Raw genomic sequence first — 62,393 nt, 5'->3', positions numbered from 1 at the left:
CTGCAGTCCAATTATCCAAAGTAAATTTTTGAGCAAGTACATAACCAGCCCATGTTCAAAACTATCTCCTTACCTTAGCCCGATTCACAACGGTAAGATTGTAATAATGTTTTGTAATTTAGGTGGTACTGGTGGGTTTCCGTGGGGAATTCGAGCATGCAGCTGTTCGTCTTTGCGTCATTACGTCATGTCTGTTTACACAAAGAACAAGTCCCAGTTAGTAGGCTAAATCACATGTGAGGATGGCGGATCATTTATAGCCTTTGCTCACAGCAGCTGCAATAATTAAACTTAAAGGTCCCGTTTTTCGTGTTTTTTTTGAAGCTTTGATTGTGTTTATAGTGTGCAATATAACATGTGTTCATGTTTCGCGTGTAAAAAAAACAGTATTTTTCACATAATTTACTTATCTGTATACCGCTGTTTCCACTGTCATAAAAACGGGCTGATGACTTCCTTGTTCTATGAAGTCCCTCCTTCAGAAATACGTAACGAGTTCTGATTGTGCCAGCGGTTCCTGTGTTGTGATTCGACAGCAGCTCTTAGCGCATCTTGCCCGGAAAGGTCACGCCTCTTACCATAATGTGGAGATGCACGCGCTCAGTGTTATTGTAAACATGTCTTTAATTTTACCCTATCAATCTGAGCCGGAATCAGACCCGGTGATTGGACTGCGGGATGAAAATAACAGCGTTTCGACGACATGGCGACAAACACACTCTACAAACGCAACTCTTGTGTATTCCTGTGGGCGGAGGTTAGTCAAAAAACTGTTTTAGTGACGTCATTAAAGAAGGAAGTAGAGGGATGTAGTCCAAACTGGCCGTTCGATGTAGGCGACTTCTGTTAAATAAAATATCTCGCTTGGCATTGAACTTTGAGCTTTAACATTTTACAGATTTTATTTATATTCTAACAACAACATTACACACTAACTAAAGTTTGAAACATGGGATCACGAAGAACGGGACCTTTAACATTTTGATGGCGGATTGTAATCTAGAAAGGTCAAAATGACAATCATCAGTGACAACTGGAGATTCACCCGTAATCAAAAGCAAAAGACTTCGGACTGCAGAGTTGCTACAGAAATTGAAATCTACAAGTAACGCTAATACACACTAAATACACATAGTCACGCAATGCTGATGTTGTTACCATTAACAATTTGAGAACACACTATAACAATAACAATAATAATAATAATTTGCATGGTTTGACGTGATCCGAGCTAAGCGATCGTTAGATTTAATCACCATTGGCAGCACTATGTATTGTAAGGCTTTTTTTCTCAGTTGGTCAAAACAAAAGTGGCAGATTTGTTACTTGATCAGATGACATTTTCCGGTGAAAATTCCTATTTTGGTCATACTTTCCAAGACACAGAATCTGTGATTCCTAAGTACAGTTTCCACACCAATGTGGTGACTGACAGCAAACATTAGATCCATCCGATTCAATGAATGAGTCAGCAGTTTAGGACACATTTTATACATGAATGTGTAAAATGTTGTACAGTACCCTCAGATGTTGAATGAAAAACTCTCTTGGCGTCTCTGTACGCTTACATCAAAAGATTAAGATACATCAGATAGTGATACTGAGACTTTATTAGATTTTATCACTTACAAACTTACAGTCAGTCATTCTAAAGATATGATTTGAAACCCAATTGTATTTGTGAGCACAATTAGTTCTGCTGATTGCTTAGAATATTTATGTGTCATTTTCAGCTCTGTATTGTACTGTTCTAAATTCTATTATGCATGTATCTGAATGTGTTTTACAGTGCTGAAATCAGTAATTGGCCATACTGTACAGTCACATCACTCTAAAGTCAAGAATGACCACAGTGTAAGCGCTAACAGAAGGGTTTCATTATATCTTCCTTCAAACACTTCACCATATGAGACAATTACCGTAAATTAGCGAAGTAGATCCCCTAGTTTCTTTAGACTGGATTGTTATCTAGTGAGGCTTCAGAGCCGTCTCTGCTTTTTATGGAAGGACTTAACAGCTTGAGTCTAATCAAAGAAATTTTTTTCCCTCTGTGTTTCAGGCTAAAGAAATTCAATTAGTTTAATTGGTCTGCTTATTATAGGCTGTAATGTGATGTGAGTGCCGCTGTTGTCAAACTTCACAGGCTACTTTAAACAGCCTCCTTAATTAGAAGGAAAACTTTAATCTCAGCGTTTCAATTGTACAGTGAAGAGGATCTTCAAGCAATATTCTGGCTTTGCTTGCTAAGCAAACTACAAAAGCTTTTAAATGGCTCAAGTGTAGGCCTTACTTATACAATTTATATATATATACACCATTCAGGCATAACATTATGACCACTGAGAGGTAAAGTGAATAACACTGATTATCTCTTCATATGTTAGGCAGCAAGTGAACATTTTGTCCTCAAAGTTGATGTGTTAGAAGCAGGAAAAACGGGCAAGCGTAAGGATTTGAGCGAGTTTGACAAGGGCCAAATTGTGATGGCTAGACGACAGACGGTCAGAGCATCTCCAAAACTGCAGCACTTGTGGGATGTTCCCGGTCTGCAGTGCTCAGTATCTTTCAAAAGTGGTCCAAGAAAGGAACAGCGGTGAACCGGCGACAGGGTTATGGGCGGCCAAGGCTCAGTGATGCACATGGGGAGCAAAGGCTGGCCCGTGTGGTCTGATCCAACAGACAAACTACTGTAGCTCAAATTGCTCAAGAATACACAGTGCATCGCAGTTTGTTGCGTATAGGGGCAGCATAGCTGCAGACCAGTCAGGGTGCCCATGCTGACCCCTGTCCACCGCTGAAAGCGGCAACAGTGGGGCATGTGAGCTTTAGAACTGGACCACGGAGCGATGGAAGAAGGGTCTGATGAATCACGTTTTCTTGTAGATCACGTGGATGGTCGGGTGCAGTTTTCGCCATCTCCTAAAAGCCAAGGCAATGTTGATTCTTGTTTTATTACATGCTCTGTCGCATTCTGTTTTTGGCAGCAGACTCTCCTCTGTTCTGAGTTTTTTTTTTTTTTTAAATGGGTATGACGAGACACGTGACAAGTGACGCAAGTATACAATTTCATGCAGAAAGCATCCTGCTCGGTCTAAAATATAAACACTTATAATGGGCTTACCATAGTGAATCAAGGTAAGACAAAAACACGTTTTGTAAGAAGGATTGATGGTGTATCGATCAATCTCCAAGGTTAATTATGACCAGGTCACTACCTTTAAACCTCACTTGAGTTTGTCTTAGCTAAAGTTGAGCAACTCACTGTTAAACACTCAGCTGTTTTAGCTGGACCGGTGGATCCATTTTTTTCTCACTCACCCTTTTTTCCTTCCCACAGACTAAAGGGGAGGAAATTTTTGAGGGGCGATGACAACAAAATGGATGACAAAATGACAAATTGCACTTATGATCAATCACAGAACCGGAAGTGCAGCATGGTCTGGTGGATAGGCTAATGGAGTGGAGACCTGAAGGTTCACCACTGGCTGCTCGGCATCTACAGTTGTGCCCTTGAGAGAGGCACTTAACCCAAATTGCTTCAGTAAACACTCCGTCTTAGAAATGACAGTGTATGCAAACCGGCCATTGAGAAAGAGAGAGAGACAGAGAGAGAGAGATGGCATCCTCTGAATGGCTTTTTTTTTGTTGTAGGTTTTGGTGTACCATTACTTTTTTTAATGGCTTTTTTTTTTGTTAGAGAACTATTAGATATGTTTAGTAAACCATGCATGATATATATACTTCCCATAAAATGGGGAGATTTTGACCAGTTTCACCTCAGGTGTCTTGATCTTATTGACTGTATCCAAAAGTTAATGTAACGTCATTTGGACATTTTCAGTTCAACCACTGAACTCTATCAAATTCAATAATATAATTAAGTGTTTTAATTTTTGTTCTCTCATTCTAGCAAATCTCAGAAAATGAATAGAATCATTTCAACAATCATTTGCTGAAAAACAAAAACAAAAAAATCTTTATTTAAGCGCTTCATGTTCTATTTTGTACCGTTTGTGGAAAGTGCCAAATGCTTTTTGTGAAAAAACAAAGAGGACACAAAGAAAGCCAACACACAGTGCTAACACAATAAAACTGTATTACATTTGTGCTTAAAATGATTACAGTACAGTATGTACACATCCTAAAAATAAACATCTCATGCTGAATAACACATAAAAAGAAAATCCATATACAATAGCAAGCAAAAAGGATTTTTTTTTTTTTAAATATGTACAACCACCATATACAAATTAAGTTTGTCCTCATATTTTCTCTAGGCTATGCCCTCTGTTTCCAAAGGTAATCATAGCCCATAAAAGAATTATCAATGAAGTAGGCTTCAGTAGTGATTTGCGCTTGAGTGTCGCCTTGAATCGATAGTAAACAAACCCGGTAAAATCCTCCGACCGGGTATTCACGTGCTCCAGTAATGCCTAGTTTATGCGACCTGATTGTGTTTAAAGAGAATTATGTCAGCTGATGGGCTGCACAAAAAAATATGATGTGATGTTCGTCATGTCTGGAGGAGATGCTTGGCGACTAAGCAGTGTTTTAGTTCAAGTATAAACATGTCAGGGACAGAGCCTTGAATTACGCGCAATGATGAAAAGCCTATTAAATAAATACAGTGAAGAAAGTAACAAATCCATCTTTTTCCAACCCACTAAACCACATTACACACGTGCCAAACGCAGATGTTCATAGAGTTTGCATTTGACCACTAGGGTCCTTTAGGTATAAAACAGGGTTTTTATTTTTTATGTAACTAATGAAATCACATCACTTGATGTTGAAGATGTCGAAGTCCAAAGAGTAGTAAAAAAGCTAACGCTGTGTTTTAACCAGGTGCGATTTTGCAAGCTTTCGGCAAGTTGTCCTAAACAGCCAGGACATTTTGTTTGTATCTGTGGCATTGCGCTGGGTAACTCAGCCCACTGTGAAATCTCACTGGTTCTCAGACCTGTACATTAAACATCAAATATCTTCTGATTGGATGATTGTGTTTATCCCAAATAGCTTTTCGCTGGTTAAGACGCAATGTAAACGAAAAAGAAATTGTAATAGTAAGAACAGTGAGGAAACTCATTCAACCTGAGAACTTATGTTGACATGGCTCCTTCTCTTCTCGCAAACTTGTAAATAAATAATGATTTTTTTTTTTATGTTTTTTAAACTATGTGGTCTTCACCCTGTAAAGCAATTTAAATGGCATCATTGTGATATGGACAGGGGTCTTGCAGTGGATTGTACGTTTGTGTGTGTTTATGTTCACAAAAGTCGGGCCATTGAGACGTAAGGCCGTCAGGCAGCGTCATTATAACAGAACCACAGTCTTGGTCCGTCTTCAAATGTTCTCCCACTTACAAAAAACGTCTCTATGGCTAATCTGTACAGTACACCATCCCTCAATTGGGCTCTTCGTATATACAATGTGATGGGGACAGGGGCTGGAGAGGACACTAGTGCTTTTGTGTCTGATTGCATGTCCCTTTCAGGTCCTCTCGCAGCTCTTTCCCCTACTGAAAGCGGCGGGTTAGAGGGGTGATCAGCGGACCTGCGGCGCATAGCCCTCCTTCATCAGTCCTTCCTCGTAGTCTGTCTGGCACAGGATCATGTTGTTCTTCAGGAAGAACTTGTCTCCGACGCAGAACCTGCATGGAGGCAAGAAACAGAAACATGGTGTTTACGTAACTCGAGAGGGACGCAGAAGGACTCATTACCAGCGAAAGTTGCAGGCTTCCCCACAGACTCGCATTCCGCCCACTCAAATATTAGCGTACATTATCCCGCGGACAAGTCGGCTGGTCTGGAAAGAGTATCTCCAGAGTGCACCTAGCATCTTCTCTACCTGCAGCTGTTTCATAAATATACCCCACAGACGGAGCGCAGGCTTTAGCGCTGCCTGACGGGCCGCTGTCTCACTTGACCTTTTGGAAAGAAGATTATGTTGGTCAGGCAGAAGAGAGAGACAAAGAAGGCGGCAGAGGGAACGAGAGCGAGAGCGAGTGCTCTGTGTGTTTAGCCATCCTGAGGGCCGCTTATCTTGCTCACAGCGAGAGTTCGACAAGGTCGGAGTGCCAACGAATGCTCGTGTCTACTGGCCAGCGTTGCCTACAGAACCCTCCCGCCTGTGGACGAGGAGGAATACAATGCATTTGAGTGTCTTCTGGTACCGTTTTAACGATTAAAAGTTTGTATTGGGAATGCAACGTTAGGCGAACATTAGTTAAACATTAGGCACTGTCTTAAATGGTTAGTTCACTTCAGAATTAAAATTTCCTGATAATTTACTCACCCCCATGTCATCCAAGATGTTTATGTCTTTCTTTCTTCAGTCGAGAAGAAATTAAGGACCCACTTTATATTAAGTGGCCTTAACTACTATGTACTTACATTTAAATTAATCATTTGATACAATGCACTTATTGTGTACATACATGTTTTTACATTGTACTTATATTTTAAAAACACCTGCATGTAATTACATCTGTAATTAATTTCTGTAATTACATTTATAATTACACTGTTGACCCATCCCTTAACCCTAACCCCTACCCTTAAACCTACCCATACCACCTAAGCTTTCCCTAACCTTACCCGTTTCCACCTCAATAGCTGCAAATGTGTTTTGCAATTCAATATGAACCCAATAAGTACATTGTACTTATTTTTTGATGTAAGTACATAGTAGTTAAGGCCACTTAATATAAAGTGGGACCGAAATTAAAGTTTTTGAGGAAAACATTCCAGGATTTTTCCAAAGGTCCAAATTGCAGTTTCAATGCAGCTTCAAAGGGCTCTACACGATCCCAGCTGAGGAATAAGGGAATTATTGTGAATTTTAATGTTTACGGATTGGGACTATTCACTTCCATTGTAAGTGCCTCAGTATAACACCTGTTATTGGTGTGAGTAAGGCCGTTTGAGCTTAACTTGCATTGAACCCGCAATATTCCTTTAAACATCCTAAGGAGGGGTTGCAACGTGATCTGAGAGCCATTACCCTTTCCGTCATTGTTGAATATAATGAGCGAGCACAAGGATACTTTGTAAACTGCTCCCTTGCATGCACTCCGGAAAACTTTTTTTATTTGTTATACATGGCAGTGTCAAGCAGGAAGGTGCAGCCATTAGTTTGGACCAAGTATAACCAAGTAATATCCATTAATCGTGCTTGTTCGCCCTACTGAGGTACTTCCGCTTATGTCATGCATGAGCTTTCCAAAGTGATTACGTAATGCGTGGTGTATCGCAGAGCTAGTGCAAGACGAGAAATTGTGGTTAAAAAGTATACAATTTTTATTAGTTTTTTATAAAATGACTTATCGTTTCGCTAGACGAGACCCTTATTCCTTGGCTGGGATCGTGTAGAGTCCTTTGAAGCTGCATTGAAACTGCACCTTCAACCTGTTGGTAACTGTTGAAGTCCACTTTATGGAGAAAAATCCTGGAGTGTTTTCCTCAAATACCTTCATTTCTTTTCGACTGAAGAAAGAAAGACATAAACATCTTGGATGACATGGGGGTGAGTAAATTATCAGGAAATTTTAATTCTGAACTGAACTAATTCTTTAAAGGAATTGTAAGAGAGGTTCATTACAGGTTAAAATCGGCATGAACTAGAAAAATCGATTTTCTAAATGAATGTTATTGATCTTATTGTGAACAATTCATATGCACGCTTCATTTTTTAAAATGAGTTTTGACCTCGTAATTTTTAAAGTGTTATGACTCGATCGACTTCTCCAATCATTTTGACCGCCCATTTCTTACAAACATCTGCAAGCCTGGATTCAGATCTACCTCCATCCAATCAACAATGGGTGGACTGAACCAAGTTCCCACCCTACATTTTCTTTTTCAAGAATCAGTTTCACTCAGATCAACGTCACAAAATGGAAGAAAGAATCTGTTGCTACTTCCATTTGCGGCTTTAAGCTTGACAGTTTTGTGGCATAACTGTTGATTACCAGATAAAATATTTTTGGCTCGTCCCTAGTTTTCTTAAAAAAAAAAAAGCAAAAATCAAGGTTACAGAAAGGCATTAACAATGGAAGTGAATGGGGACAATTTTTGGAGGATTTAAAAGCAGAAATGTGAAGCTCATTTTATAAAAGCACATATTAATTCAAAAATTACAAATTAAAATGTTAAAATGTGTGTATTATTTGAGCTGTAATGCTTTTGAATCATCATTTTTACAGTCGTTTTAGGCTCTACGTTGTCATTGAATTGAAGTTATGAATGTACACAACAGGTTAGTATGATTTTTTTCCCACACTAAAATCTTCATATTGTTTATATGTTTTGGCTATACTATTAAAACTGAGTATTTTGACGTTCACGGATTGGCCCTATTCCTTCCGTTGTAAGTGCCTCAGTGTAACCCAGGTTTTTGTTTTTGAGGTAATCAGAATTTGAGCGTTTGAGCTTAACTTGTATTGAACCCGCGATATTCCTTTAAACATCCTAAGGAGGGGTCGCAATGAGATCTGAGAGCCATTACCCTTTCCGTCATTGTTGAATATAATGAGCGAGCGCAAGGATACTTTGTAAACGGCTCCCTCCCTCCCTCGCATGCACTCCGGGAAAACTTTTTTTATTCGTTATACATGGCAGTGTCAAGCAGGAAGGTGCAGCCATTAGTTTGGACCAAGTATCAACAAGTAATATCCATTAATCGTGCTTGTTGACACGGTGATTAACACAAAGCAGAGGTGTGCTTAATGTAATGGTGTCATTCACTCCAATAAAAACGTCCTGTTTAAATGACACATTCTTGCCAGGAATCCATTAGTGTCTGTCTTCTCTGACATCCTGGCCCTCTCCACCTCCTCTTCTGAGCACCTCCATCTCATGCTCGTTCGTTCTCTCGCTTTCTCAGCTAATAGGATCTCTCTGTGTTTATTTACAGCCTGTGTTTTCTGTTCCCTCTTAGCCTCGTCGCCGCCCTGTTTCGCAGCGCCAAATTGTTTCTGCTTGGTGAAATGTCAACAGCGTTTGTGACATCTGTGTGCCAATTATGACGAGGATATTGCAGTCAGCCCATCAGAGGTAGCGATAATAAATGCCCTTGCGCTGCCCTCCGTTTTCCTACTCGTGCAGTCATTACCGATCGCCACATGTTTCCGAGCACCTACATTACCCTTAGCTTGATGCGCCCCCCTCGCCCTCCCCTTTCAATCTCTCTTCCCAGATGAGTTCAACTTCAGATTGCTTTAATTGCTTTTTAGTATTTCCCATCAAGTGGAGGAGAAAAAAGTAAATGCATTTGATATAGTGTTTGCTCAGGTATGACCGTAAATTTAGGGCTTTTTATGTGTTTTCTAAGGCTGTCATTTTAACACATTAATTAAGTGTGATTTAATTTTAAAGAAAATAACGTGATAAAAACATGAATGCAGTTAATCATGATCCCCCCGGCCCATATGTAAATTACTATCAGAGCATTTTAAGCAATTATTTTAAATCATTTTTGGTAAAATTCGGCTACCCTTTATGACAAGGTTCGATTTGTCAGCTTTAGTTAGGCTAACAAATCAGTATCATTAACTAACAATGAAAAATACTTTTACATGTATTGGACAATTGGACATGTACATTTTTAACATTTCAAGTGAATGAACATGAATTTGACATTAACCTACCTTAATAAATGCTGTAAAAATATTATTTGTTGTTAGTTTATAATACCTAATGCATTAAATAATGTTAACAAATTGAACCTTATAGAAAAGTGTGCTATTTTTTCCTACCATCAGAACAATTTAAGTACCATCTTAATTTTTGTGTAAATTTTGCAACACTTTTGTCCATTTTTTTTGTAGCTGACGAATATATATATATATATATATATATATATATATATATATATATATATATATATATATATATATACAAAAATTGTATTATTTTGTATTTACTGTTGATTAAATAAAAAAAAGTTATAAAGATAAAATAATCCAATTTTAAATTGGATGAATTAAATCAATTAATTTAATAACATTTGAATTGATTGACAGCCCTAGTTATTTTTTTTTTTAATGAACAATATCTTTACATTCTTTCCATCTTTCCCTTATATTATCTTTCCTTCATTTCTACATCATTCCCTCTCTCTGGCTCTCTCCATTTCCTCAGGTGTGACAGTAATGATGAATATGTCTATTGAGACCCATCTTGTTAAAGAAAAGATGGCTTCCAAGGCAGTGGACTTAATGATGTATGGCTTCGTCAGCTATTTGCCTCTGAGGTCTGTGTTAACTAGAGTAGTAACATTCCTCTTCTGTGAAATAACATGCTGGAGCTGAGTGGAGGAGAGAGGACTTGAAAGAGTGAGGGAAAAGAGAGAGGAAATGAATCACGGAGGGAGGTCTATAGACAGAGAGAAAGAAAGTCAACGTCATTGGATGTGAACAAGACATTATCCGACAGAATAGAGTGGATTTGCCGCAGTGTCTGCAATGCAACCGCATGGTTTCTTCTAACGACTGAAGGCAAGAACTGAGGTTTGCAGATGTCTCTGAGGGGACGAGACCGTTGTCTGTGGCGTCGTTTAGTTACCGCAGTCCCAGAGCACGTGCAGCCCAATTTGGCTCAGGCTTTCCAGACTTCCCAACAAGGACGGTGACCCGTGCAGGTGACCTCCCTGCCCTGCTGCCCAGGCCTCAGCCTTCTCCGAATCTCCCGTGGGGCCTCGGAGCGCCACGGCCCGGGCTCATCACCGGGAACTGGGACTCCTGAGGTTGGCTGATGAGGCCTGAGCGGACGACAGGCTCATCGATTAGCTGTCCCTTCAGGGCTGATCTGTGGCTAACGGCCGGCTAGAGTCTCGAAACCACACAAACACACTGCGTTCATGCTCACTGCTGTGGCTGTCGCCCAAATCCCTGTTAACCAAGCTGAGGATATAACCTCAAGCCAGGTGAGCAGATTCATATCCTACCCATGAATAGTCATGCCAGATTAAGTCTGGCTGCATGGGATGACGGGATACTCTATGGATGACACGGAGCATGACTGATGTCCTCTGTGATATCATAAAATTCTGAAACATATTGTTCAGTCAGTGATTAGCAGTGTTGTTATTGTTAACTAAAACTATGATAAACAATTTTGTTAATTAAATTAAAGCTGAAATAAAATATAACAGAAATATCAGGTGGTAAAACTTAAACTTAAAACTTAAAAAAAAAAAATTAAAAATGGATTAGAACGGAAATAAAATAGGTTGAAGTGCTAAATTACTAAAAATGAAATAATAAAAAGTAAATGAAAGCTAATTATAAATATATAAAAAATGCTTAAAAACGACAAGAAAAAATATGTACTAAACTATAAATGAAATAAAAAAATAAATGAAAGCTAAATATAAATATTCAAAAATGCTAAAAATGACAAGAAAAATATTTAGTAAAACTAAAAATGAAATAAAAATATAAACTGAAGCTTAATATAAATATTTAAAAAAATACCAAAAAATATTTTTTAATAAATTTAAAATACACTAATTTAAAATAAAATGAGAACTTAAAATATAAAAATAAAAGGCCATTTAAATTGTAAATAAATACTAATAATAGTACATAAATACTAAAATAACATTAGGGTGTTCTATAACAAAAATAATGAGCACAGCTTGATGTTTGATTTCAATTTCGATTCTTCTCAGTGAATTTTTAGAGTCTATTCTCAGAAAAGAAAAAAAAAGTTTCAACCATGTGTTCACTGATTCATTCAGTGGCCCTTTCGGCAGGTTACAGTAGGTGGTGACAAATATCTTTGTGTTTCAAATGAGTCAACTCATTTACTCAACTGAACTATTAACGACCAGACAAAACAGGTTATATTTACTTTATTAAAATTGGCATTACTTTAATTAAATGATAAACAATTACAACAATAAATTAATAATTTAGTTAATTCATGAACTAGTTTCATTCAGACTCAAAACACTGACTCACTCATTGAAACGGGGGTGGGGGACATATTGATTCAGTAGGTCTAACTAATGAATCACATTCAGAATCAAATGCTATTTTCTTATGTTTTAGTTAGTGTTTGAAGGCAGGAAAAGCCAAACAGTCACATGCTCCAAAAGGGAGAGATTTGAACAAAAAATTACGAGAAGTGAAGAAGAATGACTCGTTCACTTAAAAGATTTGTTGCAATATTATGTGGAAATTTCTGGTTTTCGGAGGTGCTATACGTGAGCCAGACAGACATAGTTCAGCACTCTCTTTGTGGAAATCAAGCTAATCACAGGCAGTATTTAATGGTGCTTTTGTGTGGCCTGACTAATGAAACGACTCTGTAGGAGATGATGGCCTTGCTGATGTGTGTGGGGAAAAGGAGGGGTGGCCCAGCTGTATTAAAAGCTTGATTGTAATCATTTAAGCATCAAACGCTAATGTCGGGACATTTCTTACCCTCATGAAGGAGCATAATTATACGGCGTGACCTCTACTGACCCGTTAGCCTGCTACCAGCATCAGAATGCCTGTCCCACGTCACTGATGGCGAGGAGAGCATTTTGTAAGATGGATTAGATGGCTCTTTTAAAGGCCACGGCCTCTTTAATATTGTTTGAGGAGGGGAAATGAGAAGGGAGAGAGCAGGGTGGGATGTATATGAAAGTAGACAGAAGCAGGATAGATGAAAAAGAGAAAAATGGAAAAACTAAATTCAAGGCAATCGAAGTCACAAAACAGCCTTATTTAAAGAAAAAGGGTGGGGCATTCTCATTCCAGAGAGCATTTGATTGGATAAAAATCTCAAGGCAGGATGAGTCATCAATGTTTTGACTGATTTGACCATTAATTTTGACAAGGTTTTGAAGTATATTAGCATACAGATCGCTTAAAAGCTAACACTTTTTGATTTCAAAAGGTCCTTAAACTATGAAAATTAGTAATTTTACCTCTTGATTTATTCATCGTTTTCATTCAAGCACAAAGTGCATGGAACAAAACAAAAATGAAATCAGGCCCAATTGGCTAATCAAAACAATAATGCTCTGTGTGATTCTCTAAATAAAAGATCTCCTTCCATCAAAGGCTTTTGAGACAGTCTTGCTGTTTGTGTTGATGTTTATCAAAGAGCATCACTGGACTGAGCCTGTACTCGGGTAATGCGCCGAGCTGTCACAATGACGGACGCGTCATGAAAAGCCCTGCCGTCCTTTTCTCTTTTGGAGGAGTCCATCAAAATTTGCGAGGCTTTCTCGAAAGGCACTGACAGAACAACAAAGTGTCTGAGACGTGTCGGGTGGCGGGTGTCTGTGGAGATAATGTCTCGTCAGCTTGTTGACAAATGAATCTTCTCTTGGTCAAATGGGGGGTATTTGCATATCAGACTGTTGATGCAGTGCTGTAGGAGATCCAATGCAGGAAGTTCTTTCTGATCTGTGTAAATTAAACTCTTGTGTTTAGTTAGGATAAAAAGTAGTGATTTGTATATGTACAGTGGGCCTAACACACATTTGGACGCTTAAGGATTAGTTCACTTTCAAATGAAAATTAGCCCAAGCTTTACTCACCCTCAAGCCATTCTAGGTGTATATGACTTTCTTCTTTCTGATGAACACAAGCTGAGATAGTCCTGACGCATCAGAGCTTTATAATGGCAGTGAACAGTGGTCACGAGCATGAGCTGAAGAAAGTGCATCCATCCACATCCATCCATCATAAACGTGTACTCCACACAGCTCCGGGGATTAATAAAGGCCTTCTGAAGCGAAGCGAAGCGATGCGTTTGTGTAAAAAATTATCCCTATTTAACAAGTTATGATGTAAAATATCTAGCTTCCGCCAGACCACCTTCCGTACTCAAGTTACGAAGAAAGTGTAAACTGGCTTCGCGTCAGTTACACTTTTTCCATAAGTTGAATAGGGAAGGTGTAGGATGTAGCGTAAGCTTTTTGAACTGCACGCGTTTCTTCGTACATTGAATATGGAAGGTGGTCTGGCGGAGGCTAGATATTTTACTTCATAACTTGTTAAATATGGATTTTTTTTACACAAATGCATCACTTCGCTTAAGAAGACCTTCATTAACCCCCTAGAGCCGTGTGGAGTATGTTTATGATGGATGGATATGGATGGAAGCACTTTCTTCAGCTCATACTCGTGAACCCTGTTCATTGCCATTATAAAGCTTGGATGCGTCAGGATATTTATTAATATTTCTCCGACTGTGTTCATCAGAAAAAAGAAAGGCATGTACACCTAGGATGGCTTGAGGGTGAGTAAAGCTTGGGCTAATTTTCATTTGAAAGTGAACTAATCATTTAAGCTGCACATATTAATTTCAATGTATTCAAAATCAAATGGGTAACTAAACTTGGTTAAAAAAGTTGCATGAAACAAATTATGACATTTTTTGCATTTACTTGTTTTTGCATTTTTTGCCTATACCAACTTGTTCAAAAATGTGTGTGAAATCAGTTCTGCAGAACAGAATAAATGGGATCTGATTTAATATTATGTATGAAATGCAATACATTTTTAAGTATTGCATAAGTTTCCAAATACTTTTTAATGTACTTGAATGTGAGTTTGTTGTGAAGGACACCTATGTACATCCATCTCTCCAGCAAAACATCCAAAAGTGTCAATAAACTGATAGGAAATGTAAGGTACGGTCTGAGATATGGGCAATTAGCATCAGCTCCATGCTATAAATCTTGTGGTGAACACCAGCGAAATTGTGATGGGCGAACGAAAGATGCATAGAGGCCTCGTCAGAGCGTGCAAAGCAGACCGACGCAGATTTTATTAAACAGTTGATCGGCTGGCCTAATGTAAAAAGAAAGATTTGCCTGGCTCTAAATGGGTTGTAATGCCGGGCAAGCGGGTAGACCTGTCTGTGGCTCTGCTGATGAAGATTAGCTGACTTCTTAGATTAGGTGAGCGTGGTTCGTGCAGTCAAGTGAAGTGGCAAGACAATAACCTGGTGTTAATTGAGCGTAACCGGATCCTGCAATCGGCCCCTCTTGTGTGTACTTCTCCCTGGCACCTGTGTGTTTGTATGAAGCAGATATCTAATGAACAGCCCATGCATGAGCTTTTTTCTTTATTTGGCCACATTCTAAGACAAATGGCCTCTTCTTCTTAGAATGAATGAAGACAAACAACACAATTTGCCCAAAGTAATGAAGAAAACTGCAGGCCACAGAATATTTAGGGCCCAAGCGAAAATTCGCGCAGGGCCCTCTTGTTAGGGCCCAAGCGAAAATTCGCGCAGGGCCCTCTTGTTCTTCTAAGGATTATTATTATTTTTTTTTTTTTTTTTTTTTTTTATTTTTTTTCCGTCTTCCGGGGCTTTTTGGGGGCCTTAACATGCTCAAAAACTCTTGAAAATTGGCACACACATTGGAATCCGCGGCCATTAGGACGCCGGAGAGGCTGGTACCCGGGCGTGGCAGGGGGGCTCGACAGCGCCCCCTTGAAAAAAGTCTGAAAATTTGGTCCATATATTAAACACGCTTGCACGTATTAGTATGAAACTCAGTACACATATAGACCTCATCGGGCCGAACAACTTTCGTGCTCTAAGTTAAACACCACGCCAACAGGAAGTCAGCTATTAAGGGTTGTTTGAAAAACGCATGCTCTGGAATTTGATATACTCCTCCTAGACGATTAATCCGATCGCCACCAAACTCGGTCAGCATGAAGTCAAGACACTGATGATTAAAAATTGCCAGGGGATTTTTGATATCTCGAACGGTTTGGCCGTGGCGAGGCAACGAATTTATGGCGAGAAAAAGGAAACAGGAAATGTGTTATAACGTCTGCATACATATATTGATCTTTATGAAACTTCACGAGTGTGTTCGTTATAGGAGTCTGATCACATGGATGTGACTATTGTGAGTCAAAGTTATAGCGCCACCAACTGGCAGCAGGAAGTGTATCACTTTTTGAAATGTTTTGAGATCACCCTCTTATTTTTACCTGATTTGCTTCAAACTTCATCAGTGTAATGTCAATACACAGCAGATGTAGACCTATGACAGGATTTTTGATATTTGAAATATTGTTGCCATGGCAACAGGTCAAACTGTAATAATATTCTTGAGTGTTTTTGAGGCTCTTAACATGCTTCAAATTGCATGAAACTCGACACACACATCAATATTGTCAACCAGTAGACATGGACAAAGCCATAGAAATGGGCGTGGTGGAGGGGCTCAGTAGCGCCACCTTTTGACAAAAGTGGGGGGGTTAGTTTTTCCTACAATCACCAAACTCGGTACACATATTGTTCTCATCAAGCCGGACAATTTTCTAATTTACATTCATTAGCTCCGACCAACAGGAAGTCAGCTATTTTGGTTTGAATGTTAATTTTTTGAAAAAACAGGCTATGAATTTTATACTACTGCTCCTACAGGGTTTATCCAATTTACACCAAACTTTTTTTAACTTGTTGCTAACACATTGAAGTTGTTTAATTGCAAACGGATTTTGGATATCTCAAACGGTTTGGCCGTGGCGAGGCAACGAATTTATGGCAAGAAAAGGGAAACAAAGTGTTATAACTTCTGCATACATTAATTGATTTTGATGAAACTTCGGCTTAGTCTTCGTTGTACAAGGCTGATCACATGGATGTGACTATTGTGATTCAAAGTAATAGCGCCACCAACTGGAAGCAGAAAATGTGTCACTTTCAGCATACATTGAGATCACCCTCTTATTTTTACCTGATTTGCTTCAAAATTCATCAGAATAATGTTAAAACTTGGCACATGTAATCCTTTGAAAATGGGCAGGGAGGAGGGGCTCTATAGTGGCACCTTGTAGTGCAGTAAATGTGGAGTGAATTTGACATAGTCCTTTGATGTTTAACCGTTTTAAGTGCCTATTGCCCGCTGTGCACAGTTGCCCTGAAGCCACCGGGGTGGCGGTGCCACCGGGCTTGGGCCCGCCATCGCTGCTCGCAGCTATATTTTTTCTAAGGATTATTATTTTTTTTTTTTTTTTTTTTTTTTTTTTCCGTCTTCCGGGGCTTTTTGGGGGCCTTAACATGCTCAAAAACTCTTGAAAATTGGCACACACATTGGAATCCGCGGCCAACAGGGCCGGGCAGAAGCTGGTACCGGGCGTGGCAGGGGGGCTCAACAGCGCCCCCTTGAAAAAGGTCTGAAAATTTGGTCCATATATTAAACACGCTTGCACGTATTAGTCTGAAACTCGGTACACATATAGACCTCATCGGGCCAAACAACTTTCGTGCTCTAAGTTAAACGTCACGCCAACAGGAAGTCAGCTATTAAGGGTTGTTTGAAAAACGCATGCTCTGGAATTTGATATACTCCTCCTAGACGATTAATCCGATCGCCACCAAACTCGGTCAGCATGAAGTCAAGACACTGATGATTAAAAATTGCCAGGGGATTTTTGATATCTCGAACGGTTTGTCCGTGGCGAGGCAACGAATTTATGGCGAGAAAAAGGAAACAGGAAATGTGTTATAACGTCTGCATACATATATTGATCTTTATGAAACTTCACAAGTGTGTTCGTTATAGGAGTCTGATCACATGTATGTGACTATTGTGAGTCAAAGTTATAGCGCCACCAACTGGCAGCAGGAAGTGTATCACTTTTTGAAATGTTTTGAGATCACCCTCTTATTTTTACCTGATTTGCTTCAAACTTCATCAGTGTAATGTCAATACACAGCAGATGTAGACCTATGACAGGATTTTTGATATTTGAAATATTGTTGCCATGGCAACAGGTCAAACTGTAATAATATTCTTGAGTGTTTTTGAGGCTCTTAACATGCTTCAAATTGCATGAAACTCGACACACACATCAATATTGTCAACCAGTAGACATGGACAAAGCCATAGAAATGGGCGTGGTGGAGGGGCTCAGTAGCGCCACCTTTTGACAAAAGTGGGGGTGTTTGTTTTTCCTACAGTCACCAAACTTGGTACACATATTGTTCTCATCAAGCCGGACAATTTTCTAATTTACATTCATTAGCTCCGACCAACAGGAAGTCAGCTATTTTGGTTTGAATGTTAATTTTTTGAAAAAACAGGCTATGAATTTTATACTACTACTCCTACAGGGTTTATCCAATTTACACCAAGCTTTTTTTAACTTGTTGCTAACACATTGAAGTTGTTTAATTGCAAACGGATTTTGGATATCTCAAACGGTTTGGCCGTGGCGAGGCAACGAATTTATGGCAAGAAAAGGGAAACAAAGTGTTATAACTTCTGCATACATTAATTGATTTTGATGAAACTTCGGCTTAGTCTTCGTTGTACAAGGCTGATCACATGGATGTGACTATTGTGATTCAAAGTCATAGCGCCACCAACTGGAAGCAGAAAATGTGTCACTTTCAGCATACATTGAGATCACCCTCTTATTTTTACCTGATTTGCTTCAAAATTCATCAGAATAATGTTAAAACTTGGCACATGTAATCCTTTGAAAATGGGCAGGGAGGAGGGGCTCTATAGTGGCACCTTGTAGTGCAGTAAATGTGGAGTGAATTTGACATAGTCCTTTGATGTTTAACCGTTTTAAGTGCCTATTGCCCGCTGTGCACAGTTGCCCTGAAGCCACCGGGGTGGCGGTGCCACCGGGCTTGGGCCCGCCATCGCTGCTCGCAGCTATATTTATTTATTTATTTTTTTTTTTTTATTTATTTATTTTTTTTTTCCGTCTTCCGGGGCTTTTTGGGGGCCTTAACATGCTCAAAAACTCTTGAAAATTGGCACACACATTGGAATCCGCGGCCAACAGGGCCGGGCAGAAGCTGGTACCCGGGCGTGGCAGGGGGGCTCAACAGCGCCCCCTTGAAAAAGGTCTGAAAATTTGGTCCATATATTAAACACGCTTGCACGTATTAGTCTGAAACTCGGTACACATATAGACCTCATCGGGCCGAACAACTTTCGTGCTCTAAGTTAAACGTCACGCCAACAGGAAGTCAGCTATTAAGGGTTGTTTGAAAAACGCATGCTCTGGAATTTGATATACTCCTCCTAGACGATTAATCCGATCGCCACCAAACTCGGTCAGCATGAAGTCAAGACACTGATGATTAAAAATTGCCAGGGGATTTTTGATATCTCGAACGGTTTGTCCGTGGCGAGGCAACGAATTTATGGCGAGAAAAAGGAAACAGGAAATGTGTTATAACGTCTGCATACATATATTGATCTTTATGAAACTTCACAAGTGTGTTCGTTATAGGAGTCTGATCACATGTATGTGACTATTGTGAGTCAAAGTTATAGCGCCACCAACTGGCAGCAGGAAGTGTATCACTTTTTGAAATGTTTTGAGATCACCCTCTTATTTTTACCTGATTTGCTTCAAACTTCATCAGTGTAATGTCAATACACAGCAGATGTAGACCTATGACAGGATTTTTGATATTTGAAATATTGTTGCCATGGCAACAGGTCAAACTGTAATAATATTCTTGAGTGTTTTTGAGGCTCTTAACATGCTTCAAATTGCATGAAACTCGACACACACATCAATATTGTCAACCAGTAGACATGGACAAAGCCATAGAAATGGGCGTGGTGGAGGGGCTCAGTAGCGCCACCTTTTGACAAAAGTGGGGGGGTTTGTTTTTCCTACAGTCACCAAACTTGGTACACATATTGTTCTCATCAAGCCGGACAATTTTCTAATTTACATTCATTAGCTCCGACCAACAGGAAGTCAGCTATTTTGGTTTGAATGTTAATTTTTTGAAAAAACAGGCTATGAATTTTATACTACTACTCCTACAGGGTTTATCCAATTTACACCAAGCTTTTTTTAACTTGTTGCTAACACATTGAAGTTGTTTAATTGCAAACGGATTTTGGATATCTCAAACGGTTTGGCCGTGGCGAGGCAACGAATTTATGGCAAGAAAAGGGAAACAAAGTGTTATAACTTCTGCATACATTAATTGATTTTGATGAAACTTCGGCTTAGTCTTCGTTGTACAAGGCTGATCACATGGATGTGACTATTGTGATTCAAAGTCATAGCGCCACCAACTGGAAGCAGAAAATGTGTCACTTTCAGCATACATTGAGATCACCCTCTTATTTTTACCTGATTTGCTTCAAAATTCATCAGAATAATGTTAAAACTTGGCACATGTAATCCTTTGAAAATGGGCAGGGAGGAGGGGCTCTATAGCGGCACCTTGTAGTGCAGTAAATGTGGAGTGAATTTGACATAGTCCTTTGATGTTTAACCGTTTTAAGTGCCTATTGCCCGCTGTGCACAGTTGCCCTGAAGCCACCGGGGTGGCGGTGCCACCGGGCTTGGGCCCGCCATCGCTGCTCGCAGCTATATTTAAGTGTTATATTGCCGTTTTTGATGGTGAACCACAGCAATAAGCAATTCATTTTGACATGAAAAGATGATTTAAATTGATTCTTGTTTTAACATTCATAGGACAATTACTGTAAAAACATGATGTGTGACCTCAACAAGAAGGGTATATGGAAATATTCAAGATTAGAGGCAATGGAATGTGTAATAAAAATATAACATTTAAAAAATCTGCTATTCAGAATATTGGAGGGTGGGGTGTGTCATAAACCTACAAATAAGTAAATTCAATACAATTAAATGTAGTAGAAAAGCCTTCAGGTAGGTCAGATAAAGGCCAAATTCATTATTACTTGAGGTAACCTCTTTCTTTTTGAGCCTAAAATGATCAGCAGTGGTTGTATTTCAGTGGTTAATCCATCCAAACTGTCCAAAGTCATTAGTTCAAACCCCAGAGGAGGTGATTCATGATTTTGAGGGTTATTTTGTTCCCGATCATCATTGTGCCCTTGAACAAGGCATGAAGAGATGTACAATCAGCCACTTTGGATACATACTGCCTATTAAATGGCAGTTTTTGTGGTAGGGTGGTGGCAACACAAATGGGCTTGTAGTTCAGAGGTTGTTGTTTAGAACCACTAGAAATTGCGTCTGATGGTGGTTCAATATGTCAATACAACTGTGCCAGCAATCCGAAGGTTGCCAGTTCAAACCCCTGAAGGGTGATTCGTGTGCTGGAGAGTTTTCTCCTATATCACTGTTTTGCCCTTGAGCAATGTACTTCTTGCTCCAGGGGTATGGTACCTGTAGTAAACACACTGATGTAATTTGGATAAGAAAACACCTGCCCAAACCATCTTTCGGTGGTAGGGTGGTGGGCTTTAATCCGAAGGTCATTTTTCAAACCCCAGGAGGTTTGATTCATGAACCAGAGAGTTGCTGGGATTCCCTATCGCCATTGTGCCCTTGAGCAAGACACGATAGTGGGGTTAAGCCGGACCATTCTTGTAGTAAATGTACTGTAAGATGCTTTGGATTCAAGGCAACATTTGAGTTTTAAGGGGCTCAACACATCTACGAGATACATACATTTAAGTACAAAATGTTTGAGAAAACCGAATATAAATTGACTAACCTCTGATTGCACAGCTGGCAGGCAAAGCAGTCCAGATGATAGACGTTCTCCTTGGCTCTCATGACCATCTCAAATGCTGGGATGAGTTTACTGCAAGCCGCACAGTTCCCTGTCACGCCGAACAACCTGACAGATTGAAAAAGATGTAAAGTTTTAGGGTCAGAATCATTGGATCAACCACATCAATGCTAAGATCGAAATGGGATTCTAAGGAGGGATTCGTAAGCAACCAGTGTAGTTGGATTCACAAACAAATGACTCCTATGAACTGATTCTTTTTATTTAATCAAAAACTTCAAAGCAGCCATTCACAAACAAATGACTCTAACTCTTTAATGAATCATCCACAAAGATAAACCTTCCATAGGAGTTTATAATTATATAATAATTTTACAAATTATTACAGTGTTCATACAAGAACTTGGGATCAATTGAGCCACGTACACAGCAACAGAAAATGGTAGTCAGTTCTGTATTTGAGTCCTTACAGGGTTAGTTCACCCAAAAATGAAAATTCTGTCATTAATTACTCACCCTCATGTCATTCCACACCTGTAAGACCTTCGTTAATCTTTGGAACACAAATTAAGATATTTTTGATAAAATCTGATGGCTCAGTGAGGCCTCCATTAACAGCAAGATAATTAACACTTTCAATGCCCAGAAAGCTACTAAAGACATATTTAAAACAGTTCATGTGAGTGTACAGTGGTTCAACCTTAATGTTAGGAAGTGACGAGAATACTTCTTGTGCGCCAAAAAACCTGAAATAACGACTTCATTCAACAATATCTAGTGATGGGCGAATACAGAACACTGCTTCATGAAGCTTCGAAGCTTTACGAATCTTTTTTTTCTTCAAATCAGTGGTTCGGAGTGTGTATCAAACTGCCAAAGTCATGTGATTTCAGTAAACGAGGTTTTGTTTCGTCCTAAGGGTTTCGAAAAGTTTCACTGAGCCATCAGATTTTATCAAATATATCTTAATTTGTGTTCCGAAGATGAACAAAGGTCTAATGACAGAATTTTCATTTACTTTAATACAGTTACATTCACACACAGTATTTACGGGAGTGACAACTGCATTCTATAACCAAACTCACCCGTAAATATTCAGGACTCACAACTGCATTATCTGAAAAGCTGGGTTGTGTGAACGGAACCGGAAATTAATTTCAAATAAACGCAAAACTATTATAGCTGAAATATGCCCAGTTGAACAAAGTGAATCGAGCTGAATCAAGTATCAATACTGTATCAATACCAAGTCCTACTCCAATATTTCCCATGACACCTTCTTTTTTGATATTTCGGCTTGAAAAAGACTGTGCAAAAGCACAAAAGCAGAGTGTGGTGTGACCATCATGGAGATGGCCGGGCCGGGTAGGGTTAACGCCACAGAGCCGCTGCCCAGGGACGAGCCTATTATTTTCCAGCCTGCTCGCGGGACATTACGGAGAGGATTCATTAGGGATTCATGGCTGTTACTCTACCGCGACCTAGAACGAGTAAAGAGGGGAAGGGGGGAAAAAAAATCTGATAACGAAATCATATAACAAAATAACCTATTAGGCGGACTTCTTCGGGCACTTTTAGCCGTCGTTGTTAAAATGATAAAACTGCATGCCACTCTCCGGCTCTGTAAGAGATCGCAATCTGATAAATGATCTTGGGGCCTGGGATATGCAGGGTTGTTTATTAACCTTCAGAAACTATGTTTCCCACAGGCAAATAAAAAAGAGCCAAGCAGATAGATTGTACTCTCATGAATACCTACAAAATTAAGGACTACTGTGAACGCACCTTGAGACGATGAAGGATATCTCCAATAGTTTTCCAGGTAAGAAGAGTAAGGAAACGAGGCTTCGTGCTGTGGATTGGTGCCGATTTAATTAAAGGAATTATGCCTTTCCCTTTGAGCTGTCTAAATATAGACACGTTCATGTTATCACGTCTCCACTACTTTCAAAAAAGTGCATAGCCAGAAGGCCTCAGCATGAAACCGATGAAATGATGAGGCATATTTTTTCCACTTCCATCTTGCAATTGAAAATATATCATAGATCTAAACGTAAATAGAAAAAGGATGATAGATCCGCTGTGTTCAGCTCGCTTATATAAAGAAAATGATTATGGCGCATGTATTTAATGCATGTTCTGGAGAGAAAAGATGCATTAATGCATGTGCTGGATTTCAGCTGATGAATGATAGATGATATCCATATGAAAAAATTATGCTTGAAGGTCTTTTTGTCATCAGGTTGAATCAAACCAGTATTGGGTTTGCCACTCTAGCGAGCTGTGAGCTCAAAACGTCTCATCTCGTGCAAATTTAAAGTAACCAATACCTTTCCTGGAATAGGACAGTCATGCCTTTTTGCTTTGAGCATTTGAGGACAGAGTTCTGTGCTTTGCAAATACACAAGGCACTGAGTGAAAACGGCTGCTCTCACCTGAGAATCTGGCTGTGTAATACATGTGCTGCACAGAGAAATCAATAGATGTTTTTATTTAAAGAACCTACTGTAGTTTTTTTTTTCTATGAAACGGATTGTAATCCATCAGAAAGTAGCTATGAGTATCTTGACGTACAATGAGGATCTTTGGGGGATTTGTTTTCTTCCTTTTGACTGCTGATTTTAGCTATTCCCTTGTTTCAGAAATGACAGATGTACCCTTGGCTCCATATTTACATTCACTACATTCACATACTCCTTTATTTTTGAGTTTCTAGCTGAATTAGATCATGTGAAAAGGGAGACTCTTGAGTTTTGGTGAGGGTGAAATGGTTTTGTAAACCAGTAGATTTATGGATCTAAACTTGTCTTTGGTATATAAACACTGAACATCTCATATTAAGCAGCAGATTAAAAATATTTTAAATTCAGCTCTATTTACAGCTTTTGTGTCACAATGTTAATTAGCAAAGAAAAAAATGAAGGACTCATCCTTCAATTATTTTTAATAAAAAGCAGAAATGTACAGCTTGTAATTTTATAAAAGTACTCATTTACTCGTTATTTAGTAAACCACAGTTATTATATGAGCTGTAAATTTGTTAAAATCATTTTTGAATGTGTCTGTGTATGTGTAAGATTAAGAAAATATTTTTGAAAGAAGTTTCAAAAACCTCTTTCAAAAAATGCTCACCAAGGCTACATTTATTAAATACAGAAAGTAGTAATATTGTGAAATATTATTACAAATTAAAATAACACTTTTCTATTTTAATATATTTTAGTTTTATTTATGAATTTTCAGCATCATCACCAGTCTTCAGTGTCACATTATCCTTCAGAAATCATTCTAATATGCTAATTTAGTGCTTAAGAAATATTTATTATCACTGTTGAAAAAAAAAAAAAGTTAATATTTTTGTGGAAACCGTGATTTTTAATAGAAAGTTCAAAATAACGGCATTTATTTGTACACATTTTTTAACATTATGCATATCTTTACTGTCACTTTTGAATCATTTAATGCATCCTTGCTGAACAAAAATATTAATTTCTTTCTTTCTTTCTTTAAAAAAAAAAAATCTTACTGACCCCAAACTTTTGAACGGCAGTGTAAATGAATAATACTGGCTTCGGCAATCTACATATTGGTCGACCACAAGTGGTGCACTTCCACAGAAATGATAAAGACCCACTGCTGTTAAAATTAGGGAACTGCGCCGTAACTATCCCTCTATACAGAAGACTCACAGAAAGCTCTGTTTCTCAGCCCAACAGAAAAAGGGGAGGGGCAGTAAGACGGATGAAGCCCTACCTGCCACTTGTCTTTCACCGGTCTGCCAGTTTGATGCCACAGACGCTAATGGCTCTCAAGGGAGGCGGCAAATTAAGCGTTCTTGGCTTGTAATGAATTTGGAGGTGCATGTTCTCTAAATGCAGTCTGCAAGAGAAAGCCCTGAGAGTCCAAAGACAAATGCAGACCGGCCTTCCCATTTATGTTCTGTAGGGTGAAGAAAACGTGGTTCAACTGAGTCTATCGCTCAGTGCGGTTTTCCATCAATGGTCAGTGGCTGTATAATATTTCTAGAGTATAATGGAGGAAATCAAGCTCACTTTGACATCAAGGCTTACAAAATAGCATGTGTATTTTAGCAGGCTGAAGAGGCAGCTTGAAATTAAAATTCATGGCAGCTCGGATTCATAAGTTAAAAGAGAATGCGCAATCAGTACCACCTGATTGGACACAAAAGGTGTTGGAGGTGCACAGCGGCTTTTCACAGTTGAATGGCACCTATTTGATGAGAGGAAAACAGACACCAATTAAATTATTCCACAAGGCTTTATCCTAGTGGTCGCAGCATCGAGGCTCAAGCGTGCAGCTTTACTGTAATCATTAGACAGTGCCCCAATGGAAAATGCATGAGCGATGTCACCTCAATATCCTCATCTAGCTACACAAAATCCTTGTAAATTACTCCCTATCAAACGAGACCCCTCTGGGACTCTAATATGCAAGTGATTCAGATAACACAAAGAAATGAGACACACTGATATGGTCCAAACTATGCCATTTTGGGACCCCGTATACCAGGGGTTCATGGAGAAGATAATACATTTTTCATAAAATAGTTTGGTAATGATCCAGTGTAATCATGGTTCTGATCAATTCACAATTGAATTAAGATTATTAAAATCCAAATCGGTTCAGTTTGAATTGAATATGAATTAAGGTGGCAAATATGATGCAGAACTGCAATTTGAGTTTAACTGAAATGGTTTTGAATACCTGCAAAGACAGATTTATTTGATTGATGTAAAGGTGTTGATACACGGGGCAACTTTTTGAGCAATGTTGCCGGGCAATTTTGCAGAATGATGTTCTCTGGGCACTTTCCCATTGAGAATGGACAACAAATTTCGATCTAAAGTATCCAGATATAAATTTGTTGCCCATTCTGAATGGGAAAGTTCCCAAGCAACATCACTTGGCAGCATTGCTCAAAAAGTTGGCCCGTGTATCAACACCTTAAGAAATGCCACCTATAGAGACTTGCATTTAATTTAATACATTAACTTTTGTGGGCCAATGTGGAAGAACACTTAATTTAAAATCAAATAAAATAAATAATACATTGCCTGTGTTGAATTTCTTTTAATTACAATTCAGTAAATTTAGCTTCCTGCCATTTCAATTAAAATTTAATTCTACTTCCTGTGGGGTATGGCCAATTCAATTCAAATCCACGTTATTGAATTGAAACAGAGCTTGAATTCTGTACAGCCATGGTAGATAATGTTTGGGTGGGGGGTCCCGGGGCCTGTGAATGTTGGAAAAAAAAAAAAAAAAAAAGTAAATGGGATTTTGAACAAAGCATAACGTTTATCTGAAACGTCAGGCCAGTATTCTTTTCGCTTCATTTGTTTGGGTATTTTCTGAACATCAAGGGCAACAAATTAAGCATTGCTTTCTCCTTTCTGTACCTTTTTTTTCAAGGAAAAGAGAAAGAATGATAACGCCACCACCTCCAGAAGCATTTGAAATTCTGACAGTGGCTCCCTCTCTCCATCTTGCTCCTCTCTCCCGCCGCCACCCCCGTGACTTCAATCGCTCTGGCCTCAGCGTGCATTCATCAGCTGCCGAATTAGAATTTGTTTCCTCACAAACCATTGATCATCGGCCTATTACCAGGCAAATGACAGTTAATTACCCACTACATTAACCACCGGGACCCGGGGACCGGCCGCCTGTGCCATCAGTCACAGTGATGAATGTGGCAAGTTCAGTAATGCGCGGCCGTTCTCGCGTCCGCCTGCCACGCTGAGAGCAACCCCTGGATCTCACTTCTCGGCACCCAGGGAAAATCTATGGCAATCTGCATAATTACAGGCTCAGGGTTAATAACAGACAAATGATTTGTTGCGTCTCGAGCAGCAGGCTCTCTCGCAGCTACCGTGCAGCGCTGTGTCTGCGGTTAGCGTCGGCGCTAACTTTTAACGTCAATATTTGGGGTGGCGTGAGTTAAAAAAGTTAGATTAATCTTGAAATATTGATGCTCGCATTACCGATGTTGTCGAGAGGATTGATCCTCGCATAAAAATATCAACTGTAAGTGTTTTGAATCCTGAGTTAAAAACTTGCTAGTGAATATATTATTTATTAGCATAAAAATGTATGCGTATCATTAGCGTCTATGTGAAAAAACCTACCTGACAGTAAAAAGAAGCATAATATGGAGTTATTTCTCTACATAAGCTAAATGTAACTTTTTAATAGGATAATTGTTTTTTTTTTATGTTTGATATAACTTTAAACAACAGAAGACCCTATAAAATTGCTTAATTATTGTTGACATTTCCTATTGAATCAAAGTTTTGTGCCTTTTTTGTTGTTGTTATTGTTTTTAAAAAGCCAATAGGCTTCAGGTTTGTCATAGTCATGATTTGCTACTTGCTTTTCAATTTCAGTTGTTTTTAGGAGGAAGGACATTCTCATTTTAGACAGCATTTGGTTGGACAGAAATCTGTGTAGTACAGGATGAGTCATTAGTCATTTTGCCTAATTTTACCGAGAGAGATTTGAGAGTTTTGTTCTGCTAAAAATGTTTTGTCAGCATTTAGATTACTTCAAAAGCTAGTGCACATGGACTAAAAGGCAGAAACTCCCATTTAGATTTCATGTGGTCTTTAAATGATTGATCGTGCACTGTAATTATTGTTAATAAAGGTAAAACAAATCTAACTAATCTGCAGCTTAGACCATTTAATTATGACTTTTAAAGGTAAATAGTTGTAATTACCCATTTTATCCTCAGAAATCAGAAAAACGTTCCATTATATAAAGGTGTTGGTTTTGATAGTATTTGGATTGAAAAGAAAAGTTGCCTGTCTCTATAAAAAAAAAAAGAGGGAGCAGTTGGAATGGGTTGGCAGATGCTATCAGACGTGTACTTTCTTCAATCTAGCGCCTACACATGTGATTTTCGAAGATTAAACAACTCTTGGGGCAAAATTATTTCAATTACAGCGGGCGTGACCTGGGAATTGTCTGTGGGATAAGATTTTCCTCCTTGAGTGCCCTGACTTTGCCTGGCTGCTGGCTCAATCAGTTCTAATCTGCACCTGGACTCTGATATCCTAATGATGAATTATGGGCCTCTTAGCTTTCCACTGCAGGGCAGATAGAACAGCTCTCCACTGACCTGTCAGCTCGCTTAGGCTGAGGCAGAGACCCGCGATAATTGCCCAGAAAGACCATGTGCGTGTTTAAAACTCATGAGCATCACATGAACATCCTTCACTCATTAGGCCCTTCATTCATTAGGCCCTCTGTCTGGTCCTCTCTCTCTTCTCGGTAAAAGCACAACGGAGACAGTTTTTACAACCCGGGTGTGAGATCGAGAACAGAATATCTTCCTGAAAGTAAAGGGTAATTGTTTTCTGACATCGAAAGTTACTGCCTCAACAGGGTAATTACTGTAAACAGCCCTCTAAAAAGACAACAACTTGAGGAATTGACTTGAGGAACTGCTATTATGAGATAATAACGTAGATGCTCGTATCAGGAGATAAAACGCAGGCTTTAATGGACTTCCAAAAAACAATGGTGGTCAAATATTTTCACGCATCTGTGTATTCAATAAACAACCAAGATGAAAGGTGCGAAACCTCTTTCAAGTGAAAATCACAGCGAAACCAAAATAATTATGCCCTCGCCACAGAAAAACCGTCCAAAAGCTTTGGAGCGCTTTTCAGCAAGAAAATCTGGCAGGGGTGTGCGGGGATTCGGAGGGGTATTTTGAAGAGGGGTGTAATGAAAGTTTTCAACCCCCGCAGGGCCCAGATGTGCACTTTGATAGGCACTTCTCGGTGCCAACCCACCTGCAGTTGCAAGCTGGGCACCGGGGTGTGCCACGCTAGCCCTGCAATTATCTGCACCAAACATGCTCAGTCCCACGAGTCACTGCTCTTCACAGCTAATTAAGCTAATCTCAACTGGAGGGGACCATCCAAAAACATAATGTGTCCAGGCGACTGATCTCAAAACCGTTTAGCTTGAATGGAAATGCCAGCATTGTGAGCTTTAAGTTCTCCAATGCAAACAAAATGGCGGCTGACACAGAGACTGCGTTCACAGAGTCAATGTTTGGAATTGTGTTTACTAACAGGTGTAAATCTTGAATTGTCTTGTTCCTACAACAGCAGTCTTCAACTAAGGGAAATTGAATATGAATAAATCTATATGAATGAATAACTGAAGTCAAGCACCTTTTCTAAAAATTCAAAGCTTCTGTCATTTATGCTAATTTTATCTCCCCCCTTATATTATTAATGTTGAGTGCTTAGCATAGCTCAAGCTAACCATTCCTTCCTGATTTACATGACAATTTCAGGCAGTCCCTTTTGTTTATAACCAAACTGTGAGTGAACTTTTGTATTTAGCACTTTAAACCAGGGCTGACAACCTTATTCTGCTGCTTTGTGGATCGAGAACAGGGTTCCAGAAAGAACGTCCTACAGTTGTTTATGGCATCGCAGAGTAAATGTGTTGAGCTGTCGCGTTAGGGCATTGTGCAGGTGTCAGCACATTAAATGGATCATTCTAAAGGTCTAACTTCATAGAAAATGTTGAAAAGATGCATTGCAGCATATGTGGCCTTTGGTGACTGATAGTTATGGCTACACGAAATGCTTCAGAGCATACATCACCTAGGAGTTAATGTCAATTTTAGAGCATGAGCAAAATAACTTTTCGATACTCAACTTCATAATCTACTTGAGAGATGGTGACTTTTCAAAGAAGAGATGCCTCTTGCTCTTAAGAAGTTACAATGTCTGTCAAAAAAGTTGAGCGCTTGTTGTCTGTTCTTTTATTTTTTGCACAACTCATATTCTGCCAAAGATCGAAACGAGGGAGAAAACAATACCGTCCTACCCCTGACCCCTTAGCTGAATCCCTGACCTTCCCATCAGGACAATTTAGCACGGAAGAAAAATAGAGGATTAAGTATTTGCACCTCTACTTCAAATTCGATCAATGGTGATTACAAGTGCCCATTTTGACCTCTCCACGATTTCAGATTACATGTGAAAAGCCCAATTTAATTACAGGAAGTCAAGAACACACACATTTGCAAGAATGGAGCATTATTGGCCACGTAATTGCCAGACATGTGAAGTGAATTGTATTGAGGAGAGGTTAATGGTGGCAAAGCTTTTTTCCAAGCACAACATAGCAATTACAGGACGCCTTCAGAGCTTTTAACATCTCCACGCCATCTCATTTAACACAAAATAGAGGCGAGAGGGGACGCTGGATTTCTTTGTTCTGTAGCTTTATCTGTTAATTTATTTCCTGAGGACGCAAGACTTAAACCATCTGTTCCTCAGATGAGAATTTGTTCATAATATGGAGGCCTCCTGCTTCGAGCCGCTGTTTGAAATGTCACAAGACATGAGAAACTGTGAGAAAGGGAGAATGAGATGAAAGGAAAAACATCTTGGGCCTTACTGAAGGATCATAATCATTCGTTGGTGTCCAGAAACTGAAAGGTTGAATATAAAGTCAGCATGAAACGGATGTTGCTATCCTTTTTCTTCCCTATTGTTTGAGTGAAACAGCTTCTTGAATGAGAAAAAAAAAATGTAGGGCGGGACTTGATTATGTCCATCGAGAATTGATTGGATGGTTCTGGTTTGCCATTACTGTGATCTCATGTGAGTGACAGGCTGTCATGTCATTAGAGATGATAAATCGCTGCAAGAGGGAGGGGAAGCTATTTTGATTAAAGATTTTGAGGACATAATACATTTATTTTATTTATAATAAATAAGGCATTATTCCATAAAAACAAGAATTGTCCATTTTGATTTCATGGTGGCTTTAAGCCAAAGAAGTGACAATTATAATCTGACATTGCATAAAGAATGTTAATGCGTATGGCATGCATTTGGCGAGTGGTGACTTTTTTAACCGGGTATGCTGGGTTGGGCGTTATGTGAAAAATGCACCTGGTACAGATGGACAGAGTGTTATAGCTGCTCAGTTGGTTACTCTTCTTTAAAAAAGAAGTTGAAATAATGCAAATTGATGACTTTAACAAATGCATAGTCTTAGATGATCGATTTACAGCCTCAGATAGTTACAGTAGGTCTGCTTACAGTATGTCTGTCTTTAACATTTTATAAGTTTTCCCTAAAAATACTAGCCTGACTACGTCAGACTTCCTACTTCCGCTCAATTTCATTTCGCTTCTGTACTCAGTCTGATACAGCGTCAGAGCTTTCTGTTTGCCACCGGTCTGGAAACAGCCGGGCCAATCAACGAACAGAGGGCGGGCTGAGAGCCGTGACGTAGATGCTAAGCGCCGAGTTTTACATTGTAGGTTAGAGAAATCGAAAACCGAAACGACCGCGGAAATGGGAAACGAGACACGGGATGCAATTCGCTCTGTTATGGAGAACATTCAACTCTTTTTCAAACTGAAGCCAGAAGCTGAAGCTCGCATCATCATGGGCACGTTCAAGCTCACACCGGTGCGCAACGTTTTGCTACGTTTTCCGGGTTGAATGACATGTTTCCTGGAAACGGTCTGCAACGGTGTACAACGGGTTTGAGATACGTTTTCTCTTGTTTGGTGGGTGTGTCAGAAATGTCAGCCCAATCAGTGGCAAGATGTATATAAACCGCGCGGTATTAAAGAGACAGCTCGCACAATGGGTATTAACATAAAAATACTATACTTATATATTTTGCTATTGTATTGTGATGTGACACTTTAATAAACTTTTCTATAATCAGAGGAGAATAGTTGGTAAATATTACAATATCATATATATAGCACAACAACAGTGTTCAGCAATATTGATAAGCCTAATACAAACAATAAAAATAATATAGATCAACACAGTCACGGAGGTAAGAAGTGGATTATCCTTCACCTGAAATGTTTGTCTTTTCATCATGAAGTGCTAGTCAAATGTTGTATAACAATAATAGAAGTTTCCACAAATCCCTTCACTCGATTTGGATGTTCTCTTTTATTCTGGACGGCAAGGGCAGTGACTGTAACATCGAGCGTATTTTGCTGTATTAAATACGTATTTATACCGACTTCATCAAGCTCCGAAAATTCTTCAAAAAGAACACAAAGAATGGCCTTCTCAGCTGTCGTAGTTGCAACTCCTGCGTCATCAGAACGGGGTGTTCAACGCACCACCGTTTCCGTTTAAAAAACGTTTTGCAACGTTTTGTCGGGGCTGAACGCAGCACATGTGTTTACAACAGGTTTACAGTGGAAGTTCAATCATAGATTTGAGTTCGATGCATGATGTCTGTGCTTCGATGCGGCTGTACAGGCGCATAACATACGTCATAACTAAACGTATCTGATTGGCTTACGGGTAACCAATGATTTTAAACTTCAGACAAGCGCCCCCTAGCGAGAGAGAAAACACTTCTCTATTATGCCATTCCAGACTCTGTCTACGAAGCAAAGTGAAGTAGCAGAGTCTGGTATTACCAGGCTATAAAAATACATTTCCCTGTGGAGAAAATGAAATAGGCCTACTGAAAATAATTGCAGTTATGACTCTTTTTTTCACTTGATTTAGTTTTGTATCAAATACGTGATTTTCGATGATCAAGATCTGGCAACAGCACATTTTTCCACTTGGGCGAGTGATTCGCGGACAGCTTTCCCTGCGCATAAAATCCCCCATATGCCAGCAAACCAATAAGCATGTGAGACAATGATGACGACGCATAACAAAAGGGCATAGGCTTAACCCTCCGTAACTGGCAGATTGAAAGCAAATAAATAAACGAAAGACAGTTACATACGTATTACCAACATTTTATCAATGTAGGCTTTATAGTACACCTCAAACAAGGGAATTTATAGTCATTTTTAGTGTTAATGTTAATTAGCATATCCACAAATGGCTTGGGTATGCAGAGCATTCAGAGCTTATATGGACTGCACGACCCTGATGTACAGTACATTGAGTAATTTGTTGTGGTTTATAGGTTGCTTTGGAACAAAATAAATATATGCCCTAACTAAAATGTAACCAAATAACTCACAGTGAACAGCTTTGTTATTATCCAGTGATTCCTGCATCTTCAGTTATTATTAAAATCATAGGTAGAGTTTCTATCTCTATTCTCTACTGTGGTTGAGTATGATATTCAGTCCTAAAAAAGCTCGTAGCCTATCATGTATCAGTGCATAATTTTAGTATTGCAGGATATTTGATGCTAGCTATGTCTAAAATATCTGTTTATTTATATTTTTAATTAATGGAATCGGTTTTTGATGCATGCACTGCAAGCTTCAAGACTGTCAGTACAATTGAAGCAACAAATGCTTCAATAAGAGGATCTTTGTTTTGTTTTGTACTGTACAAAGTTTACTGAGTTTGAATAGATTTTTTTGTTGTTGATTAAGAATGGACATATCCATCTGTTATACATTTTTTAAATTCAACTGTCTTGTCAGAAAAAAAAAAAAAATTGAATTGAAGTAACAAAGCAAGGTTCCTAAATATAAACTGAATAAAATCAGTGATGTGTAAATCTAAAAAATCTGATTTTTAAATAATGACTGTAGGAAAGGGGAAAACCAACAGTGCCATATTGTTGCAGCACTAGATTTGCAGATTCCATCTGTGGAAAGGTCTTCAAAACCATCCTGATTAATTTTCCTTTCCTTTCTTTTACTGAAAAAGATAATTAAGAAATATTTAATGTAGGATTTTAATTAGACAGAATCCTGAATGCTGCCCCATATTGAGCTTGAGGGTGTTTTTGTGGGCCCAATGATTGAAATGTTTTAATCACTGATAAAATAGATTGGATGTATTTTTTTTTTCGCCCAGGAATTCCCACTGGCAGTTAAAATGAAAACCACCTTGATATTATTCAGAGTAAAGTAATTAGTAGAATGAAGATAAAGCCAAATGAACTCTTGATCAATACATTAACCGGCACCCCTCTCTCTCCACCCACCTCTATGTTTTCAAAATCAAATTAATTTTACGCACTCCTCTCAGTATCAAAACCCTCTGTTGCTTTGTGCCGGGGACATATGGGTATCAGAGTAATGCGTTACGGACAGCAGCACCTACACTTCCTGCGGTGTGATGCTTCTTTTTTTATGCAGATGTGTGATAGAGAGAAGCAAATCAGTGCAAATGATCTTGCTATTCAAGCCTGACAATGGAGAGGTCTCTAATGAACAGACTAAGAGCAGAGCTTTTTTAAATGAAAGCTTACAAAGGCCATGGGTCTGATCAAATCCAAATAGCTGGAATGAACAGTGTGCAGGGATGGCACAGTAACTTTGATTGGAGGGAAGATGCTTAGCTATTTTATGACAGCCTACTTTGCCAGTTATGTTCCTTTTTTTGGTCATGTAGGAGCAAGGATATGTTGGTCTTATCATCTTACTTTAGAGTAGGATGTGACCCAATTGGTTAGTGCAATACAACAACAACAGCAACAGCAACAAAAAACACACAAGACTCTGCAGTTCTGTTCTCTCTGTCTTTGAATTTAAACAGCCAGTCCATGATAGCATTTAGCATGTAACAACACTCAACACTCTCTCAGGCAGAGATGCCATAAAGAAACAAACCGATGTGTGCGATTGATCAGGATGCGCGTGGCTAATGCAGAGGAGCTAGGCTGAGAGAAAACACAGGGCCTGGGAAGTGCACAGACACCAGTGATTTTACGCTAATGCAGACTTAGCATTGTAGAAATATTAAAAGTATATGGAAAAGTGGTGCAGATTCAGCACAATCAAAGTGGTGGTGACAGCACTGAAGATGACTTTGCCTGTCTTTCCCTCTCTTTATATACGTTGAGTAATCCTATGCACGTATGCTCAGATTTACATGAAGTGAAGATGGTTGTGGTTGTGATTTTACAGTAGGAATGCATTGATTATATCAGGATTATAAGGAAGGGAGGGAGGAAAAGAGATAAAGAAAGAAGAAAGGAAAAGGAAGGAAGGAAAAAAGAATCATAATATATAAGAAAATAAAATTGAAGATCTAAACATCTTTGTAATAAGAACATTCAAGTCAAGTGAGGTGGACATCTTCTCTAGAGCATTCAATGTTGAAATAGAGTTACACAGGAAATATTCGACACATTTACACGAGGGCTATTGTCAGATGATTTAATAAAGTAGCTAATTCTTTTGGTGAGATGGACTTGTTTGTGGATGTGTCCGGTTCAAGGGCAAACCTGAGTGCCTCATTTGCATTCTTCTCTTTCTTTTGGTTCTCTCATGAATAAGGCAGGGCGTTAAAACGGCTGCATTTACATCTCATTTTACACAAGCACAGTTGAGCAACTAGGTTTGACTGGTCTCACCCACACCATTAACATAAAGAAAAAGATACTTTATTTACAACTTAAATATAAGAAAAAAAAAAATGAAAGGAAATCACGTGTAAATGTGTCCGATACTTCCTGTGTGACTCTGTTTCAACACCCACACCATTAACACAAAGAAAAAGATACTTTATTTATAACTTACATGTAAGGGGGAATGCAGAATTTTGATTATAGTTAGAATAATCAAATAATTTTGAGACGAGAAACCATTTAAAGTCTTGCAAGCAGTGCTCTATAGGTAATGCATCTGTATTTACAAATACCGAAAAAATTGTGTGCCTCCTGCACTTTTCAGTCAGGCTACGCTCTGGTCTGCTGCTCTCGATAGAAGCATGTGTATTGATGTAACATCCACAGCAAAATAAGCCTGACCATGTGATCATATGAGATATTTTGGCAGATGCTGTGTGCCTGGAGCTGAGGGGCTGAGGTGAGGAGCATCCAGCAGCGTCTCACAGTTCCGCTAGGCAGCACACTAATTGAGAAGTCGCTCAGGGGTTGAGCGCAGGGGGCTCGCTGCACTGTGCTCCCTATCCAAATCAAGCCCCTGTAAGTGGGGCTGACATGGACCAATCACCATCTGGAGGTTCCTCCACTAACCCCCACCACTTCTTGACTATCATGAAAGGATCTTCTGTTATCTTGCCCCTTCTTCATCTCCATAAAAGGCTCATTACTAAGGTGGTGCAATTGAGGGTCTGAGGCCAAGCCCGTCCTCATGAACTGCAGTGTAACTTTCGGTGAGTGGAGTTGACTGCCTTGTGTAGGTCCGTAGAGCTGCCAGTCACACATACATGAAGATTGTGAAGTATGCCAGAGTGAGCATTGTTAGGAGAGGGTAACACATACACAGCATTGCAGAGCCCTAAAGCAAGCATTTCAGAGAAGGTCCAAGGTTTGGGTTGGGGCTGGGGTGCTTTGTTCTGTTTGGTTGTTAAACTTGCATGTGAAAGAGACAGCCGTTGATGCTCAAGTTAGGCACTGAGAGGCATTGTAGTCTCTTAAAAACTGCAAGCTTATCACAATGAAAAGGACTGATGCCTTCAGCGGCTCTTTAGACCTATGCTTAAAGGTGTAAACATAGCAGACAGGTCTGGAGAGAGGGAACTTGCTTGGACCAAGGACCCACCAAGCTGTACTAAATAATTGGATGTTCAAAAAGTACGAAGGCGAAGAGAGGGAACGCCTTAAACAATAAGTCTGAGATCTTCTCTTTTAGCCCTCAATGTGTTTCTCAGCCAGACAGCTGGGATTTAAAAAAAGAGCTTGTGGATTTACAGACTACGCCACATGCACTTGAGGAGAAAACAGTAAAGTTTTGTGCTTGCGTCTGATCCTACAACAACATGGCTGTATTTGTTACTCTGCACAATTCGCTATGAATAGTTTAAAAGCTACCAGGCCATGCAAGACGATGCTTCAGAAGAGTAGGGTTTATTTCTTCGGCCTCCCTCTCAGGGCAGGGAATCCGTTCCTGTCTTGTTTGCTCGATTGGGTCTGTTGCTTTATCACAGGTAAAAGAGGAGTTGGTTTTGGAGGGATTGCACTAGGAGGTTGGAGAATGAGCTGCAAGGTTTTTAAATGGCTGTGTCGTGAGCCAAGATGGCGGATGGCTTCCAAGCGCACAACCCAGAAACAAAAGCCGATCGGTGTCTGCCAAAGCTCTGGGGGCAGCAGAGGGGCTTGCATATCTCGGCGTGTCAAGCGACAAGGCTGGTTATCACACTCTCGCATGCCGGCAGAGAAGAGATGCCAGCCAAGGATGCAGTGGCACCATCTCCCCGACTACAGCTGTGCCAGGCAAGGCAATGCTGCTTCTTGTAAAAGAACACTGAATTTCAAATTAATATTGAAAATTAGAAAGAAAAACCATGCTTCACAGTTACAGAACATACAGACCTAATAAAGTCTAAAAGCACAAATCTCTCACTTACTAATGCTCAGTCAGGCCTCCCTAAAATGATATACCTGATCTTCAATATTTCCCTCCAACAGCATATATAATATGTGGCCGATATTCTTCAGCCGCACCTCCACTTAATCTGTAAATCCGAGCGGATCATGGACGCACTAGAAGCAGAGAAGAGCTCAAATGAGGTAATATATGCATGGAAATGACCTACGGCAATCCTCACAAAGAGGGGGCTGAGAAAGGTCAAATAGCCTCCAAACTGTGCTCAAGTTTAATTAAAAAGACAAAGACGAGCGGTAAGTTCCATACGCTCAGCCCAGATTATGGCTTCTCGCTTAGGAGAGCCAGGGCCTGGGTTCTTTCAGGAAGCTCCCAGACCTCTTCCCAAAAGGCCTTGCGCCATTTTCCCCATTCCTTTGATGTCAATATAGAGCATTTATTAAGGGCAAAAAGGTTAATCTCTGAGGAGCAAGGATATCAAATGGTTGGGAGTGGAGGAAAAAGAAATCCACATAAATGTCTGCTGGAGAAAGTTAAGTTCAGGGTACAGGAGTAATCGTCCCATTGAGTCCAGTCAGCAGGTGCAGGATTTAATTTCGGCATTAAGCGACAGCCACAGTTTCTGAAAATTAATGTAACGACAAGAGCGCTGGGAAAAATGAAGCACCCATATGGTCATAATGCCCGTGGAAGCGCTTTCGACAATGAGATGTATCACGACAACTATTTCGGGAAAGTCATCTCATCAAAAATGAAGCCTCATAAGGTAATAGTTGACTCAAGCTTAATATAACCTCGTTAAACAGCTTTGGGGACTCAGACAAGAGAATAATGTGGCTAAGAACATATTTAGGTGCGTACGCACCTATTCATCCAGTGGAAACTTAACATTACAACCTTTTCCTTCAATGTCACTCTAAGTTATTGAGGCCTATCGACATTGATGCATGTAGGCTACACAATGCCATGAATATCTTTTTCTCTTTTTCTACTGTGTTCAAATCTTAGAGAACTGTGGGCATATAAAAAGAAAAAGCAAAAACAAAACAAGAAATCATGCAGCTGAATACAGTTATGGAAAAACAGTTCCTCTAGCGTTACAATCACAGATAATATCACACTCGGCAGGTAGTCGTGTTTTAAGAGCATGTGTTCCTAGCTAGCAAGGTGTTTTTCCATGGCCAACAATTTTAGCTGTAGCAATCCTACACGGTATCACCTGCTACTGTCAGGCATCATGAATACAAAAATGTATTTCAAAGTATTTCAAAGCCATTTGTCTAATGCTTTGTGACTGTCCATCCTTTGCGAAACTGTCCGGCCAATTTCACTCTTGGGACAAAACAAACACATTAATTTGGCAGGTGCAAGCTAAGATATACTGTAGTATAACAACTCTAATAAAAACTCCAGTGCAGCAAAACGCATTAAAATAAAATCACATTTAGAGGTACAAAGCGATAAAATGAGGCACACGGTGAACATTTAACTTCAGTGAAAAGGGCTCTCACTTTCGTTGTTTCTTGGGGAAACGGTGGCAGTCCACGGCAATAAATCCACAGGGGTTCCTATTCTTGCTCTGGACCAAATCAAACCCATCTGAAGCCCCTGGGTGGCACTTTCCTATCAGCAAGCAGGGTCAAAGTTGACAGTTAATCTAGCCTTGGCCTCATGGAGTCTGTCTACTCGTGGCACAGTTGAAGCCATCCAACATTTTGCTTCCCATAAATCCACAAAACAAATAGGACTTGAAAAACAGTCATCCCTCTTTCCCCTCCTTCCTCTCTCGGCTTATTACAAGGTTCCCATACGCAGGCTCAAGAGTGCAGCAAAGCCTGGAAAAGGTAGGGCGGATTAGGTCTTTATAGTCCTCTCCCAGATTAGATGGAAATCATAACACAGACCAGTGCACTGAACTCTGACCCCTCCAAAACCAATTTCATTTGGAGAGATTGGAGTGATGTAGTTGTATGTCTATGTGGTACAGTGGAGAAAATTAAAGCAGGATTTGTAATGCATTCAAAGTGAGAGTGCACGGGAGACGAGGTGAGCACAAATAAATTGCTGTCACTACCCTCCCACACACATCTCCGGCACCCTGTTTCAGTTATAACATTCATTTTAATGGAAACTTGTTGGATTAGAGGTGGTGTAGGGAGATTGGAGGAACACTTATTTGGAATTGCTCTGACCACAGAAATGCAACTATGCAGAGAACAACATCCTCTATTTTAAAAAGAGAGTCTTTGCAAAGACAAAAATAATGTTCAAAACTAAGTTAATTTTATATATACCCTGAGCAGTAGACTAATGTATTGTGCCTCAGTGTAGCCAGTGAATAAAGTTATACAGCGATTTACAAAATTTGTTTAAAGGGATTGATCACCCATACTATATAGGTGTTAAAAGTTTTTTTTTTATATTATTAAATTGTATTATATAGGCATAGTTGAGTAATTTGAATTATTTGTTTTCCATACAACAGAAGTGGATGAAGTATTATTTTTTTTTACTTAATAAATTGATCTAATATACGTACATTTTATAAATGATTATCATTTTAAAAATAATTTACAATTTATATATTATATTATTAAAAGTTGTATAGGCACAGTAAATTAAATAAATTAATATATGTTAATGATTTGTTTAAGTAGATGGTATGTATTTTATAACTATAATAAGTAAAAATAATTATATTTTATAAACAATAAAATTTTTAAAAGTACTTTTATATTATATGATATGATATTTTATTGAATAAATTGTGAATTTATTCATTAAAACAAATTCATTCATTTGTGTGTGTGTGTGTGTGTGTGTGTGTGTGTGTGTGTGTGAACTATTCCTCTTCTTATTTGTTTATTTATTTATATTCAAAGTTTAGGCCACAGAATGGGGTGGGAAGATGGTGGAAATTGTGACTGGAGGTGGAAGTGGGGAGTGAGACATCCAAATGCTCTGTCTTTGCCCTGTCCTGTTCTAATAGATAGCTTCGTGCTTTGGCAAAAGGTATGCTTAACAGTGCCAGGTGGTGACATCTTAATTTTTCACGGCTGGAAACATGGCCGTGCCCTACTCCCCAATCGCTCCCATGCATTATTCCTGCCTTAAGCACTCATCCTCTGGGGAAGCAAGGAGGGGGGATGGGGTATTGTTTTACAAGGCGCCCAGCTGCGGCCTAGTTGCCTTGCCCTGGGTTCTTTTCAAGGAGTTGTCGTGGGTGACCCCCTCTGGCTGACAGTTATTAATAATAACGCACAGCGGGGAATAGTTCACCTTGTGGCGGTGGAGCGGCCGTTGCTGTTTAGAGGCTCGCTGTGCAGCCTCAAGGGGCACGAATCATACAGGACGCTACGGGGAACAAATAAAACAAACAGTGGGTAAGCGCGTAAAAAGACGGTGAAATTCTTAGCTATAAACTTTTTTTGGGTCATTATTGTAGTTGTTGGAGTAGATTTATGATAGCTTGTACTATGTTAAATTAGCTTGTACTGTTATATTACTTTTCACGAACTCCAGGGTGCCTACATAGGTGTTTGAAAACTACATTTTAAATGTAAATTACCATTTATCTCATCAGTGCAGCTTCATTTGAAAGTGTCCCAATTTCAAGAGCAAAATAGTGCACCAAAAACCAAGTGCATCTTCAAGAAGAATGCAAAAGCACTAAAGCTCGAGTTTCCATTCATTGTAATTGCATGGAAAAAGGCGACTTGTGCGTTCTTCATAATTTCTCCTCGTGTTCCACAGTTGAAGGAACGTCATACGAGTTTGGAACGACATGCAAATGATTCATTTTTGTGTGAACAAATTTACTCTTGAGTGAAAACGAAAACCTGGCTTGCATGAAAGCTGGTCATCACAAGGTTTCATTCGCAGTATCAAAGACCAGAGCTCAGCAGAAAGGAACAGAGGACGGTGAGGGGCTGTCTAATGAGACGGGGGGGGGATAAAGAGGTAAAGTGTCCAGAGCCGCAACACCATTAAAATCTTCACCGGGAAGAAGCCCTTTTGTACACGCTGAGTGCTCTGTTGTAACGAGTGCCGTTGAGACTGAACGCTATCCGGGGCTGTGAGAGACGGCGCACCCGCTGAATCCACACCTCAAGTGCCTGTGATCCCGCAACACTAAGGGCCACTCCTATTGGAGCACCTCTCTATGAGGATTTACCTCCTTAAAGTCATCAATATTTCCTCTTGTGAAATCAGAGTTCATAAGGCCAAACAGTCTTGTTGTCTGAAAATGACACTGGGATAAATCAAACTCTCCATGAGCACAAACTTGAGTCTGCTATAGTTTGGACATTAAATACTTTCAGAAAGTTGATGTCTAAAACTTTTTTAAACAACACTTTGCTGATTGTTTTTAATTATTATGGATGTTGTGACCAGTTACTGTACCTAAATTATACATTTTTTTCTTAGACATTAATTAAAATTTTAACACTGATTTAAAAAAAAAGTTAATGGACATATTATGCATCAACTTCCCACATAATAGAGATTCCGGCAATTGTTTTCTTGGCTAATTAGACTGTGTAACACAAACAAACCGTAGATGGGGAAAAAAAGACTTTAAAACAAAAGTATAATATAAATCTATAAAACAAAAATAATGTTTTACATCACAAGGCTGTAATTACAAATGACAATAATACTTTCTTTTCTTTCTTTTAATACTATTCTTTCATTAGCTTTAAGAAAAAATCCATTCTTTAAAAGACAGGAAAGGGAAAAAACAATTACAGCACAGGTGCACCCAAAGAAAACCGCTTTATGTAGGGTGCAGAGTGTTTTCAAAAGCAGACCTTGCAAACGCATCCCCCAGGGCCTAGAAATTTGTCAGCTAGAGATGGCGCTGCCAACAAAAGTAACACAGGATGCTCATAAAGAATCTTAATGTTTTAAAACCAAACAACATGCGTTTGAAGTGTTGTGTAGCATTTTAATCACACTGAAAAGAAACATCTTAACATGAATGGTAAATTGTTCTTCTGTCAACTGTTTTGTTTTATGTCTGTCATTAAAGGATTTTATCTTAATGGTCTTTATTCAAACAGCATATTTCACCTCTGTTTTATGCCAGTCTTTTTTGCTGTAGACTAGAAATGGTCTGAGCACGGATTTGATTTCAAAACAAAATATTATATTAACCTTAAAAATTAGACTTTAAACAGCTATGCCTAACTGTGCTAAAGTGTGTAGTTAGATCTTCATCTGAAGCAGTTGTGACCATTGTCATTAAAATTAAAATTTTGTCATTACTTACTCACCCTCAATGGTTCCAAACCTGTATGAGATTCTTTCTTCTACACAAAAGATATTTTAAAGAATTTGGGGCAGTTGATAGCACCCATTGACTTCCATAGTAGGAAAAAAAATACTATGGTAGTCAATGGATGCCATCAACTGTCTGGTAACCAACATTCTTCGAAATATCTTCTTTTGTGTTCAGCAGAAGAAAGAAACTCATACAGGTTTGGAACTTGAGGGTAAGCAAATTTTTCATGTTTGGGTGAATTATCCTTTTAACATTACCACAAAGATGTCGAAGCGTTTTAGTTTTAGCCGCGTTTTAGCCGCATTTCTTCGCGCCGCAACAGCTAAAAGCTATCTACACTGAACGTGACAACCAACCGTTGCAAAGCACTTGGACAACATCAGAAATAGAACGGGGAATCTGTCTGTTTACTGTCGGGAATTTGTTGTCGCATTGCGATTATAATGGGTTCTATTGTCTTTTGAAGCGTTGCGCCGCTAATGTCTGCTGTAGACACGGTGTTAGTTTATCCTCTACTTTTAAACTCTAGCTTTCAAAGCATACTCTAAATTTAAAGTTGGTAAATTAAAGCTAATTCAAAAAGTAACTAATCCCATTGAAGCCATTTAAAGGCACAATATTTTTAAATATATAACTCCAATATAATTTTTTTTTTTTTTTTTTATCATTAGAGTACTATTTATTGGTCACAAAAATGTGGATCTTATTTATGGTGAGGCATTAAACTTGAATAAGTAAATTGACACTAAAAACACACTAATTTATATATGATTAAAAAACAGAGTGACAAACAGTAGACTTGAACTGAATATTACAACAATTCAAAATGCTTTTGTATTCCCAGCGTCATAATTTTATTTGATTTTTTTTATCTGAATGAACTTGTTCGTTTCAAAGTTCGTATGAGAAAAATGACAGCCTGCTTGTCTCTAGTGTGTGTGCATGACAAAAACCAGCAATTTACATTATTCATGGTACTGTACTACTTATGTAAAAGTTCCTGGAAAAGCTTGAGTATTTTGTCAACAGCTAAACTATTGTCATGTTAGTAACTCCCCAACACTTATCCTGGCTGTAAAACACAAAGTAAAATGCTAGCAATGCTCTGTTTTAGCACTCTTGTGTTTGTTATAACTGAAATCCTGCTTAAAGCCCTTTAGAGACAGAGAGCACTGCTCTGTTTGTGAACATCTGCACTGGTCATTAGAACAAGAGATGGCCTCAATCTTTCAGCTAGCTTCAAAATAACTGAAGAAAACACAAGACAAACTACACCGGGCTGCGCTGCGCTAGTCCCGCCGGACAGACCGGGCTAACCTATAACAGACAACACAGCAACGACTTTGTGACTTCAGTGTCATGTCAGCTTACAATAAATGCGTTTATATTTGAGAATTATTGCTCTTATCAGCTGAGGGCATAAACTAGAGCACCGGAGAACTAGAGAACTTCTGAACTAGAAGTTATGCATTTGTGACCTTTTCAAAATTACAAGGAGAGTGTTAGCAGGTTAGCCGAGGAAAAAAAATGAGTATTGCACACCTGCACAGCACCCAAAACATAGATTAAACTAAAATAGCTGATTGGACACAGTTTGTGTTGAGGTCCACATACTGCGATTTTTCAAATAATTTGTCTCTGTCTCCATAGGTGGTGACTCTTTGGACTGCTCAGTGGCACAAACCCAAGTATGATGCTTCTTATGTTTTCAAGGGCGATACTAGCCGAACATCACTTTGCATGAATGCGTAGAGCAATGATTGCATCCAAGGTATGCTATTTTTTCTTTTATAAAGTATGTAAGCCACCTGCAGTTTTTAATACAACTACTTTATCTTGGCACTGTCCTGTCATTCAAATTGTACATCCTGAAATCATGATTTCATCAAGCAAAAAGGTAATTATATCTTTATCTGTAAGAGTGCAACCAAAATGAATCACAAAACCAATTCTGTTCAGCACAATTGGTTAAAGTTCCTGACTTTAAAGATTACTCTCATTTTGTTGACCTACAGATAAACATATGGCACATCCATAAATGCATACAATCTACGGCGTGACTCCAGATGCAAATACTGTATGAAAAAGTGAAAGATACATTTTTATGGTTCATTTCCAAAAGTTTACACAGCACAAGGTAGATGCAGAGCACAAAGTGGTTCCTGAATGAGGGGCGAGAGGAGAAAAAAATACAAGTTATTACAACCAAACCATGCTTTACATGTTGGTTATCTTTCACCGATAGCCAGCTTTCCATAACGGTAATAAATCCAGTCATGTTGACTGCTCTGTGAGTTTGCTTGCATTTACAATCTTAGTAAAACCACTGTAGAGGAAAATTGAAGTTGGATTTAAAAAAAAATGAATGAATAGATAGATAAATAAATAAGTGGTCACCCTGCGCTGTCTTTAAAATGGATGCCTTGAAATTTACAGTTTTCCATTAACTGATGCCTAACAGCTTCCCTCTCCCTCCTTGCATCATGGGCTTTCCTGTCTGTAACTACTTTCTGACGGGGTTCATTTCTGCCCGTTTCTCAACTTAAATGTGTCCGTGGCTTTTTTGTCTGTGCCTTTTAACTTTATCGCACCCTGCTATGAAACGTAACCGCGTCGGCATAAACACTGGCACGCCGGTTATTACCTTTATCATCAATGGAGATGTCCGCACGGTATCAAAAGAATCATTTGTTGTCGATCTGACAGGCCAATACCATTTACCCATATTTTGAGAGCAATACGAGCATGGAGTCGGACCCGATAATGCTTTCCATCAATAATTACCTTCTTGATGCTTTGAATATGAATCGAATGATATTCTATCTCCAGACTAAAACGATTTCTCCCTTCGACTACAAAAAACCCCCACATCATATTTGATAATGCGTACTAAGGGAGACAGGTCTGGGAAGGCATAAATCTTTTTTTTTTTTTTCCTTATTTAATTTGTTTTTGTGTGTGTTGCGATAGGGATTATTATTTCTCAGCTGGTGGGATCACATCGCTCATGGTTGTAGACCCCTGAAGAATTCTATTAACCCTGGTTATGTCAGCCTTAATAACATGCCACACTGCTAAACAGGACTGGATTGATTCTGTGCGGACGTGGGGGTGGGGAATCTTGTATAATAAATCCAAGCATAATTTACTTGGAATAAGAAATAGAACACAGAACAAAGAGGAAGGGATTAAGTCTATCTCTTATCTCGCCGGCACTAACTTAAGGAAATAAATAAGGAAACGATCCAATCGAGGGGAGTGCATTGGAGCGCTCTGTAGAACTGCCGATTGATTGGCTCGTCAATGAAGGCTGCTTTTCTTTTGTTGTGTTGCAGATGTGATTTGAGGAACTGGGACCGTGCCATACTCGCCCCTAATTTGCTGCTGGTGAGGAGACGGCGAGCCGGAGGCACGGGAAGACCACTCATGTGATGGCCAGAATCGAATCAATTCAGTCACCTTGAACTTTGAAGATGAAAGAATCACATGGGTGCAGTTGGCCTCTCTCCTCCCTCGTTATCGGTGAGGTATTATTAAAAGGCTCTTTATTAAAAGAAATATTACAGATCATACACAACGGTTGCAACTAGTCCAAACCATCACCGTATCGCAAAGACTGATCTACATGTCTCCTAATGGCACATCTGGTGCCATCTATCTCGTCGCCGTTGTTGTTTGAAGCACAAACTTGTGAGCGTCGTCGTGAATGAAGATGCAGTTTAGCAGGGCACAGTCAATGAGGCTTACTGCAAGATGGTAATCTCAGCCTGCCTCTGGCCCTCTGGCGATGCTTTACAGTCACGTTTCCCCAAAGCCTGCTTGTGTACCGCGCCTAATGGAGACTCTCTCATCGCCCATGCCAAAATTAAATGAACTGTGCCATTTCAAAGCGCCTCCTGCCTACTGTAGCTTCTAGCACACTCACAAAGCTGTGACTCCCTGGAGCGTCCCGTTGAGCATTTACATCATTTTATATACATACAGTAGCACAAACGTGTACGCGAGTTTACTAACATGAACGTGCGTAACTGTTACGTAAAGACACAGAGTACAGCTGCATGATGTATTTTATGATATAAGTATATCATTTTTAACCATATTGCAAAATAAACAGTGTAATAATGCTGTGGTAAGTAAATTATTTGACTGCATTAATTCCTCAAGTTAAAGGGTTAGTTCACCCAAAAAATGGCATTACTATTACATGTTTACACTACATATATGATGTCACAAGTACACACACTTAACATAAAACAATTGCAGAATATTCTCTACATCTCCATTAAAGGGTTAGTTCACCCAAAAATGAAACCTACTCATACTCACCCTAATGTCGTTCCAAACCTGCAAGACCTTTGTTCATCTTCGGAACACAAATTAAGATATTTTTGATGAAATCCGAGAGGTTTCTTTTTTATCTTCCATAGAAAGCAACAAAATTACCACATTCAAGATCCAGAGGAGTAGTAAAGACATTGTTAAAATGGTCAACGTGACTACGGTGTTAAACTTTAATCTTAGCGGCCAATACTGAGCCAGCATTCGGAAATAAACACAGAAGCCTGCACTGCATTCACTGCGTCAACTGTGTATGGCAACAGTTCAAATTGTTAAATAAAGTCATTATTTTTGTTTTGTTTTGGCGCACAAAAAGTATTCTCGTCGCTTCATAAAATTAAGGTTGAACCACTGTAGTCACGTTGACTATTTTAACAATGTCTTTACTACTTCTTTGACCCTTGAATGTGGTAATTTTGTTGCTTTCTATGGGAGCTAAAAAAAAAAAACTCTCGGATTTCATTAAAAATATCTTAATTTGTGTTTTGAAGAAGAACGAAGGTCTTACGGGTTTGGAACGACATTAGTACTTAATGACAGAATTTTCATTTTTGGGTGAACTAACCATTTAATGGAGATGCAGAGAATATCCTGCAAATGTGTACGTACTTGTGACATAAACTTAATATAAGACATCATATTTGACCTCATATATGTAGTGTAAACAAGTAGTATTAATGCCAATGTGAGATGAAAAATACATACTGTACAATTTGACAAAAATTATATATTTTTTTTTTAATTTTTTATATTTCATCATGTATTACTATTTATTTATTAATATTTATTTGATGATATATTTAAAATAATGACAATAATTAAAAAAGACTACTTGTAAATTGTGTGTGGCCAATCAAAGGTCAAATACCACAAACCTCTTCAGTCACACATAGTCCATGAAAAACACGCTCTAAGAGTTTTAGATTTCAATCTGATTGTCATAAATTCTGGAGGATTTTTTTTTTTTTTTTTTGAGAAGTTTGAGTGATGCTTTCTTTGGCCAGAATGAACTAGATATGTGTCATTATTTTCTGCCTTTGAATCTACTTTGAAAAAATCGGCATTTTGGCCGATTTTAGGTGTATGCATCTTTTTTCATTCTTGGATTGTTTAATCATTTGGATGTGAAGAATTGTGGATATACATTTGGTGCATGGTCTTTTAGACAAATGTTTGTGACTATGGCCTTCTTCATTTGTCATTTTAAATCTTCTTAAAAATAACTGAAATTGATGTGATTGCATCAAAAGTTAACTGCATATCATATATTTCCAACTCATCGTACAACCCTACAAGAAAGTAGCTTATGCACTCTTTCCTTTTTACTCATTAGGACAGAACTAAGAGGGTGAGGAATATTTTTAAGAGTGACCTTAAGCCTTTTAGCCAAAAATGTATACTAGCAGACATGTTGCTTTAAAACTGATGCATGTTGGGAACATGGATACAGAAAAGTACAGAATTGAGAGGTTGGGTTTCTAAGGGAACCCTTCCATCAGTGGACAAAGGTAAGCTGATTGAACAAGAACCAGGGTGGTCTCTTGCTAAACAATGCCCTTCTATCAAGCCTCAGTGTGTTGATTGGATCCAACAAGTGAATCCATTGAAAACTCACAGAAATGGGAGCAGTTTATAGGCTCATAAAGATCCCCTTTGAGCTCCTTTTCTATTATGAAGAGCAAAGGATATCTAACAGCATGGGAGAACTCTGGGCATTAAGGGCGGCCATTAAAGCCAGTGTTAACAGCAATATGGCTTTTTGTGGCACTTGCTTTGTTTGGGATTTGACGTAAGGCCCTTAGAGAGGTCTCTTTTAAATGTGGTACAGATTCAGCTGTTTTCAGTGACATTTTGTGCTTGTAGTGTCTAGAATGCGTGTTATGATACAAAGAGTGAGTTTTTCCTCTTACCGTAGGTAGTCCCTCCGACAGAGGATGAGGTTGGCTTTGGTGTACAGCGTAGAGCCCACCTCTCCGAGACGGCAGTCGCAGCAGGCGCACTTGAGGCAGTCTTCGTGCCAGTACTTGTCCAGGGCCTTCAGCAGGTAGCGGTCCTTGATTTTTCGGTTGCAGCCGGCACAGCCCTTTGGCTTGGTGTCCGGCTGGACGGAGAGCATTTGTATACCTGCGGAGAAAGGCAACAAGGGGCAAAACGAAGGTGAGAACATGGTTCCTGGTTACTTTTGAAAGGTAAATCATGTGCTCTGCATTTCAGTCAAGAGGTGAACACACACTTTTTAGTCAACAATAACAAGAAGCCAATGTAGCTAACATCCTCCTCTTCCCCCTCTTTAGGGGAGTGGCCAAAGCTTGCCCTCAGAGCAGGCATTGTGTAGCCCTTTACAGGGCGTGAAAGGGCTTTGTTGGGTAGAGAGGGAACAATGTGAGCTCATGCTGAAGGCCTGTAATTAGTATTCTCCTTCCATACAGAGGAAAGTAAGCTGTACCCCGCTCCCCCCACTCCATCCCCTCTTTTTGTCCAGGCCCAAAAAGTTTCTGTCCTACATTTTTACAAGTACGTCTGATTCTGTACCATTGTCCTGCCACTGAGACAGTCCCCATTTCTCACCTTGTGCAGGAGAAGCTGTCAGAGCCATAGATTCCACCTAATGTATATGCTGCTCTTGGAGGGGGGTGAGAGCGCAAGCACTGAGAAATTGCGAACTTTGAGTGAGAGGGTCACCGAGAGATTTCTCAGCTGTGGTAAATTGAGTGTCTCTGTCTGAATTGAGGACCTCCCTCGGGATAGTTATAATGCGCTCTTCGTTGCGATGCGTTGTCCGGGCAATCTCGCTGAAATACATTTATAGAGGAATATGAGATTAAAAAGCCTTGTTTGGAATTCATGAATCTCTCTTGACAAGAAAAGTTTGTGAAACATCTGGTGTAACATTTAGGACATTTTTTTTGGTAGATTTCCCAAAAATGAAATTTCTGACATCATTTACTCACTCTCATGTCATTACAAACTAGTTTGACAACTTTATTGAATGGATAAAACATATGCAATGAACGTTAATCAAGGCTTTCAACCTCTAACATCATCTTTTGCGTTCTACAGAAGTCATATTGGTTTGGAAGGACATGAGGGTGAGTAAATGTTGGAATTTATTTTTGGGTGCACTATCCCTTTAAATAGTCGTGCATGTCAACACATTTGGAGACCATTAAGACTCTGCCCTATAACAGAGAGAGAGAGAGTTTGCCGCTTCCTTTTTTTTTTAACATGTGGCCTTGACGATAATTACTTTCAAAAATGATTTGCCAAAAGCGTGGCAGTTGGCCCTCACAGAAAATAAACAAGACAGTGCACCAATTAGTAAGACTGAGGACAGGTGTGAAATTGTTTCAATTCAACTGAGCATTACAATGCAGGGAAAGGAACAGCAGGTAGCCGATCCCTCTAGGGTCATAATTATAGCCTAGAGCAAATATCTGATGCAGTACCATAGGCTTAGACTGTGAACAACTTCTTTCTGCTGTAGGACCATGCTCGTTAAGATGTAGGAACATTCAATGAAAACGAGGCAAGGGATAATGATGATTCCTTCGACCTCGCTGGTGTTTTTATGCCGCTTTATTTTGAGTTTATTCAAAGGCGAGGGCTTGATGAGGGGAAAACAGCAAGGAGGCACATCAGACAGGTAGCACCGCCACACTGTTTGTCCCATTGTGTTTAAGCTGTTGAGCTTTTAATTGGCTGGATTGGATTGTAAGAGGAGCACACGGCTGATTTCCTCTGCTATGCATCCTTGTTCTGTCCCACTCATCCGCACCATCCCAGCTCGCCTGGTTAACACAACAAAGTCACCGCCTCTCATTACCAAGCCAGAGAAGTTAGTTTCGACTCCCCTTGGTCTACAATCATGGTTGGTCCCAAATGAATCGATTGTGGCACAGACTAACTAGCCCTTCTATTCAAAAGACTGGATGCCCAATTCCATTTTCTCTAATGGGAGTGTGGGATGTTCATGGCCTCATTGATTTCTATATCAAACGGTGAACAAAAGATTCATCTAACACACTGGAATCAGCCATTTTAAAGAACACAGAAACCGAATGATATTTCCACCAATGCAGAATAGTGTACAGAGCTAATCTGGTAGTGTTTCCTGCGCTAATGTTCTATGAATCTACATTACAACATGACCATTTAATCCGATTCCTGAAGACATGACTCTTATGAAGTTGTTCTTTTTAGTGAATCGGAATCATCGTGACCAGTGTAGTTCGATTCCTGGCCGAATGTCTATTAAGAGTCAGTTCTTTTTATTGAATCAAAAACGTAGGCTACAGCGCGACTAGCATACCCCGAACCCCGAGTCGGTTCTTTTTAGTGAATCATATACATGCAGCGCTACAAGTGTAGTCCGAGTCCTAAATGACTCTTATGAACCGGTTCTTTTAGCGAACTGATTCACTTTTGAATCAGTACTAGCTGTTACTGAATTTATCTGATGCTTGATTGAACCGCAATTATTACTTTAGTCATGTTCGACTCGAAATGAACCAAGATACTTTATGTATTAAGGCTCGTGGGACTTAAATCTGTGTCGTTACTGAGTGAATGTCATAAGATGTACATTTACAGATACGTATGAGTTTTGTTATAATTAGTAAGGCTGTTTTATGAAGAAAAAAAATCAATAGGCTACTTAATGACATATGTGACCACATTTTTGTTTAGCATTTTCCTTTTATATAGCCTGAATAGTACCAATTATTAGACCGCATTTACGTTGCCTTAGAGATGTCTATGAAAAGTCACTAACCTGTGTAAACGCATCTTTTGAAAGAACTGAAATACATTTATTTCTTATTTGTTATACAGGTTCTGCTGAAATATAAAACGATCTCAGGGGTTGGCAATTGCTGAGGGCAGTAAATCCAAAACGAATCGCAGTTTTCACGGAATATTTCTTCCTCAAGAGTACACAAAGAATCATTAATGGAACCGTTAAGGAATCGGAATCGTTACGCGCAATCGACTTCGCAACTAAAATCGTTAAACGCTCATCCCTACAGGCCTGGGACATTGGGTGTCTTTTTTTGTCTTTGCTCGCTCACTCATATCTTTCATTATGTCCCGTTCGCATAGTGATACGATGCTCTTTGTGCGCTTCACTGTTCGCAGATACTGATGGGGAAATTTCAGGCTAGACTTGGCAAACACCGAGCGCAAAGTACCAATTTGATTTCACATCACAGCTGCGCGAGCCGGAGATGCTGACATTTCACCCTCTTATCAGTTTAATTACTGTTGCCATGGCAGCGTAGTGCACGGAAAAGGCCAATAAGATTTGCAGCTTGCAAAATGACGAAATGAAACCGTTAACGTGTTAGAAACGATGATACGCAACGGCACACCACATTAACGTTATTTACAATTGTTTAAGCAAACCACGAAAATCCACACGGGAGGGAAATGAAGAAAATGCGTCGCTTCGGTCAAATGCAGCTGTATTGGGTTAGACAAAACTGCCGCTATACGCATAGAAACATCCCAACTACTCAGCCACACATTTAAACACATCACACTCACGTTGATTTGAGGCAAAACAGAGCTCTTACCGAAACTTTTCTCCCTTTTCTGCATTGGTTGACCCGCTTCGGCTCCCAGAAACACCATGCAACAAGACGAGGCGCGAGCCAAAGATGCGCGTGAAGTGAGCAGCTGTATGCGCGCGAGGGTGCTTCGCTTTTGTTACAAGTAACAATCCACCTCGCTTCGCCAGAAAAGAGTGAAAACGTCGAAAACACCAATCAACAAAACACGGAAGGGAAAAAAAGAAAGAGCGAGCCGCTATCGCTCAGCGCCACACGCTGTTAAGACTCCGTTTGTCACAACAGTGCTCGACTATGAAATTAGATCGACCAGCAGCCGTGGCGAGGCAAGTGGCGGCGAACAAATGACAGCGGATGACAAAGGCATATGCTTTACCCCTTCGCGCGCGCCGTAATCTTATAATCCTATCGTGCCTCTCGCTATTCGCCTATTTCAGTGCGCGTACAGTAAAAGGCACGAAGTTGGATGTATACAAGGGACAACAAACAGGAACTCGCATACTAAAAGGAATTCATATTTTCTCCAGCATTTACGAACTACATTTGTTCTGATGCCTGGAATATTTTTTAGAATATAAACACAAATTCAACCTTGACTACATTTCCAACATCTTTTGCAAATTCTTTCAAGCTTTAAAAAGTGTACTGAATATACAAAATTAATCATTGGTTTTATTTACAAACTTTAATGTAAAGAAAGTGCGTACATTAAAATGCATGTAATGCACATCCTATATGAGTCTTACAGGCTATATTATATCCAGTGTTGTTTAAGTGCTGTCTTATTGAGTTAATACTGTATATCTCTTGTTTGTGATTTATAGTTGGATGTATGTTAAGCGTTGCAACGTAGTAAGACACATTTCATTTTCGCAAAAATGTCAACACACCTAAGTTTGACTTTGCTGGATCAGTTTATCTGAAATAATTTGAATCACATGAGCAAATGATCCGATGAATCTACTTATGGCATACATTGAATTTTCTATTAAACATCAAGGACAACTAAAAGCAACCTCGGCTAATTAGGCAGTTAGTTTCGCTGTGTAGCTATTTAGGACCAAAAGAATGAGAACATGTTCGTTCGGAAAAGACAATTAAAGCACAGCACACTCACCTTCTTGACCAAGTTATGCAGAAGGTTAACTTAGGATAGAGCACCGACTCCAACTCAATATTCCTCGGAGCAAAAGTTCACGAATCTGACATTGCACCGCGGATAAGAGTGATCTTCAGGTTGAAAATAATGAGGTCCACATGGATCATCTACGAGTAGTTGTTCGCACCAAAAGCTACAGGTGTTCTCGCGCGAGCCGTCATGTATTGAGTATTCTGAGAAGGCTCACAACAACTTGCCCATCAGTGAGTGAGGAACGAGGAATAGTGAAGCCTAGCTTTATTATCTTCAAACCCAATCCCTCACCAGTGAGACATTACACGAAGAGGAAAAGGTCATTCGGTTATTACCGACAGCCGGAGTAACGGAGCGCGCGCTCGCTAACACAAACTTAATGCTCACCTCTCTGAGACGCGCGCGCAAACATGCTGTGAGCTCTGTACTACACGTTTAGACTCGCTCTCTCTCTCTTTGTTTTAGAAGCTAGGCAACAATTTCGTAGTGCAAGAGTATCATAGCAGAACCTATCTAATTCATAAAACACATAAATTAATGTAGGCTATACATGTGTCTATCATTTTAACGACAGCTTTTTGTGCACGTGCAACTGTTTTACTAGTAGCCTAATTGTCTACCTATTAAAACAGGCAAATGCATTATGAAAAATTACAAAAAGAACAAAAAGGCTTTTACATACTAATGCATTATGTAAGAACCTTAAGTTTTACAAGTAACTTTTTTTCTGTGTCATTAGAAAACCATCTAACTATGCTTTAAAGGAACCAGAAGCCATACTGATAATTTCAAAAACTTTTTATCTCCAAATAAATCCTATAAAACAAAAATGGTTCTTGATAATGACACAAACGTACTTTCTAATTATAAGGAACTGCAGTATGCGACTGAGGAACATTTAATTTTAAGAATTTAAGAATATATATATATAACATTACAGTATATGCTATTGGACTTGTACAGAACTGCTGAGAACATCAGGTGCAGATCATTTTTCAAATGCATGAATATTTTGATATGAAATCAACACACCTAATTCATTCAGTATTTAAGTGATTAATTCAATAATTGTTTACAGGCTATGTTGGTTCAGAGCAAATTAATCAGAGCTGTGTTGATTGATTTTGAAAAACAATTAATGCAATCTAAAGCAGTGTTTTATAACCATTTTTTTATAACCATTCCTGTCAATAAGTACACCTTTACCTGCACCAAACCAGAAAAGGGTTATGCTGGTTCATCATATTATTATGTTGGATATCATTCAGCATTATCATTATTTTGAAAGTCACATAACAACAACCAATACTGTTGGTGTAAAACAGACTCACCAAGTAGTACTTTATTAAACTTACACTTATTACGCACATTATTTTGTTTTCTGTCCTTTTGCAAAACCAAAATCTTTCTAGGTAACCCCTTAGTTGGAAATCACTGATCTAAGGTACTTAAAAGGCTAATTATTTTAAGCTTCAACACACTGATCATTCACAGAAAAATAAAAAATGTAAGAGCTGTAAGAAATAATAAAAAAAGCAATATCAGCTTGCCGACATTTTTACCTGTAATCACTAATCACACGTTTAAAAAAACCCGTTTTAGTAAGAAAAAAATATCTGATGACTTCTGAATAAGCCTACGATATCTTGCACTTTGTGTGTGACCTCTTGTGTCTGAAAGTGTTACACTTATTGGTTTGTCTGCAGCCGCTTAGGCCTAAATCAAGCCGTATTACCCCAGGCCAAACAATGAACATTTTCCCTTATTGAACTTTCATGCTATGTGATTGCTGTGCACCTGCAAGATCAAAGTCCATGAATATCCAGACAAAAATTTTAGCTGTGTATGTGGGTGTGTGTGAGAGAGAGCAATACATTTCACTGTTTTCGCAGTTGCTTTTTCAGCCTGTGTTTCTATTCCTCGCCCATTGGTTACACCTGTTCACTCTAATTAGCACTGCTTGATGCCCATGTTGCCGAGGTAGGATGAATCACAGGCCTTCAGTGCCACCTACCCTCCCTCCCCACACACATACACACACACAGAGAGAGAAAAGGAAACATAATCACACACTCACTGTAGAGTTTATTTTCTGTCATGGCCCAAAAGTAGTCATTTATCGTCAGCCCAGTTTGGAAGTGACTAAACTGAGAATGTGGAGACAGAGAACTGATGGTAACAGAGTTGAGTAGTGGTAAGATTGTGGCCCCATGCCAATCACTCTCTGCCTAAAATACAGCAGTAATGAGATGGGTCATAAAATGCTCCTCGCTTCCATTATGAGTGATGAGATGCATTAAAGCTGACAGGGTATTACCTGCCAGTAATTAGGTTTTGTCATGGATTGAATTATTTCAAAGCGGGCTATCTTGGTAATCATGCAATTTGCGGGGGAGACGGTTTAAGCTGAGTAAAAGGGAGCGAGCGAGCGAGCGAGAGAGAGAGAGTAGGGGACGCTATAACCCCTTTTTCTTTCTCTACCCTCCCGCCACCACTTCATCTCACGCATTATCACGTCAATTATTCACCGAAGATATCTGAATTATTGGGGGTGATGAGCTAGAGAGTGCCATCATCAGACTGTGCCGCGCGAGGTGAACACAGCAGTCCGTCACGTTACGTGACGCTCGCGCGAAACAGTCCAGCCCGCGTGGAGGGAAGCGCGCGCAGTCTTGGCGAACGGACGTCGTTAAAATGAAGAGCTGCTTATTATTTCACCTCACTCTCTCTCACTCGCTCACTCTCCCCCTCTTTCCCTCTCTCTTTCACTCACAGACTTGCGATATAACGTCAGCAAAGAGAGGGATATCCGACAGAAGACCACCCCACTTCATCCGAGCGCGAAGAATGCAGGTTCGTTTTTGTGGTAGAAATGAAAGCGGGAGTTTAATTACCGGGCTTCACAAGGGAGGAAAATCTTTTTCGGGTAGGATTGGAGTAAAAAAAATATATTTCTTGGTACTCTTACCCTGGTTTAAGCCTCCTTTGAGCATCTCCAGCGACCATTCATTTCACGGAAGCTTCAACTTAATCCCAGTTTTAAACCGCTGCTAGTAACATACAGAGAATCTAATGCTCTCGCGCACCCACCACAGTCACTCACAATGTAATAGACGTAACCGACTCTAACTCTTCGCTTCCTTATTTAGGAGAGAAAACAAAGTAGTTCCTTTATCCTAACAACCTTAATTAGAACAAAAGACCATCACCAATTAGTTCCGGTTTAGGGTCAAATTAAAACACTGCACGAATAAACGTTTCCAAGCTGCTTAATGAGGCTGCAGATCAGAATATGTTTGAGGAGGAAAAATCTGATTGAAAGATACTGTACCGAGGAAAAGTTGCCGATTAAGAGGAGATGGTAGTTCAAATATAGCCGGTTCCCTTGTCAAGTTCCAGGCGAGCGGGTTAAAAACGTGCAGCCCGCCTCAGTGCAACTCCTCCTCGCTCCCGCTCTAAAAAGATTCCCCTCCTTCTCCCCACGACGGCTGTTTCTTCGCTCGTGGTCTCGTTCCCTCCCTGGCAGCAAAGCAAAACAGACCTGAGCCGGCCCGCACGTCTCCTCGCCTATTTAAGCACCTTCACCAGGTCCCTAGTTAGCAGCACACTCCAGCTCATCCAAGAAGCTGACAAGCACCGTTAGGGAAGGCAGCGCATGTTGCTCTAATGGACCTCATTAAGTTCTACTTACAGATGTTCTCTTAACATAATTGATCTGCAGCGAGTTGAGAGGACGGCAACCTATTCCCTAGCCCCCAATTATGGCCCGGTAATTAGATCCCCAACCTCCAGTTCTCCACATTCACCCTTCTAACATTCCGAAATATCAAAGTATCTCTTTCTCTCAAAGCAAACCTTCCTGCCTCCCCCACCACCTAACCTTCGTGTCTCCACCTCCTTTGCTCCCTCCCCTCCCTAAGACTCCATTCCTCTGACAGTATTGACAGTCAGATCTGCTAACCTTTGTAGTGAAGCCAGACTTAGTAGTGCACTCACTCCAATTGACAGAGCTCAGTCTAGCTTTTTTCCCCTCTCGTTTTTTGCTCTCTCTCTTTCTCTCCTTTTCTCTCCCTGCTGAAATACCCAGGGAAAGAGTGAAGGATGGAGCCTGAGACACGTATGGAGGGGGGAGATGGATGGATAAAAAACAAGTTTGCACTTTTTGATAAAAGGTTGTAATGATAATATCTGTCAGGGGAGGATCTCTTTTTTTGCACAATGCCTTTTTATCTTTAATAATTCCACTGATGGTGAATGTGAGTGCAGAAGGGAGAGGCAGGTGGTGTGAACGGTGAGCAGAGATGGTGCAGCGTTTATAATGCCAATCAGAGCCACTCCCTCCATCCGCTTAATTATCTGCCTTGCTAAAAAAAAAGAAGCACTTTAGGGAAATGAGAATGTCACGCTTACGCACTTAAAAGAGGAGACTGTTTCGTCACACAGGGAGAGGAGGAAGTTAGGGTGAGTGCGCCTGGTGCCAATCATCTGCGTAAATTTTTCTAGATCATGTACTGTTTGTGATGTGAACTTGACATGACTGTGTAGGCAGCGAAGCTTTGGGAGAGCGCAAACATGGCAATATGTGATTTTTGTTTTCTTTTGATGTCTTACAGGAGTTCAATTAAAGTTCAAAGTGGTCCAGTCTGTAAATTTACTTCCATAACTTGCACTTCCAAACCAAGCATTTTAATATTGGTAAATACTGAGAATTCAAAGTTCAACCAATCCAAATCTAAATGAAAAAATCCCCTCGCATGAAATGTTTCCATGGGTTCCCCCAATGGCATGGATTCCTATTGAGATGACTGTATATATACACTGGTTTTCCAAAGTTACTAGCCACTAAGCATTTTCATTGACCACAATTTTGTGTTTACGTGAATACTCACCAAGACTGGCATTTTGGCATTATCTTGTGTGTATTTAACTGTTTAAGTGCAATAAGCTGTGAAAAAGAACTCATACTGAGAGGCGGCTTTATGTGCGCACACTTTGAGTGTGAGCACAAAATCTGCGGGAATGAGTAAAATAATGCACAATACATGCAGTCCTATGCCTAAAATCAATTCTATTCTGTGGAAAATGAGTATTGGAAACGTTTCAGATATTTCAGTATCGATATGTCTAAAAAATTCAGTATTTTTGACAACACTACATTGTACCTAGTTTATTATTTAAGGTGCCTTTTTAAAAGACTGCAATAGAAAAAAATGTACACTGAACAAATTTATAAATGCAACACTTTTGTTTTTGCCCCCATTTTTCATGAGCTGAACTCAAAGATCTCAGACTTTTTCTATGTACACAAAAGGCCTGTTTCTCTCAAATATTGTTTCAAATAATATGGTCCGAAAATCAATCAGTATCTAGTGTGACCACCATTTTCCTCACACAGTGCAACACATCTCCTTCGCATAGAGTTGATCAGGTTGTTGATTGTAGCCTGTGGAATGTTGTTCCACTCCTCTTCAATGGCTGTGCGAAGTTGCTGGATATTGGCAGGAACTGGAACACGCTGTCGTATACGCCGATCCAGAGCATCCCAAACATGCTCAATGGGTGACATGTCCGGTGAGTATGCTGGCCATGCAAGAACTGGGATGTTTCCAGCTTCTAGGAATTGTGTACAGATCCTTGCAACATGGGGCCGTGCATTATCATGCTGCAATATGAGGTGATGGTCGCGGATTAATGGCACAACAGTGGGCCTCAGGATCTCATCACGGTATCTCTGTGCATTCAAAATGCCATCAATAAAATGCACCTGTGTTTGTTGTCCATAACATACGCCTGCCCATACCATAACCCCACCCCCACCATGGGCCCACTCGATCCACAACGTTGACATCAGCAAACCGCTCACCCACACAACGCCATACATGCTGTCTTGACTGTGAGCATTTGCCAACTCAAGTCGGTTACGACAACGAACTGCAGTCAGGACGAGACCCTGATGAGGACGACGAGCATGCAGATGAGCTTCCCTGAGACAGTTTCTGACAGTTTGTGCAGAAATTCTTTGGTTATGCAAACCGATTGTTGCAGCAGCTGTCCGGGTGGCTGGTCTCAGACGATCTTGGAGGTGAAGATGCTGGATGTGGAGGTCCTGGGCTGGTGTGGTTACACGTGGTCTGTGGTTGTGAGGCCGGTTGGATGTACTGCCAAATTCTCTGAAACGCCTTTGGAGACGGCTTATGGTAGAGAAATGAACATTCAATTCACGGGCAACAGCTCTGGTGGACATTCCTGCAGTCAGCATGCCAATTGCACACTCCCTCAAAACTTGCGACATCTATAGCATTGTGCTGTGTGATAAAACTGCACATTTTAGAGTGGCCTTTTATTGTGGCCAGCCTAAGGCACACCTGTGCAATAATCATGCTGTCTAATCAGCATCTTGATATGCCACACCTGTGAGGTGGATGGATTATCTAAGGAAAAGTGCACAGATTTAGACAGATTTGACAGATTTGTGAACAATATTTGAGAGAAATAGGCCTTTTGTGTACATAGAAAAAGTCTTAGATCTTTGAGTTCAGCTCATGAAAAATGGGGGCAAAAACAAAAGTGTTGCGTTTATAATTTTGTTCAGTGTATATTATTTCAACCCACCAAAGTGGCTAGTACACGTTACACGCCACTGCTGAAATACACCCACTGACTAGCAGGTGTTAATGTCAAGCCCTGTGCATATAGATCAGGCATAACATTATGCCCACCTTCCTAATATTGTGTTGGTCCCCCTTTTGCTACCAAAACAGCCCTGACCTGTCAAGGCATGGACTCCAGTAGACCCCTGAAGGTGTGCTGTGGTATCTTGCACCAAGATGTTAGCAGCAGATCCTTTAAGTCCTGTAAGTTGTGAGGTGGGGCCTCCATGGATCAGACATGTTTGTTCAGCACATCCCACAGATGCTTGATTGGATTGAGATCTGGGGAATTTGGAGGCCAAGTCAACACCTCAAACTCATTGTTGTGCTTTCCTAAACCATTTTTGCTTTGTGGCAGGGTGCATTATCCTGCTGAAAGAGGCCACAGCTGCCAGGGAATACTGTCTCCATGAAAGGGTGTACATGATCTGCAACAGTGCTTAGGTAGGTGGTACATGTCAAAGTAACATCCACATGGATGGCAGGACCCAAGGTTTCCCAGCAGAACATTGCCCAAAGCATCACACTGCCTCCGCTGGCTTGCCTTCTACCCATAGTGCATCCTGGTGCCATGTGTTCCCCAGGTAAGTGACGCACACACACCAGGCCATTCACATGATTCACGTGATTCATCAGACCAGGCCACCTTCTTCCATTGCTCTGTGGTCCAGTTCTGATGCTCATGTGGCCATTGTTGGCACTTTCGGCAGTGGACAGGAGTCAGCATGGGCACCCTGACTGGTCTGAGGCTATGCTGCCCCATATGCAACAAACTATGATGCATTGTGTATTCTGACACCTTTCTATTAGAACCAGCATTTACTTCTTGAGCAATTTGAGCTACAGTAGCTTGTCCGTTGGATCGGACCACACAGGCCAGCCTTTGCCCCTCTTACGTGCATCAATGAGCCTTGGAACACTTTTGATAGATACTGACCACTGCAGACCGGAAACACCCCACAAGGGCTGCAGTTTTGGAGATGCTCTGGCCGTCATCTAGCCATTACAATTTGGCCCTTGTCAAACTCGCTCAAATCCTTATGCTTGCCCATTTTTTTCTGCTTCTAACACATCAGCTTTGAGGACAAAATGTTCACTTGCTGCCTAATATATCCCACCCACTAACAGGTGCTGTGATGAAGAGATAATGAATGTTATTCACTTCACCTGTCAGCGGTCATAATGTTATGCCTGATCGGTGTACGGACATCTTGAACGGATATAACAAATCAGGGTTTTTTAGTATGCATTGCAGTCATAAAATAGCATGTGTCAGTGTTCAGGTTCCTTGCCATTTGTTGTTTTATATCCTTCTTTTAGTGGCTTAGCTGTTGCCCCATTGATATTGTAAAGCGTGCACATTTATATTCATCCAGCACATCTCATCATCTTTTCTAAACTAAGTTACCCACACTATACTTTCACAATCTAGTAAGCACCCTGTGACTTTGGTACAGAGTCACCCTCAATCTAATTCCACATACTTTGCTAGAGTTCTCTGCTCCCAGTGGACACAAAGGGACACATGTGACTTTGCACTAACGACCACAAGAGCCTCTCCTTAAAGAGATACCCAATAATTGCTTCAGGTAGGTGACCCTCAACTAGGGTCAAGGGATGCCTAGTTTTAATGACAACTTTCGCACTCCCAACCTCGCTCTCTCTGCCCTGTAGACCAATTTTAGTTTTTGGCCGAGAGTCA

The 62,393-nt window shown here is 39.8% G+C and overlaps 1 protein-coding gene across 7 annotated transcripts; it reads right to left on the bottom strand.

The window, feature by feature from the left end:
• Positions 1–4,079: 4,079 nt before the first annotated feature.
• On the bottom strand, positions 4,080–57,801 carry lmo3 (LIM domain only 3). Of its 7 annotated transcripts, none has more exons than XM_048154853.1 (5): positions 57,373–57,800; positions 49,914–50,137; positions 49,256–49,469; positions 21,451–21,576; positions 4,080–5,651 (listed from the first exon to the last, which is right to left on the bottom strand). In XM_048154853.1, the coding sequence occupies exons 2-5, from the start codon at positions 49,939–49,941 to the stop codon at positions 5,546–5,548; spliced, it is 474 nt and encodes a 157-aa protein (XP_048010810.1). In that variant the 5' UTR covers positions 49,942–50,137; positions 57,373–57,800; the 3' UTR covers positions 4,080–5,545. The 7 variants fall into 7 exon arrangements, with proteins under 7 accessions (XP_048010810.1, XP_048010808.1, XP_048010807.1 ...); XM_048154851.1 differs by lacking the exon at positions 57,373–57,800 and adding an exon at positions 54,027–54,473; XM_048154850.1 differs by lacking the exon at positions 57,373–57,800 and adding an exon at positions 52,916–53,380.
• Positions 57,802–62,393: the final 4,592 nt, after the last annotated feature.

The sequence above is a fragment of the Megalobrama amblycephala genome, linkage group LG14 (assembly GCF_018812025.1).
Source record: "Megalobrama amblycephala isolate DHTTF-2021 linkage group LG14, ASM1881202v1, whole genome shotgun sequence".
Classification (NCBI taxonomy): Eukaryota; Metazoa; Chordata; class Actinopteri; order Cypriniformes; family Xenocyprididae; genus Megalobrama; species Megalobrama amblycephala.
This window is presented reverse-complemented; position numbering and strand designations above follow the sequence as displayed.

Coding starts and splice junctions, on each gene's coding strand:
- lmo3 (XM_048154849.1), bottom strand. CDS start 52,973: ATGGTGTTTCTGGGAGCCGAAGCGGGTCAACCAATGCAGAAAAGGGAG. Junction 21,577..49,255: donor TGTCGGAGGGACTACCTACG/GTAAGAGGAAAA, acceptor TCAATCTGTCAG/GTTGTTCGGCGTGACAGGGA. Junction 5,652..21,450: donor TGCCAGCTGTGCAATCAGAG/GTTAGTCAATTT, acceptor GCCTCCATGCAG/GTTCTGCGTCGGAGACAAGT.